Source organism: Nerophis lumbriciformis, linkage group LG34 (assembly GCF_033978685.3).
Source record: "Nerophis lumbriciformis linkage group LG34, RoL_Nlum_v2.1, whole genome shotgun sequence".
In the NCBI taxonomy this organism is placed as follows: Eukaryota; Metazoa; Chordata; class Actinopteri; order Syngnathiformes; family Syngnathidae; genus Nerophis; species Nerophis lumbriciformis.
The window spans coordinates 14,760,001-14,820,000 of record NC_084581.2 but is presented as its reverse complement, the minus strand read 5'-3'; the positions used below and the strand labels follow the sequence as shown (position 1 = coordinate 14,820,000).

The window sequence follows — 60,000 nt, the reverse complement described above, 5'->3', positions numbered from 1 at the left end:
AACGCCATTTTTACACCTGTCCATCATCAGAGAGCTTTCCATCCAGCGCATCACCACAGTAACGGCCAAAGCTACCCAGTTGGCCATCAGAATGGCGTTTCTGAGATTGGAGACTTTCTGCAGGACTACTTGGGCCATGGGAAACATGTGAGTCGGAGGAACAACAGCGCCCGTCATGTGGTAAGAAGACACTTTAGCCACCAACAGAATGGAAGGTTCACAACTGTTTTAAAATGCATCTCTTTCAGCACTTCAGTGACACCATCAAAGTGAGGCAGGATGTCCCTTCCTACCAGGAGGACAGCAAACGACGACCAGGAAATCAAAGGTATAGGCCATTTTAAACTTCAACATGAACAAAATTGTCTCCAACTAGTACAGGGGTCGGCAACCCGCGGCTCCGGAGCCGCATGCGGCTCTTTGATCACTCTGATGCGGCTCAGCAGCTTACTTGCCGACCCCCCCGATTTTCCCGGGAGACTTCCGGATTTCAGTGCCTCTCGCAGAAAACTCCCGGGATTAATATGCTCCGATTTTCAACCTTATAGTTATAATAAGGGCGTGCCATGATCGTACAGCATTTGGTGCCATCTACAATCTGTATTAACAGCGTGCCAGCTCAACCCCTTGTTATACAGTATGCATCTTCTGCTTGCACACGTACGTGACAGCAAGGCATACTTGTTCAACAGCCACAAAGGTTACACTGACGGTGACCATATAAAACAACTTTAACACTCTTACTAATAATGCGCCACACTTTGAACCAAAACCAAACAAGAATGACAAACACATTTCGGGAGAACATCTGCACCTTAACACAACATAAACACAAATACCCAGAATCCCATGCAGCCCTGACTCTTCCGGGCTACATTATACACCCCTGCTACCACCAAACCCCCCCCCCCCCCCCCCCCCCCAGGTGGGCGGGGTTTGGTAGCGGGGGTGTATAATGTAGCCCGGAAGAGTCAGGGCTGCATGGGATTCTGGGTATTTGTCCTGTTGTGTTACGGTGCAGATGTTCTCCCGAAATGTGTTTGTCATTCTTGTTTGGTGTGGGTTCACAGTGTGGCGCATTATTAGTAAGAGTCTTAAAGTTGTTGTTTTTTTATACCGCCACCGTCAGTGTAACCTGTGGGATTGTTGATCAAGTATGCCTTGCTGTCACCTACGTGAGCAACCGGAAACCCCATACAGCGTGTGGCTGATCAGGCTCGTTGGTTGTAGTGGGTGCTATATGCTGTACCATCACGGCACGCACGACGCTGACAAGCGCCATTCATATAAAACCCGCCATTCATATAAAACCCGCGTGCCGCACCAGCATCAAATTCCATATTAAGGCAGCGTGTCTAAGACCCCTGGTTTATACATAGCACAAAGCAAAAAAAAACAACTTCTTATGCAATGTTATTTCATTTTAAATTTAAAAAAAAATTTGTGGCTCCCATTGTTATCTTTAATTTGTGAAACTGGTCAAAATGGCTCTCTGACTGGTAAAGGTTGCCGACTCCTGAACTAGTACATCAATAATAATTAAAGCTGCAAGCAGCATTGGTCGGGCCCGCGTATTTGGCAGGTGCTAGTCCTAACTGTCCCAATACTTTTGTCCAGTGATAGTCATAAGTGTCCCAATACTTTTGTCTACTTTTAGTCTGAAGTGTCCCAAGACTTTTGTCTAGTGTACCTACCTTGTCTGCATTGTGTGGGCACATTGGTGCTTCCTGCTTTTAAGCAGCCATCTTAAAAAAACAGCAGCGAAGCAGCATCAGTGCAGCGGGTCTTTGAAGGGTCATAAAATCAAAACCGGAGCAGTTAGAAAAAAAGCGCTTCTGTCATTGTAATCACAAGGGTTCAATCTCTCTCCTGTGTTAGTTTGAAGGCGAAACGACAAACGGGCTCAGAGGAGTTCGTTTTTGAAGGAAGGTGACCGGTTTTTACAAAAAAATTGTTTTGAAGGGGGAATAGCAAACTTCCTGTTGATTTTTGCTGGGGGTTGTCAATTTATGAAATGTAGGTCTAAGTGAGACCTACATAGAGGTTTTTGTTTCATGTCTCTCCGACCTTCCCAGTGGGAGTTACAGGCAGTTTTGTCATTTTTGTCTTCCGAGGAGCAGTTTTTTTTGCGTTTTATTAAAAAATTGCAGTAGAGCGCAATTTTGAGATTTGGGGTTAGGTTTTTTTTTTAGATCGCAATGTTTGCCAGTCCTGATGTGTGCGTTCAGTTTGGTGAGTTTTGAAGCATGTTAAGGGGGTCAAATTACAGCTCAAAGAGGCAAAAGTGACTGTTTTTAGTACTTTTTTGTCTTGAAGGGGGAATTGCCAACTTCCTGTTGATTTTAGCCCGAGAATGTACTATTATGAAATCTAGATCTGAGTCAGACCTACATAGAGGTTTTTGTTTCATGTCTCTCCGACCTTCCTAGTGGGAGTTACAGGCAGTCTAGTTTTTTTTTTTCTAGGGGGCGCTAGAGCGCAGTTTTGAGGTTTGGTATTTTGATAAAAAGTTTTGCCGTATATTACTGATGTGTGTGTAAAATTTGGTGAGTTTTGAAGTATGTTAAGGGGGTCAAATTACAGCGCAAAGTTGCGGAAGAATAATAATAATAAAACCTTAGAAATTCAATAGGTCCTTATGTCCCATTGCATAAGGACTCCCTTCGGGAGTCCTTTTGCAATGGGCCATGCGGGCCCTAATGAGTTATTATCAAAACATTTCGTACAACATACAAAAGGGCTTTCTTGAATGAGTTTGGTGTGAAAGAAACCTGCCAAGAGTGCATATTTTTCTCCATGTTTCCCAACACTTTTGTCTATATTATATATATATATATATATATATTATGATCTCTCAACAGTGTGGCCCACGAGCAGTTTTTGGGTTTCGAGCAGTCGGAAAATCGAAAGAACCGAATGTCCCACACCAAGAGTTGCCCTGGCAAAGAAAACCCCGGTTCCAAGCCGCCCTTCAGACAGAAAGAGGCTCCTTTTGCACAGTCGAGGTCCACCGCTCAGCCCCCAGCTATGGACTCGCCAGCGCTTGACAGAAAGTGCTACGGTCCAGGCATCCTCGGCGACAGGAAGTGCGGAAGCCCCTCGGTTCTCAGGAAGTTTGAAGCCATGCTGCAGGAGAACGAGGGGAAAACGCTTGCAGACGCAGGCATGGTGACTTCGGAGGTGAAGTGCCCAACTCCGGGTGGCCAGCGAAGGGGGGGCGCCACAGGCAGTGTCAAGGCGCACGTCCAAAAATGCCACGCAGATTCTGAAGCGCTGACGGCAGAGGTGGAACAGAGCCAAGAGTGGGGATTCAACCTGCGACGAGGATCCTACAGCGGTTCCAAGGGATCCTACCAAAGCCCACAGTTCAGATCACAGGTGCCGGGGAGCCCCAGGACCAGACCCAGGGCCAACAGTGCAACAGTGAGGAAGCCTGCTTGCCATCATGGGGAGCCCAACATGGACTACAGGGTCACGAACGCTTCCTTTGGCGCTCAGAAGATCCACAGGGGAAGGTTAGGGGGTCAGTCCGGTTGTGGGACAGACGAAGGACTCATTGAGCTGCTGGACATGCTGGGAATCCAACACAACTTCAGTTCCAGAGTCGGCCACACGGCTTACAAGACAGAATCGCAGCAGGTGCCGTATGTCATACTACCAAGGATGTGGCATCAAAGCTAACTGCTCTCCTGTCCCCTTGGTTTAGGTCAATCCATCTCAGTGGTCCGAGGAGGAGCCCAAGAAGAGTTTCTCTCGTCCCGCTCGGCCGGCCAATCAACGTCCTCCTTCCAGGTGGGCCAGCCTCACGCCTACTTCCAGGATTGCTGCCCCGTTAGGCCCAACGTATCGTCCGCAAAGCCCAGTAATCCGCTCCCCGAACCTAAAGACCAGAAACCAGAGCCACTCCCGCAAACAACGGCCAAACGTTTCCTACTCTCTGCCGACTGAGACGGTGATCATGTGATGGGTTTCATTTCAAAACTAATCCTTTTCCCTCGATGCCACATTCTCTGTAAATAGTGAGGACTCTACATTCTCATTCATTGTTGCTGTGCTTATTGTGTTGGTCAACACGTTAGCATTTTGTTTAGCCGCTGCTCCCCTTTAATCCACGTTGCCTCTTTTTTAAACTCAATATCGGTGTATCTATATTCAACCAGATGTTGCATGCAGCCCCAGTTTTAGGGGCGGCAAAGTGCTACTACTGTTAAGGAAACAGCGTGACTTACAGTTTTATGTTGTCAAAGTCATATATTTAACATGTTCACTATGGTATGCCTTCATGTACTTTCTTTCTTGGTAATAAATATAAAAGTGCTTTGAAAAAAAATGTCTCTTTATACAGTCAATCATTACTTCGTAACATTACGAGACAAAGTTGCAATGTTACCAGATCAAAGCTGTAATGTTTACATTATATAACGAGACATAAGTCACAATGTTCATTTAAATACTCTAAGTCTTAATGTTACAATAATTTAATGATAGGATATTGTGTAAAAGTATATTACTCGCTTCTGTAACTCATGGGACTTGTGATCTTGTGTTGTCTAATCATTATTGCTTTTAGGTTTACCATTTATAACATCGGTCCAGGGACAACAGATGTAAAATAGCTTTATGGCTAATTCTAGTACACTTACAGTAATGTCTATTAATGTACACTGTCCCTGTCGAATAAATAAATAAAATAAAAGACAACATAGTAAGAGAGTAAAGTGATTTTATTTTGACAACATCGACAGTCCTCATATTGATGTGGGTATTCATTTATGGTTGTAACAAAAATTAGTGCTTTTGTATATTATCGCGACTCTTTATGGGTTGCAACTTTAGTTTTACTTTTTTTTTTGTTTCGTCTTTGAGCTCAAAGACAGACATGTTCTGCACCAGATTATAGCTAAACAGCTCATTTCCATCTGCAGTCCCTGGTTACCCGAATTTAAAATATACATGCAATACAATTATACTATAGCATGTAATCACATTAAGAATAGTCATAAAATGCCCTTTCATTGACACATACTTATACTTTACAACCACACCTCTTATTTACATCATCACAAATAGACAATACATACATGCTCTCGTTCATTATTTGTAAAAAAAAAAAAAAAAAAAAACAAGCATGAATTTTACAGACACAGCTCACATCAAATTGCTCATGGATGAATATAATACACAGTAAGTTGACATGTGGGTCAAACATAGTGTCCACCTTAGTGACCATGTGAGCAGCTTTAATTGCTCCAAAACCACTTTATATGATCCACTGTGAATGACGAATAATCGGTTTGAATTTTCAGGCTTGTTGTGAGGTCGTAATATTGACTATTTTAACAATATAACCAATTAGTTTGCGTAATATTTCTACTTGTTATATGACAATTTTTTTACCACAAAAATGATGTCTGTTTTGTTAAGTTCTCTCGGTCTGCAACCGGTCTGCATGTCAAACACACAAAGTAATAGTGCAGCAGGGAGAGTGCACAGGAAGGATAAACACAAGCACAAGAAATGATCCAGCCCAGACTTAGAAATGAGGCTGGCAAAACTCCTCTGAGGAGTGATCCGAGGCAAGTGAGTCTCCTGATCACCAATCAGAGGCAATTGAGTGCAATCAGCGGTAGATCAGGAAGTGGGAACTAAAAACATGCACGCTGTTCACAAACTAAATACCAGCATAGGAAAAATAATACTCAAAGTCAGACCTGACCATGACAGGACATGACACATTTTTCCTAATATTATATCTTTACTTTTGTAATATTACAAGCATTTGCTTAAAAGTACATTACAACTGTTTTTGTACATTTTCACAACTCCTTTAATGGGTTGCAACTTTACACTCGTTGACTGATTGAATTTTATTACCACAAAAATGATGTCCCTTCTTCCTTATAATACATCTTCATTTTCGATTTTAAGACCATTTGTGTGAAAGTACGACTGATTTTCCGTAATGTTAGAATGAATATTGTAAAATTGCACCTTGCTTATCGGAAAATTTAAATTATTACCGTAACTTAACTATAATATTGTAAAGCTTATCATTTTTTACCTCACTGTGTACTATTTGTCCTTTATTATATTATTATATATATGACTTTATATATATATATATATAGGCCAAAAGTTTGGACACACCTTTTCATTTAATGTGTTTTCTTTATTTTCATGACTATTTACATTGTAGATTGTCACTGAAGGCATCAAAACTATGACACCTGCGAAGTGAAAACCATTTCTAGTGACTACCTCTTGAAGTTCATCGAGAGAATGCCAAGAGTGTGCAAAACAGTAATCAGAGTAAAGGGTGGCTATTTTTTAAGAAACTAGAACATAAAACATGTTTTCAGTTATTTCACCTTTTTTTGTTAAGTACATAACTCCACATGTGTTCATTCATAGTTTTGATGCCTTCAGTGACAATCTACAATGTAAATAGTCATGAAAATAAAGAAAACACATTGAATGAGAAGGTGTGTCCAAACTTTTGGCCTGTACTGCAAGTAAAATCATGACTTGGGAAAATGTTAAGAAAATAAATATTATTATATAATATTATTTTGTTCTAACAACATATAACACATGATCCTGACCTCATGGTAAACTACCGGCCGGTGTCCCACCTTCCGTTTATCTCGAAAATCCTCGAAAAAATTGTCGCACAGCAGCTAAATGAACACTTAATGTCTAACAATCTCTGTGAACCTTTTCAATCCGGTTTCAGGGCAAATCACTCTACGGAGACAGCCCTCGCAAAAATGACTAATGATCTACTGCTAACGATGGATTCTGATGCGTCATCTATGTTGCTGCTTCTTGATCTTAGCGCTGCTTTCGATACCGTCGATCATAATATTTTATTAGAGCGTATCAAAACACGTATTGGTATGTCAGACTTAGCCTTGTCGTGGTTTAACTCTTATCTTACTGACAGGATGCAGTGCGTCTCCCATAACAATGTGACCTCGGACTATGTTAAGGTAACGTGCGGAGTCCCCCAGGGTTCGGTTCTTGGCCGTGCACTCTTTAGTATTTACATGTTGCCGCTAGGCGACATCATACGCAAATACGGTGTTAGCTTTCATTGCTATGCTGATGACACCCAACTCTACATGCCCCTAAAGCTGACCAACACGCCGGATTGTAGTCAGCTGGAGGCGTGTCTTAATGAAATTAAACAATGGATGTCCGCTAACTTCTTGCAACTCAACACTAAGAAAACGGAAATGCTGATTATCGGTCCTGCTAAACACCGACATTTATTTGATAATACCACCTTAACATTTGACAACCAAACAATTACACAAAGCGACTCAGTAAAGAATCTGGGTATTATCTTCGACCCAACTCTCTCCTTTGAGTCACACATTAAGAGTGTTACTAAAACGGCCTTCTTTCATCTCCGTAACATCGCTAAAATACGTTCCATTTTGTCCACTAGCGACGCTGAGATCATTATTCATGCGTTCGTTACGTCTCGTCTCGATTACTGTAACGTATTATTTTCGGGTCTCCCTATGTCTAGCATTAAAAGATTACAGTTGGTACAAAATGCGGCTGCTAGACTTTTGACAAGAACAAGAAAGTTTGATCATATTACGCCTATACTGGCTCACCTGCACTGGCTTCCTGTGCACTTAAGATGCGACTTTAAGGTTTTACTACTTACGTATAAAATACTACACGGTCTAGCTCCAGCCTATCTTGCCGATTGTATTGTACCATATGTCCCGGCAAGAAATCTGCGTTCAAAGAACTCCGGCTTATTAGTGATTCCCAGAGCCCAAAAAAAGTCTGCGGGCTGTAGAGCGTTTTCTATTCGGGCTCCAGCACTATGGAATGCCCTCCCGGTAACAGTTAGAGATGCTACCTCAGTAGAAACATTTAAGTCCCATCTCAAAACTCATTTGTATACTCTAGCCTTTGAATAGCCCCCCTTTTTTTAGACCAGTTGATCTGCCGTTTCTTTTCTTTTCTCCTCTGCTCCCCCCTATCCCTTGTGGAAGGGGAGACACACAGATCCGGTGGCCATGGATGGGGTGCTGGCTGTCCGGGGTCGGGACCCGGGGTGGACCGCTCGCCTGTATATCGGTTGGGAACATCTCTGCGCTGCTGATCCGTCTCCGCTCGGGATGGTTTCCTGCTGACCCCACTGTGGACTGGACTCTTACTGTTATGCTGGATCCACTATGGACTGGACTCTCACAATATTATGTTAGACCCACTCGACATCCATTGCATTCGGTCTCCCTAGAGGGGGGGGGTTACCCACATATGCGGTCCTCTCCAAGGTTTCTCATAGTCATTCACATCGACGTCCCACTGGGGTGAGTTTTTCCTTGCCCTTATGTGGGCTATACCGAGGATGTCGTTGTGGCTTGTGCAGCCCTTTGAGACACTTGTGATTTAGGGCTATATAAATAAACATTGATTGATTGATTGATTGAAATATTTATTGTTTGATAATTAAACAAAAATGATCTAGACAGTAAGGTCTATGGTTTTTGAACCTGCTAAAAAAGGCCATTACTGTAATTCAATACATGAACAAGTTTTCTCACGACGTAACCATTAGCACACACACACAAAGGGTGTAAAGTGTAAAATGTTGTGTGAAGGTGGTGTGTTGCAGTGCAGTGTTTGGCCCCCAAACACCCCCAACCCAACCCCCTCACACAGGCTCTGACACCCAAGCTCCTGGCGCTGTGTGGCAACGCGGACCAAAATATCGAGCGTGACGTGAGTTTTGGTGCCAGAAATCCTAGCCTGCTGCCTAAATAAAGAGTGGGAGGGGGCGGGCTGGTTCCTCATTAATAAAATACAAACGTGAACAATTAAACAAATGTAAAATGTCGACACTTTCTTACGAAATGTGATTTTAAAACCCAATTATGAGTATTTAAATTCCATCCGAGCTTCTCGCCTCCCTCGAGCCCTAGTGTGTGTTTATAGATACGTGTGTGTGTGTGTGTGTGTGTGTGTGTGTGTGTGTGCGCCGAGGGTCCAGCTTGCAGGTTGCCACCTCCTCAAGCAGCAAGAGGGTATTTTAACTAGGCGTCCCCTTGGCCCATCTCTCCTCGCTCCCCTCATATGACCCTCTGCTAGCTAGCTAGCTCTTGAAATGCTCATCATGCTGCCATGACTTAACTGTGAAACAGGATAGGCAACGCATAAAAAGTGAGGGGGAAAAAAAGATAAAGTGTGCGGTGTAGTTTCATTTCCTCCTGTCACTCAAACACGTGACGCATGTTTCCCTCAACTCGGACGAGAGAGAGAAGTGGACATTTAAGGGTTAAGTCCATAATAACAGTTGGGTTTCCATCAGAGATCAACATTAGTAAGTTAAATTTAAGCAACAAAACAAAGACCAGTTGATCTGCCGTCTCTTTTTCTGCTCTTCCCCCCTCTCCTGCGTGGGAATCCAAGACCCCACATCTGCGGTCCCCTCCAAGGTTTCTCATTATATCCCATTGAGTTAAGTCTTTTCTTGCCCTAATGTGGGATCTGAGCCGAGGATGTCGTTGTGGCTTGTGCAGCCCTTTGAGACACTTGTGATTAAAGGCCTACTGAAACCCACTACTACCGACCACGCAGTCTGATAGTTTGTATATCAATGATGAAATCTTAACATTGCAACACATGCCAATACGGCCTGGTTAGCTTACTAAAGTGCAATTTTAAATTTTGCGCGAAATATCCTGCTGAAAACGTCTCGGTATGATGACGTCTGCGCGTGACGTCACGGATTGTAGAGGACATTTTGGGACAGCATGGTGGCCAGCTATTAAGTCGTCTGTTTTCATCGCAAAATTCCACAGTATTCTGGACATCTGTGTTGGTGAATCTTTTGCAATTTGTTCAATGAACAATGGAGACAGCAAAGAAGAAAGCTGTAGGTGGGAAGCGGTGTATTGCGGCCGGCTGCAGCAACACAAACACAGCCTGTGTTTCATTGTTTACATTCCCGAAAGATGACAGTCAAGCTTTACCATTGGCCTGTGGAGAACTGGGACAACAGAGACTCTTACCAGGAGGACTTTGACTTGGATACGCAGACGCGGTACCGTGAGTACGCTTCCAAACATTTGATCGCTTGCCCGTACGTGCGTGCCGCTATGTGCATGTCACGTATGTAACTTTGGGGACTTTGGGGAAATATATGTGCTGTATGAACTTTGGGGAGGTGAACGGTACTTTGGGCTGTGGGATTGAGTGTGTTGTGCAGATGTTTGAGTTGTATTGGCGGGTTATATGGACGGGAGGGGGGAGGTGTTTGTTATGCGGGATTAATTTGTGGCATATTAAATATAAGCCTGGTTGTGTTGTGGCTAATAGAGTATATGTATATGTCTTGTGTTTATTTACTGTTTTAGTCATTTCCAGCTGAATATCAGGTCTCACCCGCCTCTCACAGCATCTTCCCTATCTGAATCGCTCCCACAGCCCTCTAGTCCTTTACTCTCACTTTCCTCATCCACGAATCTTTCATCCTTGCTCAAATTAATGGGGAAATCGTCGCTTTCTCGGTCCGAATCGCTCTCGCTGCTGGTGGCCATGATTGTAAACAATGTGCGGATGTGAGGAGCTCCACAACCTGTGACGTCACGCTACTCGTCTGCTACTTCCGGTACAGGCAAGGCTTTTTTTTATCAGCGACCAAAAGTTGCAAACTTTATCGTCGATGTTACTAAATCCTTTCAGCAAAAATATGGCAATATCGCGAAATGATCAAGTATGACACATAGAATGGATCTGCTATCCCCGTTTAAATAAGAAAATCGCATTTCAGTAGGCCTTTAAGGGCTATATAAATACACTGTGATTGATTGAAAGAGTCTCATTGGATTTGAAACATTGTGGTCTTAGTTTGGGTTTGTTAACCACAATTCAGGTTGCTTCCTAAACAATAAATGAGGTCATGGGTCTGCTTTACTAAGATCCAAATACCTTGCGCTAAACAGCGTCTGCCAAAAATGTAATAGCGTGTACTATGAGTGGGCGTGTTGCGTGTGATCTACTAACTAGTCGTGCAGACTGCCTTATTCAAATAAGGACTTTGCGCGCTGAAGTGAATTAATTAACTCATTATGTTCTACATATGGTGAATGTTTATGTTCATTTTGGAGAAAGCAACTGTCAGAATAATTGTATTTAAGTTATCACAAAACTTTGTGTTGGCATGAGTTCCCGGCGAGAGGACAAAAGCTGTCTTTGATCTTACCAATCAAAAGGATTGTAAAACTCCACTGTGTACGATGGGAAGTGACATAAAGGCGTTGGTTTCTTTGATCTATTGTAATTCACAGGAAAATTTTGTCTTAACCCGAGATCTACAAAGCGGAGAGGAAGCAGGACCTGACGCGAGCTCCAGGCATCTTTTCTTTGAACTGTTTTGTGACCGAGGGCAACGGCTGTTTACGACCCCCCTTCCTTTAGAAACAGCTGTTGCCATGTAATCAGGGAAAGCCAAATAAAAGAGGAGGCGTGCAATCTTTCGTCAGAGCGTGGGACGACACTGTACAAGGGTACAGGTCTACGCGTTTCTCCTCATTGAGCCAAATTGAATCCTGTCTCTGTTTAATTCCTTGCTTCTTGTCTGTTTAATAGATGTCATCGGTGTTTGAACCTGACAGCAAACCACCAAGTTTAAGTAAACACCTTTTTTTTTCTGAATCGCAATCGAGAAAACAGAAACATATGCACACTTGACAATTAATTCTCTGCGCGAGACTGTGGAATGCATCACTTGTGCGTCTGGAATGACTCAAATGCAAGAAAATGCATAATGAAAGACGTGTTTTCACGTAGGAGATATAATATAGAAAAATAATAATAATTACATTTAAAAAATGCCGGCAGACCCCAAAACGCATCAGATCGAATCATTTTAATCAGCACCTTAAGTCATTCAACAGCAATACAATTATAAAAGGAAATTGCTGAATAGACGATACTTCTAATATTTCATATTTCTGAGTGTTGACACACACACGTAGGACAGTGGATTCTCGTCTTTCCGTCTGTGCAGCGCAAGCACCTCTTTTTTTGGAACAGTTTGCACGTCCCTCTAAATAAAACGCAAAGTGGTGCTCGCATAATGGTGATGAGTGTTAAGAGTTTTGTGGGCGTTTCGATGGTCAACATATATTTTACATATTAATGAAAACAGAGACGCAAAATGGATTGCACGCCTTAATTTGCTCACTGAACAGACGCAATCCACTTTGCAAACGTTTAGTACAGTGGTTCTTAACCTGGGTTCGATCGAACCCTAGGGGTTTGGTGAGTCGGCTTCAGGGGTTCGGCGGAGCCTCCGCCACGGAGGTCAAGACACACCCGACTAATTGTGTAAAAAAAACCTTCTCCCTATTGGCGTATTATGGATACGCTTAAACAATGTTCCCTCTAAATTTTTATATGCGTTAGCAAACGCAAAACCTCCTTGAGTATTCAGTGGAGCACATGTGAGCACACCTGTCCCAAACCTGACTAAATAACAAATTAAATGTTTTATTATTATAATCAAATGACAGCTGTCATTTTCATGAGATTATTTTCTAATATAAGTGTTTTGGCCCACTTACAATGACAATAACAACAAATATTGTTTTTCATGTGCTGTGTACTAGTATGGTATGTCTGGGTGGAAAACGAAGAAAAGGAACAGACTTTGCTGTGAAAATAAATAAATTATTTTATTTTATCATTTATAATTTAAAATGACATGAGAGTGGCACTTGCCAAGGTGAAGCCACGCATATCGGAACTGGTCTCTCAAAGGCAACAGAAGAAGACACACTGATTTGCAGGTGTGTAATTTGTTGTGAGTTCATGCACTGTGTTGGTTTTGTTCTTTGAACAAGGTGATGTTCATGCACAATTCCTTTTGTGCACCAGTAAAAAAAACATAACTTTGCCTTGAATTTGAAAAAAATATATATATATATTTTTCACTAAAAAAGGGTTCGGTGAATGCGCATATGAAACTGCTGGGGTTCGGTACCTCCAACAAAGTTAAGAACCACTGGTTTAATAGATCAGCTTTGCGTGTGCTATCAGGTTTGCACACGCAAACCTTTAGTAAATCAGGCCCTTCATTGGCAAGGCGGGCCAAACTAATTGGCATTTTATTTGTGTGCAAGATAACAAAATTCCAAGAACACTGCGTGGCGCAGTGGAAGAATGGCCGTGCGCGACCCGAGGGTCCCTGGTTCAATCCCCACCTAGTACCCACCTCGTCATGTCCGTTGTGTCCTGAGCAAGACACTTCACCCTTGCTCCTGATGGGTGCTGGTTAGCGCCTTGCATGGCAGCTCCCTCCATCAGTGTGTGAATGTGTGTGTGAATGGGTAAATGTGGAAGTAGTGTCAAAGCGCTTTGAGTACCTTGAAGGTAGAAAAGCGCTATACAAGTACAACCCATTTATCATTTATTTATCTTTCGTGCTGAGTCAACAAAATGTAAAAAAAAATGTTTTGTCCTGCTTAATTTATTTCAATGTAAATTAATAGTTACTATAAAACTAGACACACCATGTGTTAATGTTAAACAACTGAGACACAATGTTTTGAGGACACAATATAAATATAAAGGAAAGCAAAGTTGTTTAATGACACACAAAAAAAGTTGGCTAGTACCGTATTTTCCGCACTATAAGGCGCACCTAAAAACCACAAATTTTCTCAAAAGCTAACAGTGCGCCTTATAACCCGGTGCGCTTTATTACAATTAATTTTCATAAAGTTTCGATCTCGCAACTTCGGTAAACAGCCGCCATCTTTTTTCCCGGTAGAACAGGAAGCGCTTCTTCTTCTACGCAAGCAACCGCCAAGGAAAGCACCCGCCCCCATAGAACAGGAAGCGCTTTAAGCAACCACCCGCCCCCGGAAGAAGAAGAAAAAACACGCGGATATCACCGTACGTTTCATTTCCTGTTTACATCTGTAAAGACCACAAAATGGCTCCTACAAAGGACAAGGATCCGGTTCATAAAAAGACGCAATCTCTCCATCCGCACACGGATTACTACCGTATTTCACAGCAACTGATATTCCTGTGATCCGCACTGTGGAACGGGAGCACGTACGGTGAATATTCGCACCACAGGGAATGAGAAGTCATCCTTCACTGTGGTTCTAGCTTGCCATGCTAACTTCCACCCATGGTGATATTCAAAAGGAAGACCTTGCCAAAAGAGACCTTTCCAGCCGGCGTCATCATAAAAGCTAACTCGAAGGGATGGATGGATGAAGAAAAGATGAGCGAGTGGTTAAGGGAAGTTTACGCGAAGAGGCCGGGTGGCTTTTTTCACACAGCTCCGAAGGCGAACACACCTTCACTAAGACGGGCAGACAGCTCCGGACGACATACGCCAACATTTGCCAGTGGATCGTAAATGCCTGGGCAGATATTTCGGTCACAACTGTGGTCCGAGCTTTCCGGAAGGCAGGATTCACAGAACAACAGCGACACTGACTCCCGATGACTTCGACGAGACGGAACCGGCCATTTTGGATACCACGCTTGCGCAACTTTTCAATTCGGACACCGAAGACGAAGAATTCGAAGGATTTACGAATGAAGAATAACTTCAGAAGGTGAGCGCTATGTTTATTTTGTGTGTTGTGACATTAACGTTCGAGCAACATTATGTTACTATTGCTCTACACCATTTTGAATTTTACTATGTTTGTGATTGCACATTTGCGTACATTTTGGGACAGAGTTGTTAGAACGCTGGTTTTCAATATATTATTAAAGTTTGACTGAACTATCTGACTGTTTTTTTGACATTCACTTTAGCGCAGCGTTTTTTTGACATTCACTTTAGCGCAGCGTAGGCGCGGCTTATAGTCCGGGGCGGCTTATTGGTGGACAAAATTATGAAATATGTAATTCATAGAAGGTGCGGCTAATAATCCGGTGCGCCTTATAGTGCGGAAAATACGGTATTACTACGAGTATTGCTAAGTTAGCATGTACCTTTTTGACAAAAACAGCCCCCTGTAGCGTCCCTGGTGGCCAAAAAAGAGCATTGAATTAAATCCATTGCTTCTTTTTTAAGACAAAATCTAACTGTGGTTTAAAAATCATATTTAGAGTCGGAAGCTTGGTGGATAATGCTAGCTAGCTAGGTAAGTGCCGCCAAGCTGAGGCAGAGTGAGAGGCAATGGCCAAAGGGAATAAATAGAATAATGAATGGAATCTATAGACATTTAATAAATATTTACTTTATTTTTTAGTAATTTATTGTGATAATACTTTTTTTATAAAGTGAAACAATTTTTATACTTACACATTGTTTGTTATTGCTTCTTTGAGGACCAAACGTCACTGCCTTATAAAGTCCCAATTGACGCTCAAACGCCAGAAGCTAGATGGCTAACTCTAGCTAGCTGTACACGTAGCTTCTGCCAAGCTGCGGCATTTACAGAAATGTCTTGGGAACTACGTACATGACATAACTGGACAGCCTCTAGTGCGTCTCAGCAGTTGTTTTTTTGTTCCCTATTAGCCAAAACACAGCATGCTAACATCTGAAAAAGACATTATAATAGTCACTTCCTCTATTAGATGAGCTAAGAGCAATGTTCCCTCTAATTTTTCATGTGTGTGAGCAAACGCACAAACTCTCTGAGCATTCAGCGGAGCACATGTGAGCAACATCAGACGTGCACACTGTGGCTACACCAGCATCACACCTGTCCCAAACCTGACATCATAACAATTTAAATGTTTTATTTAAATAATTTTCTGATATAAGTGATTTTGCCCTCTTACAATGACAATAACAAAAAAACATGTTTTTCATGAGCTATGTGCTAGTATTGTATGTCTGGCTGCGGGTCCTGCCTTTAAAAGAAATGTTACCCCTTTCAGAGATTACATTAAGTTCCTGTAACTTTCTGTCTGTAAAATACATCTTTTTATTAGCATTTTTGAAATCTAGTGACAATATTTCATGAGTAATATCCTTAGATTAACATTCTTAATAAATGGCAGTAAAATAAGCACACATCTGATTGAGGAGTCAGAGTGTTACAACCTGGCATTTACACATTGTGTGGCGTTGGGATGTCCGACTTTTTGTGTGGCCATAAACGCAGCACTGGCTAAGTGCCATGAGTGCGTGTGTTGGTGCAGGTGAGACAGAGCGAGCGGCTTCTGCTGAAACGACGGATGACAAAGTTGGTTTAAGCCTGGTTTTTATGGCAGAAAATAACCAGTTTTTATAGATAAAAGTTTTTTTTACTCATGTTTTTGTTGTGGTTGCAAACATCCATCCATCCATCCATCTTCTTCCGCTTATCCGAGGTCGGCTCGCGGGGGAAGCAGCCTAAGCAGGGAAGCCCAGACTTTCCTCTCCCCAGCCACTTCGTCCAGCTCTTCCTGTGGGACCCCGAGGCGTTCCCAGGCCAGCCGGGAGACATAGTCTTCCCAACGTGTCCTGGGTCTTCCCCGCGGCCTCCTACCGGTCGGACGTGCCCTAAACACCTCCCTAGGGAGGCGTTCGGGTGGCATCCTGACCAGATGCCCGAACCACCTCATCTGGCTCCTCTCGATGTGGAGGAGCAGCGGCTTTACTTTGAGCTCCCCCCGGATGGCAGAGTTTCTCACCCTATCTCTAAGGGAGAGCCCCGCCACCCGGCGGAGGAAACTCATTTCGGCCGCTTGTACCCGTGATCTTGTCCTTTCGGTCATAACCCAAAGCTCATGACCATAGGTGAGGATGGGAACGTAGATCGACCGGTAAATTGAGAGCTTTGCCTTCCGGCTCAGCTCCTTCTTCACCACAACGGATCGATACAGCGTCCGCATTACTGAAGACGCCGCACCGAGCCGCCTGTCGATCTCACGATCCACTCTTCCCTCACTCGTGAACAAGACTCCGAGGTACTTGAACTCCTCCACTTGGGGAAAGATCTCCTCCCCAACCCGGAGATGGCACTCCACCCGTTTCCGGGCGAGAACCATGGACTCGGACTTGGAGGTGCTGATTCTCATCCCAGTCGTTTCACACTCGGCTGCGAACCGATCCAGCGAGAGCTGAAGATCCTGGCAAGATGAAGCCATCAGGACCACATCATCTGCAAAAAGCAGAGACCTAATCCTGCAGCCACCAAACCAGATCCCCTCAACGCCTTGACTGCACCTAGAAATTCTGTCCATAAAAGTTCTGAACAGAATCGGTGACAAAGGTTACAAACAGTTTTGCTCAATAAAGTGATTGATGGAATTCCTGTCCGTAAAGTGTCTCGACAGACGATAATTGAACTGTGTTGACAAAGATTGTTTTATTCATTGGGACCACTCTTGTTGTCACCTGTCACTCACAGAGTTGCATTGCAAAATCATACAGAATAAACTGTAATGTGTTTATTTTGTTTAAAGTTCAGATGGGATTTTTGATATTCTGCACGGCATTAATTTGCTGTGCGCGGAGGACGCGTGAGCAGTGCGCAATTGCGCAGGCGCGCACCTTAGAGGGAACATTGGCTAACGGGTATTCATTTCCCAAATTATGAAGTAGCGCTAAAGAGTAGCAACAGAACATTAATTAAGCCATGGCCAGTGCGAGACTGAATACCATCCTAATGCCAGGCAGACTTCACGGCCTCTATTTACGTCGCCATGCAGCCGGACACAATATTTATCTCTACTGGCGTGATTACGAGTGGTACAATCTGTCAACCCGTGATGGCTGACATAACGACTCCTCGCTGGTTTCGAGGCACGTGTGGCTCTTACGCTCCCACCACACCCACCTGTCATGCTTTTCCCTGCCACCTCCATCGCGGGCACTCTCATTGTCGCTCGGAGGTCGGCACTTGAAAATCCTCAGCATGTGTCAGTTGCTACTGCGAGGGGCTAGAAATAGACTTTTAAAGGCCCACTTCAACATGGACGGAGTCTGGACCGGACCCCACTGCGTCGGGTGACGTTGAATTTGTATTGGCATGTTTTGAAGCACTGGTGTACTGTAAGGTTCTCTGATGTTTACATTGTTTACAAGCACACTGGCATCCTCCCGCAATGGGCACATGTGTATCAACAACAACTAGAGACCAGGACTGGAATGTTCTTTCTTTAATGTATACATGTGAAAAACCCTTGACTACAAGAAGGTTGTGTGAGGTTTAATACAACGTCTGTTGCATTGAAAGCAAGAATCACTGTCCAAGTGTTTTATTGGACATCAATAGCAGGAATACATTTTGCCAATGGCAATACCATGTTGGGTTCTGTGTAAAATGCTCAGAAGCCTATTTTATGGCATCCTGTGTGAAATGTAGATTTTATTATTGGTGAAAATGAAACAGTCTTCTGGAAGTACTTTTGACAAGATTTGGGAGTGGGTCTGTGGGTGCTTTCAGAACCGTGGCGAATCTCGGGAGTGGCCTGGAGTGCTACGTGCCACCCCGAATATCTGATAGGCCACCCCACTCAGAGGTGGAACAATTTTAATAATATGAACACAGGGGTAGTAGTGTGCTAAATCTAGTGGTGTGACGTGATGTGCCGAGCCTTTGAGGCGTGTGTCGAGTAATGGAGGGGGGCTTTTCCACGAAGCTCGTATCAAGGTTGGATTCATGTAGAGGAGCCGGAAATGCGACGTGAGAAACCTCGCTGCCCGGCCGTACCACGTGACTGCTTCGGGACGGGGTTCAGATTTTGCGAGGAGATTCGACAACATATAAACCGCCCAAACTCCATTGAAAATGTGGACTTTTGAGAGTTGAGGCCTGTTTGTAATTTGGATAGAGAACATACTTGCCAACCTTGAGACCTCCGATTTCGGGAGGTGGGGGGGGCGTGGTTAAGAGGGGAGGAGTATATTTACAGCTAGAATTCACCAAGTCAAGTATTTCATATATATATATATATATATATATATATATATATATATATATATATATATATAAGAAATACTTGACTTTCAGTGAATTCTAGCTATATATATATATATATAAATAAGAGAAATACTTGAATTTCAGTGTTCATTTATTTACACATATACACACACATACCACTCATCTACTCATTGTTGAGTTAAGGGTTGAATTGTCCATCCTTGTTCTATTCTCTGTCACTATTTTTCTAACCATGCTGAACACCCTCTCTGATGATGCATTCTGCTTCGTCTCCTTGTTGTGTGCACAGTTGTGCACTGCACTCTCTAAAAGCCCTAGATGTTATTGTCACATATGCATGTACAGTAGATGGCAGTATTGTCCTGTTTAAGAGTGTCACAACATTGCTGTTTACGGCAGACGAACTGCTTTATGGTAGACGAAAACGTGACTGCTGTTGTTGTGTGTTGTTGCCGCGCTGGGAGGACGTTAATGAAACTGCCTAACAATAAACCCACATAAGAAACCAACAACTCGCCCTCGATCATTCTACAGTTAAAACATGATTGGGCAGGCACGCTGTTTATATTGTGGGAAAGCGGACGTGAAAACAGGCTGTCGACACGTCACCCAGGTCCGCCTGAATTTCGGGAGATTTTCGGCAGAAAATTTGTCCCGGGAGGTTTTCGGGAGAGGCGCTGAATTTCGGGAGTCTCCCGGAAAATCCGGGAGGGTTGGCAAGTATGATAGAGAATAACATAACAATTGGGGTTTTTTTAATTAGGCAAACCTAATCCAAGCTGTTTATCGCTCTGGGAGCAGTGTAAAAAACATAAAATTGAAAAAATATATATATATATAGCTCTAAATTTAAAATACCACCATAGAAATGTTCCGGTAGTGTAATGGTCAACGGATCTTGCCTTTTATGCTACATGACGTGGGTTTGATTCTCGGCAGCGTCAATATTATTTAATGTTAGCAATTGTCTTACAAGAAGATTTACTCCATTCTTGGTGGTGGCAGGCTACTATAGTAGCTACTCCTGCCTCTGGGGTAAGCTGACAGTTATGGGTGCCACCTCTGCAGAACTGGAGAACCAGGTGTCCCCCCCGTGCCACCCCTAATAAAAAAGTCTGGACACGCCACTGTTTCAGAAGCTACTGATGATGAACACGAGAGACGGTCTGACACAATTTCTCTGCTGTCGTTCATCTCAAAGATCTTGAACACTCTCAAAACGTTTCCAGACATACAAAGGGCCTTCCCAAAACTGTTTCCAAAAAGTTGGCAGCATACGACCATCCAAAGTCTCCTGCTAAGATGAAGATCTAAGAGTGTAAGAGCAACAGAGATCCAACCTAACTCCTGAGGCTTTCAAACAACAAAGACGGTCTTAAACCAAGATTTGGGATATGTAGAGTTAAGAGTCTACACTCAGAAAAGATCCATAACGCTGTCAGGCCCACTCCGTCTTCGCCCACCTGTCCGAACTGTCATTGCGTCTGAGTTGCTCCATTGAAGAGAACATCTCAAATGCCCTGCCGATGAGTGTGAGAGATGGCACCATCAAGGACGACCAGGAGGTCCGTGAAGGGGTCTTGAGACTCTCTGGCCTCTCCGTTAAAATAGAATCCCGGACTCTGCATTTCTCTCCCCCAGGCTTTGGAAAGACAACCTGCTGGGCTCGTCTTTCAAAACAAGAGCAAGGGGAGGGCTGTGATCTCGTAGGATTAGCCGGTGTTGCCCGGCAGAGAGCGGTTCTGTTTATCATGTGACGAATGACCAATTTTAATTTGGATTCGGTGCGAAGTTGAATAGCGACGATGTGCCGCCTCTCACACATTTAGCACAGGGGAATAAAGCGCATGAGAGTGACAGGCGGCACAGCGGTGCTTTGTTTCTCATTCTTAATGGCAGCCTGATATCATTGTGTCCTTAAAGATATTAACACGCTGTCATGAGAGATTAAACTGTTTAATGTTTTTGTCTTTGGTGTCTGTGAGAGTCGAGACGGTGCAGACCGCTGGGATTGTTTTACAACAGACTACTTTGGGATATTATGACATCACCACAGTCTCAGGACTATTCGATTGTAAGGACCTGGCTTGGAGATCAGATGATTGTAGGTTCATGGGCCAAGGACTTGGCTCGAGGACCGGGTGGTTTTACGTTAAGAGATCTTAGGACCTGCTTTAGGCTGAAACAACAGTAATTAGAGCAGTGGGTGAAGGTTTGTTTTTGACAACTGTCTAACCTTTGAGCCAGTTACTAAATTTGATTGGTCTGACCGCAAATGTTCTGATTAACGCTTTGATTCAACCGCAGTCTCCTATGGTCGCCAGGTGCGTGTGTAACAGGGGTCATCCCCTGCAGTCCGCGGCCACAAATCCCCAATGATTGAGAGTGAAGTTATGCAGCGCTAGCCATTGGGCTAAAAGCCACGGGTTGTCATTGTCCAGCACAGCTATAAAAAGGGCCCCTCTAAAGCTGACAACATTGGCATTTATTTCATAGTTCTGGACCCAAAAATTATGTCTAGAGGTTAAATTCCCTCCAAAATAGACAGAGTAGTTTGACACATTTTTTACTCCAATATGAGGGTGGGTCTACATCAGGGGTGTCAAACGTACAGCCCACGGGCCTGACCCGGGTTCTTAATCCGGCCCGTGGGATGAGTTTGCTAAGTATAGAAATGAGCCGAAATTTTTGAATGAAAGAAACTACTGTTCTAAATGTGTCCACTAGATGTCGCAATAGCAATTATTTGTATCTTTGTAGATAATACTACATATGTAAAAAAAAAAAAATAAACCACATGTTAGTGCACCAGTTGAGGAAAATTATACATAAATACATCCTGTAATTTGATTTTGATATTTTTTTATCTTGATGGATTGAAAATTACCACCAATGAGTCGACTGATGAACATTATCACATAATTTATTCAGAAAGTATAAATAAAGACAAATAATAATAGAATACTATTAACTGCAACATGAAAGTGTAAAAAAATAAAAATAAAAGAGTTATGATTTGTATATTTTCTGAATGTGCTTCCTCTATTTTTAAACAAAAAAACAATCTGAAGTTGTCTTTATTTTTAAGTTATCACTTGGGATTTTACCACTTGGTAATAGATTTTTCTCCCTGTGGCCCCCGATCTAAAATTAGTTTGACACCCCTGGTCTACATCAACTTGCTGACATCACATATAGAAGACTGTAAGCAATTTCATATTGGGTAGTATGTGTTTTGGTAGCATCTTCATCCCGAATCATGTTATTTTCATGTAGAATTTGAAGGAATGATCAAATATGGCTGCCATAAGTATTTACCATTGCAGGTTATAGCAATACAACTAAAGAAGGGTTCCTGCATACATTTCCAAATGATGGGAATGAGAAAAAGTATGGACCTCTACAGTCAAATTGACTCGTGCAAAATGGAATTGTGATTTGCAGGGATAATTTTAATGATTTTGAATTAGAAAAAAAGGGTTTTGGTCGAGATTTGTATTAAAAACATTATAAAATCTCAAGCCAAATTTGATTCTGAAATATAGGAGCACACTCGAGAGGAGAAAGATCTGCAGGAAAAAAAGAGAAAGAAAAGCTTAAGAACAAAAAAGAAGGTAACCCGCTAATAATCTATTTTATGTCTTTTCTATTGATGTATTCCTCGGGATGCTTGAGGAAATGCGGAAGGGGGACAAGGAAACACAGGCTATGGTGTCGATGGAGGAGGGAAGTCTGGAAATGTTGACTTTTTTATATCTTTCCTTTTTTACTCATAATGTTAACCGTATCAGTTTTGGAGTATACACGGACCAGGGCGACAAAAACATGCAATAAAGTCTACGCGCGGAAAAGGGCTCGAGTTCTGTTGATGACGTCACACCAAGAGGGACCGGCATATTGAGTCTGGAGATGGAAATAGGGTGTTCCAAGTACAGTTAGTTATCAACCACTTACTCGCAAACTAATTCATATAATAGGACATGACTGCCAGATTAATTTTTAGGAGCAAAAAATACATAGAGATTTTGGTCATCTGGACCATATTCAGTAGGTCCGCCGAGACAACCACACCAGCTGGTATCCATTACATATGGTCTAAAAAAACAAATAATCTGTGCAGACCTTTACCACCACATGATGGAAATTACTGCATTTAAACAATAATATGCGGCTGCATGTTATGTTACTTAATGCTGATTTAGCAGTTTTCTGCTTAACAGGATTACGTTGGTTCTGTTGCTGTTGTGTTGTGCCGTTTACTGGGTAATAAATGACCAGGTGGTCAAAGACATCCTTCCCATTGTGTCATGCACACCAAGCATTATTAAAGTTTTGAAATCTGTGTAGTGGACATTGAAAAAAGACAAAAGAAACAGCCGTAATGCATTGCAGGGGACACTGGTTCTCAGAAGTGTGTATAGTACAAGGAGTTTTCACATTTTGGAAAAACCCTCTCTTTAATTATCAACTGTTTCCAATCAACACATGTAATGTAACACTGGAAACGTATTAAGATCTCCAACTTTGGATGTACTTTGGACAGAGGCTCAAATAAAAGCTTACTGAGGACAGATTGATTGTCCGCAGCTAGCTTGAGCCTCATTGCTAGCGTGACTAACAAGCGTAGCGTAGCACAACAACGCATCGTCGCCAGGCACTTTAATTGTATAGGAACTCAGATCCAATACAAGGATATCAAACCTTCAACTGAAACAATACTGTGTAATATGGTGCCTTTCAGGTCGAAAACTGCACTTGTATCTATTATTATTTTAATGTTATCTGCACTGGAAAATAAGAATCATGTCAGAGAATTAAAACATGAGGCGGCAAAAGCCTGCGGGGGTCGTAACAAGATGATATCAGCGTCTCGTGGTTCTATATCCAGTTGCTGCAAATACTCAATTTGACAGATTGATGGGCCTCATCAAAACATGAAGCCCCCAGAGACAGCCAGTTAGCGTGCACATGAAACGGGAGGTAGCTAGCTCTGTGCTCGACCCAAAAGGTAACAAAATCCACCTATCGTCACGACATGTCACTGAGAGTCTTTACCATGAGGTTACCAATCAGAAGAACATGTCACCTCTCGCACCTCCTGCTATACTTTCTGTGAACTCCTACCGCCATGTCGCCCTCTGGAGACTCCAGAAAGTCAGCGTTGCATGCCAACAAATAGTTTCACCTATTTAGTGAGGATGCGACTAATAAATTATTGTTCTTGTCTGGAGGAACAAGCAAGTAATTGACAGCATCTTAAAGGGCCTTAAACCGTCTTTTGGCATACAGTGGAACCTCTTAAATCAGAATTATGGTTGACTGTACTGTATATGTTTTACTGTCATTAACGTGTAAAATGAAGCCAACCAAAAATAAAAATGACACTCTTTTAACTTTGATCATTGAGGATTACTGCTTGTTCCCTGACATAAATATTTAAAACTCACTTTGTGATGTACATTCTGTCTTTTTTCACCACGCAGGCCCAGAATTCACCAAGATTAACAGAAATGTACACAGTAATCTACACATGTGACAGTCCACGCCGTACAGGCCGAGTTTGTCGGCCAAAACGGCTGCGCTTCCCTACGTCCTTGGTTGACTCGGGCCCTGGGGGATTGTCAAGGGCAAACCCCAGGGGACCCCAATATCCACATGGGCAGGCTTGAGCCTCCAACACCACAACAAAGTTCTTAGCAGGTGCCTCCAGCACTCGAAAGGGTCCATAATAGGGGGCCTGCAGCGGAGTCCGATGGCGGTCATGCCGGATAAAAACATACTTGGCTGATGACAGGTCCCTGGGGATAGAAAAATGCGGAAGGCAGTGGCGGGAAGTCTGAATGGGAACACGTTTCACACTGTATCCCTGAACACAGCTCACTGGGTCGCAGCTGATCAGGGAATCGCAGCAGTTGGGAAAAAAAAACCCGGAATCCGTAGCAGCTGGCCATACACCAGCCTCCCCGACGAGGCCTGGAGATCCTCCTTGGGGCACAACGGAGGCTGAGCATAACCCATGGTACAGCCCAATCACGCCCGTGAGGCCAGCCCACAAACCAGCCTTCATGAAACCGCTCACACAGTCCATTTGTCATGTCTGTATTATCATGTTTTGTTTTAAGTCATGTTTTGTTTAGTTTCTGTCTTTTCACTCCCTTGTCTGGTCACCATAGCAACCATTAGTTTTCACCTGTCTCGTCACGCACCTGTTTCACGTTTTGAGTCACGCACCTGCTTTCACTAATCATGTCCATAGTATTTAAGTTCATTCATTTTCTGTTGTTCGGCCTGACGACCTCACCTCGCATTTATGCCCCCTGTCACACTCTGTCCACGTCTGCGCACTTCATGTCCATGCCAAGTAAGTTTGTTTATTATTGCCACAGTTAGTGTTTTTTATTGTTCATAGTTTTTTGCCCCCGTGCAAGTCTTTTGTTTTCATTAGTCAAGTTGTACATCCGCCTTGAGCGCGCCTTTTGTTCTTTTGAGTGTTATTATTAAAAATGTACCTTAATTCCCGTCTCGCCCGTGCCAACTTTCCGTTGCATCCCGGAAAAGCACACACCCCGGACCCAGTCTTGACAGTAGGTCGTCAGCAGACCCGCTTTTCCGCACGTAAGTTGGCCGAGTTGGACAAATTGGACGAGGCTTCTTGGGCGGTCCTGTGCGCGATGGAGGAGGAAACTCGGCGCTACTCCTCCGTGGAGTACAGAAACTCCATTTGGTCCCAGGAATGGGAGGACGCAGCGCCGCTCCCGACGAAGGACGTCGGGTAGAACTTCCGCGAGCCTGCAGGACACGCCGCTCCCACATGCCCCTCACCCTCCGGGCGGAAGCAAGCAGCAGCCAGCCCGGCTTCGCCCTAATGACGTCAAAAATCATGATTTTTTTTTTCTGAATTCTTTTTCTTTTGATTCCCCGCCCCCCAAGACTCATGCCCCGCCCCCCAAGACTCAAGTCCCGCCCCCGTCACAATTTTTTTCTTTTTTCCCGCCCACACAACCCCAGGTGGGGGATAAAAAACAAAAACATTGTGGACAACTTAAAGGGGAAATTTCAGCCCCCCTCCAGACCTCCCTCCGCCCACCCCTAGAGGGAGTTCCAGACCGCAGGGAGCGCGTCTGGTATCCGCCCCTTGAGGGGGGGGCTGGGGTCGGGAGCTGTGTGGGTGGGGTGGCTCGGCATCACCATGCCAAGCCACAGCCTCCAGCACGGCCGCCACCACCAGTCTTCCGACCTGTCAAGCCACAGCCTCCAGCACGACCGCCCTCACCAGTCTTTTACCATGCCAAGCCGCAACCCCCAGCTAGACCACCTCCACCTGCACCAAGGCTAGCACCAGTAGCTGCACCATGGCTAGCGCCAAGGCTAGCACCAGAGCCACGGCTAGCACCTGTCGCTGCTTCACGGCTAGCACCAGTAGCTGCACCACGGCTAGCGCCAAGGCTAGCACCAGAGCCACGGCTAGCACCTGTCGTTGCTCCACGGCTAGCACCAGTAGCTGCACCACGGCTAGCGCCAGGGCTAGCACCAGAGCCACGGCTAGCACCTGTCGCTGCTTCACGGCTAGCACCAGTAGCTGCACCACGGCTAGCGCCAAGGCTAGCACCAGCTCCACCACGCCAAGTTCCACGGCAGACTCCAGTACCCGCACCACGCCTAGCCGCATCATGCCAAGCTCCGGTACCAGCTCCACGCCGCCAAGCACTGCCTAGCCAAGACCAAGACCCTCCACGCCAAGTCCAAGACCAAGACCCTCCACGCCAAGTCCAAGACCAAGACCCTCCACGCCAAGTCCAAGACCAAGACCCTCCACGCCAAGTCCAAGACCAAGACCCGCCATGCCAAGACCAAGACCAAAACCCGCCATGCCAAGACCAAGACCAAGACCCGCCATGCCAAGACCTAGACCAAGACCAAGACCCGCCATGCCAAGACCAAGACCTGCCATGCCAAGACCAAGACCCACGCCAAGACCAAGACCTATACCAAGACCCACGCCGAGCTTCGCCGCCTGACGCGCCACGCCGAGCTTCGCCGCCTGACGCGCCACGCCGAGCTTCTCCGCCTGACGCGCCACGCCGAGCTTCGCCGCCTGACTCACCACGCCAAGCCACGCCTGCCACGATGACGACGCGCCTGCCTCCTCGTCGGCCACGGATATGGCCGCTACCTGGTCGCCCGCCACGCCAAGTGCGCCCACCTCCCAGTCGGCCACGAATGTGGCCATTCCCTGGGCGCCCGCCTCGCCTGCTGCAGCGGCGTTCCACTCGCCGCCGCCACCTAACTCTGCCCCGGTAGATACGGGGACACGTGGTCTGACGACCCACCGCCATGTCCCCCTCCCGCCCTCCCATGACTTTTGTTAAGTTTTTTTTCTTGGACATCTGGTATCTGTCCTTAAGGGAGGGGCTCTGTCATGTCTGTATTATCATGTTTTGTTTTAAGTCATGTTTTGTTTAGTTTCTGTCTTTTCACTCCCTTGTCTGGTCACCATAGCAACCATTAGTTTTCACCTGTCACGTCACGCACCTGTTTCACGTTTTGAGTCACGCACCTGCTTTCACTAATCATGTCCATAGTATTTAAGTTCATTCATTTTCTGTTGTTCGGCCTGACGACCTCACCTCGCATTTATGCCCCCTGTCACACTCTGTCCACGTCTGCGCACTTCATGTCCATGCCAAGTAAGTTTGTTTATTATTGCCACAGTTAGTGTTTTTTATTGTTCATAGTTTTTTGCCCCCGTGCAAGTCTTTTGTTTTCATTAGTCAAGTTGTACATCCGCCTTGAGCGCGCCTTTTGTTCTTTTGAGTGTTATTATTAAAAATGTACCTTAATTCCCGTCTCGCCTGTGCCAACTTTCCGTTGCATCCCGGAAAAGCACACACCCCGGACCCAGTCTTGACACCATTAGCCTTGCGGTTATATGCTGTGATGCGGTAAATCTTCACTTTCCTAAGCTCAGCAACTGCAGTCCACCGCTTCGACATTAACTGATGACAGGTCATAGGGTGTGCCAAAACGAGCCACCCAGAACAAAATGAATGCCTGTTGTCGTAGTAGAAGACAAAAGAATGGCTTCTGGCCACCTGGTGGTCCTATCTACTATTGTGCGGAGATGGGTGAACCCTCGAGAGCAAGGCAGAGGGCCCACCAGATCCGCATTCACATGGTTAAAACATCTTTCCGGGAACCACAGATGGTGCCAAGGGACCCCTGGTATGCTGCGTGACCTTTGCCCGGAGCCTGCACAAGTCCTTTTGTAAGCCAGAACATACAAATTTGGCCCCCACCAGCGTAGTAGAGGCCTTAACCCCTTGGTGTGAGAGGCCATGGACGATGTCAAAAACTCTGCCCCTCCAGCCCACAGGCACCATAGGGCGTGGCCGGCACCTGGAGACATCATACAACACTGTAGCCTTGGCAGCATCATAGACCACATCCTCCAGCTGCAGTGCAGTGGGAGCCATCTGATAGGCTTGAATGGTGAAGTCCCCAGCCTGGTTGCTCGCCATAGCGGCATAGTCCAAGCCCAAATGCACAGAACTAGCCGCTGCCCATGAAAACAGTCAGTGACACAATTGTCCTTGCCCGCCACGTGCTGGGTGTCTGTCGCATATGGCAGAAAGCTGACACTGCTGTTTACCATACCACGGCTCAGAGGTCTTGCCCATGGCAAACGTGAGTGGCTTATGGTTCACAAAGGCTGTGAAGTTCTGGCCCTCCAACAAAATCCTGAAGTGACAACAGGCGAGCAAAAGTCCAAGCAACTCCCTATCAAAGGTACTGTACTTCCTTTCATTATCCCGGAGCTTCCTGCTAAAAAAGGCCAGTGGCTGCCAAACTCCACCTACCCACAGCTCACCGGAGCAGTGTAGACACGGCGGCCATAACAAAATCCTATCCAAAACGTTGACCACCAAAACACACTTCCACATATCTAGTGCGTATGTGTGTGCCGTTCGTGGCATCCTTGGGCGGTCCATGTGCCTTAGCCATGGTGTGCACCCTCTGTGCGGGCAGAATGCTGTGCTGTGCCCCTGAATTGACCAACTGCCGTCTGCCAGATAGGCTCACAGCTGCTAATGAGCACCGGCCCTGGTCCTGCACCACAAATTTGCATGGTTTGCGACATTGCTTGGCTTTAGCTCCATACCTGGCATGATAGTCATCAGACGTCATTAACATGTAAACCAGCAACTGAAAAGAATTCAATTCAAAATGGAAGAAACTGAATTATTTGAGAAATTAGACTAATTTAGTACATGGAAAAGTATAGACAGGAAAAACTGACTTGGAGTCATACAACTTTTCAATGTTTACTTACAAACTAATAAAATACATTTATATCATGCGCTGTCATTTGTGTCGGTAGAAACACATTTAAGCCTACAAGAATTTCATTTCCAACGAGAGAAAACATGTTGTAGATGTTTTTTGTGTTTCACACGCACGCACGAACACACACACACTAAATCAGAAGTTACTCACAGGTTACACATTACTTGAGTATTTTTTTCACTGAACACTTACTCTTACTCTAGTAATATTTCGATGACTATTTTTTACTTTTACTTGAGTCATATTACCCTAAAGCAGTGCTTAGAAAATAATAGGGGCGGGGAACCTTTGGGAGGGCGCAGTGAAGTGCAGGGGGGCCCGAGGTGCAAGGGACTTCCAATATTAGCATCTGTTTTTTTTTCTTCATTCTTGAACCATACACAAGCCTCCGCTAGGTGGCAGCACTGCTCGAATGAATCAACACTCACCCGGGAAATATGACCAAGTATATAAAGTATATATAACCCTTTAGTTTAACGGCAATGAGGATATGAATAAATAATTATTGTCAGGTTCTCATTAGGATTTAAACTAGGAGGGTGAACAGAGGGGCCGTGAGAGAAAATGATTGGGAAGCACTGATCTACGCAGAGGACCTGTAGTACGCAGACATTTTTCCTGTACTTGAGTTCTCAAAGGTATATCAGGTGTTACATTGACATTTTTCTTATTAAAATATACATGCTAATTGCCACAAAGATGATGAGCATGTTCTTTGTCTTACTTTGGCCAAAAACAGAACAAACAAATTCTGAAAATATTACAATAAAAATATGGAAAAAAAGACCGGCAGCGGTAAAGTTTAGATCCAAGAAGGAAAGAAGAAAGTGAATGAATGTTTATAACTGAATAAATGTACATATACAAAAAAATGTGTTTTCTTTTGTATAATTTTTTTTAATGAATTAAGTAACGTTTATGACAACCTTTTTTCCAAAACACAATATAGAATGTGAGATATAACAGCATAATGCATACATTTATCATTTGTTTTCAAAACGGTTACAAAAAGTTGGACCCCAAAAATTTACTGTGGCACCCCATTTTTATGACTTGATGGGGTCCCTAGGACCCCATTTTGAAAATACCTAGCGCCAACACTGATGGCGTATTGGTGCATTCAAAACTGCAGCAGGTGGCTGTGGCCTGCGGGCCGGTTCTAATACTAATCAAATATCATCCCGGGGGCCATAGATAATTCATTCGCGGGCCGGATCTGACTCAGCAGATTTGGTCACATTTTCAGTAGACCCATAATAAATTCATAAAAGAACCAAACTTTATGAATGTTTTTTGTGACCAACAAGTATGTGCTCCAATCAATCTATCAATAAAAACAAGAGTTGTAGAAATGATTGGAAACTCAAGACAGCCATGACATTATGTTCTTTACAAGTGTATGTAAACTTTTGACCACGACTGGATGTATAACCATTAGAACAGTACTTCTTATATAGTGGGGTGGGCATGATAAGGTGTCGGGGGGCGTGAGAAGACAATATAAAAGTCTTCAGCTAGGTGGCATGCAGGTGCTGGTGCCAGAAACACAGAGTGGTTTGTATGGATAGACAAACAAATATCAAGTTTTCAATCGTAGTTCAATTTAAGGGGGGCGTACAAAAAAAAATGTCACCAAGTGGGGGCATGACAAAACATAACTGAGAAGTAATCGTCTAAAGTAACAGTATTACTTGAGGCTACTATATTCACCTCTGCACCTAGCTGCGTAAACGATTCCATTTCAGTATAAAAGCGCAAGATTATTTTTGCTTTTTTCTGACTAACTAAAACGGGTCCTCGTGACCCACTAGCTGAGAATCACTGCTCTACATGCTCGCTGATCAGAGGCTACCCATACATGTCATTAAAATAGACTTTACATATGCTGCAGGCTGTTTCTAATAAAGTGGCCCGTGTCTCACTTCAACATCCCGTCTGAGGTGACAGACCCGGGAATAGACGATGTCATCATCATTGTACACGCGTTATGCCCAGAATACCACCTTTACAGGTTTCAGATGTCATCATCACGGTGATGCATCGCCGTTATAAATGGTTCAGCAGTAGCGACTCAGGCTTAGCGAGGCGGAGTCACTTGATAGGCTGTGGTGGCGCAAGCTCGATGAAACCGTAGTCACGGTAGCCGCGGTGAAGTCATTCCTGTGATGGCTGCCAGCACCCTTGACATACATTTAACGTACATGCACAACCTCCAAATCTGCACTCAAATACGGTTGTGATGACAGATTTAAAGCAGTGCAGCATGAATGTTCAGGCCATAAGAGTGCATAATGGAAGATTGATTGGTCTTAAATAATCCTGCACAATAGAGCTATAGATGCCGGCCTCCGAGTGGCGAAATATGTGTGACAGGACTATTCGTGGCGGGTGTGGACACCTAATACTGTGTGCTTGCTGCAATGTGAGGAAAGGGTCTGCAAGGAGGCGTTGGACCACAATGCCACGAAACGACTAATAAGTGCGAGAAAATAAAGCCTTCAATATTGCTCAAAAAGGCTGTGATACTCCAGCTCAATGAGCATCTAAAGCAGGGGTGTCAAACTCAAATACAGAGTGGGCCAAAATTTAAAACTGAACAAAGCCGCGGGCAAAGGTTGAACAAATTAACCTTTTAATAGGGACCCAAACAAGTTTTGCATTGAATATTGAACAAGCAAGGCTTATATAACTTTATAGTGACATGCAAAATCGAATTTCAAATAATAATAAGAATAAGAATAATAATTAAAAAATATCAATGGCATATCAAATACAAATTAAATAAGAATTGAATGCCTCTTTTCTATTTGCAGCCTTCTGAGGTAAATATCAACATTAACTTTTTCCACAGGCTAATAAATTTGAAAATAAAATAACAATGAATAAACCAACCATTCAGGACTTTAAACTGCTCAGTTTGCAACACACTGATCTAATCTGATGTGCCCAAGCCAGATACCTGACATCTTTTCTTGGATGCTAGTTCATTAATGTCGGGGATCAGGCTTTGAGCTGAGGCAACCTTCATTATCCAACGAAGGTGTTCATCAGTCATTATATCCCATAGTCCACCCGGACCACAGTCTTGGGGTTGTGTTTTAAAGGCACTGCCTTTAAGGTCCTCTACGAGCTGTCGTCACGTCCACTTTTCATCCATTCTAACAACGTGTCGGCCCAGTCACAAGATATGTGCGGGAGTCTCCCGGGAGGGTTGGCAAGTATGAGAATTAGCGGTGAATGCGGTGTTATCGCGGCACCGACGCTGTATATAATTGGCGGGCCAGCTCTAGTGTTAATTTGATATCGCCTCAAGGGCCAAGTGAAATTACACGGCAGGCCAAATTTGGCCCGCGGGCCAGAGTTTGACACCCATGATCTAAAGTAATAACTCCACCAACACGTTTTACTTTTTTGTGATTAAGTGTCATTAGCTAGCTTAAGCAATGTTGCTCGCAAGCCTAACAAGCGTAGCACAGCACAACAGCGCGTCAATGTAAAGAATGGAAGCAGAGAGTGGTGAGGACGGCGGAAAAGATCATCAGGACTTTTCTTCCTCCTATCCAGGAAATTGCAAAAAGCCGCTGCCTGACCAGGGCTCAGGAAATCTGCAAAGACTCCTCCCACCCCCACCAAGGACTGTTTTCACTGCTGGACTCTAGAAAGAGGTTACGCAGCCTCCGGAGCAGAACCTCCAGGTTCTGTAACAGCTTCTTCCCTCAGGCCATAAGACTCTTGAACGCATCATAATAATCCCCTCAATTCCCCCCAAAAACGGATTAACTCGCTGGAATATAAAGACAATATAACAGCGTTCGTTACGTCTCGTCTCGACTACTGTAACGTATTATTATCGGGTCTCCCTATGTCTAGCATTAAAAGATTACAGTTAGTACAAAATGGAAGTGGAAAATGAAAGAAAGTTTGATCATATTACGCCTATACTGGCTCACCTGCACTTGCTTCCTGTGCACTTAAGATTTGACTTTAAGGTTTTACTATTTATGTATAAAATACTACACGGTCTAGCTCCAGCCTATCTTGCCGATTGTATTGTACCATATGTCCCGGCAAGAAATCTACGTTCAAAGAACTCCGGCTTAATTATTAGTGATTCCTAGAGCCCAAAAAAAGTCTGCGGGCTATAGAGTGCTTTCTATTGGGGCTCCAGTACTATGGAATGCCCTCCCGGTAACAGTTAGAGATGCTACCTCAGTAGAAGCATTTAAGTCCCATCTTAAAACTCATTTGTATACTCTAGCCTTTAAATAGCCCCCCTTTTTAGACCAGTTGATCTGCCGTTTCTTTTCTTTTCTGCTCTGCCCCCCTCTCCCTCGTGTAGGGGGGGGCACGGATGAAGTGCTGGCTGTCCACAGTCAGGACCCGGGGTGGACCGCTCGCCTGTGCATCGGTTGGGGACATCTCTGCGCTGCTGACCTGTCTCTGCTCGGGATGGTCTCCTGCTGGCCCCACTATGGACTGGACTCTTACTATTATGTTAGATCCACTATGGACTGGACTTTCACAATATTATGCTAGATCCACTCGACGTCCATTGCACCGGTCGCCCTGGGGGGGGGGGGGGGGGGGGTCACCCACATCTGCGGTCCTCTCCAAGGTTTGTCATTGTCATCCCACTGGGTTGAGTTTTTCCTTGCCCTGATGTGGGATCTGAACAGAGGATGTCGTTGTGGCTTGTGCAGCCCTTTGAGACACTTGTGATTTAGGGCTATATAAATAAACATTGATTGATTGATTGATATAACATACATCCATAAACGTGGATGCATATGCAAAAGTGCAATGTATTTATCTGTACAGTATTCTATTCATTTATATCTGCACCTTATTGCAGATATAAATAAGGTGCACTGCAACGAGCTAATGCAACAAAATTGTGTTCTTATCTGTACTGTAAAGTTCAAATTTGAATGACAATAAAAGGAAGTCTAAGTCTCTTTAACAAGTTTTGCTTTTTCTTTGCCTTTTTTCCGACTGTTATTAGCTAGCTAGAGTCTTGTGGCTAACGTAACTAACAAGCGTCGCATAGCCAAGCAGAACACATTCATGGCACTGGCGCGTGGAGCTTTTTTGTTGTTGCTTTTTTTGCCTCGGTGAGTGTATGGCAAACTCGCTAGCCGTATTGACCCCGCACTGATGATACTGTGTTGGTGTTTGACAACAGTCACCTGTCACTACAATTGATCTACAAATGAAATCAGTAGTTCGCAATATAATTGTTTTTGTTTTTTAACAAATAGAAAGGAATATTAAATGCAGAACTCTGGTCAATGAGCCAAATAGGAAACAAGAAAAGATGAACATTTACCTTATTTGGTGCTATAATATCAAAATAATGCAAAACTTCAGATTTTTTCTTTTTTCTTAGTTCCATTCAGATAGATTATGGTGACGAGAAACGATTGCCCCTCCTCCTATTTCATAAGTCCATCCATCCATTTTCTACCGCTTATTCCTTTCGGGGTCGCGGGGGGTGCTGGAGCCTATCTCAGCTACAATCGGGCGGGAGGCGGGGTACACCCTGGACAAGTCGCCACCTCATCGCAGGGCCAACACAGATAGACAGACAACATTCACACTCACATTCACACACTAGGGCCAATTTAGTGTCGCCAATCAACCTATCCCCAAGTGCATGTTTTTTGGAGGTTTGAGGAAGCCGGAGTACCCGGAGGGAACCCACGCAGTCACGGGGAGAACATGCAAACTTCACACAGAAAGATCCCGAGCCCGGGATTGAACCCAAGACTACTCAGGACCTTTGTATGAGCTAGAAATTGTGAGCGAAAGAAGTGCTTCCTGATAAATTTCAAGGTCTGCAAATTGAAAGTTGAGAGCGTAAGCTAATTCGCTAAAAGTTTGAGGTGTCAGCTCATTGTCCAGCGTGACTATTAAAGGAGAGCTGTTGTTCAAAATAAATTTTTCTTACCTATTGGTCGCTGTTTTTGTGTATTTGTGATCTGCATAAGTCCCAAAAATGTTAAATCAAACTATGGAGGCATAGCGGAGACATTTATAAAACAATCTTGCCTTCCTTCTTACATTGTTTGGAATATGCACAATTTATTACATTTTTCCCAATTGGGACATCAGCGGATTATCCACAAAGTATATAGTAGATATTTACCCAATGTGCTTTGTGCAAATCCGCATTGTAGTCCGACGCTGTAGTCAATAAGCTCCTTCTTTTTCTCAATCCTCTTGTTGTGGGGCAGACTGGCTCGTACGTTCACATGCCTCCTCCGCTGTTGCCATTTCTAAAAAAAAAAAGTAGCATATAACTTATATCTAACTTATCTGTCAGTATAGACTTGATATGAAAGCATAAAAACTACAGCAAAGATGACAGTAAGAAGACGCATGTTCCACAGACCCCACTGACTGAACTCATTGTCCACCATATGGTTTGGGAAGTGAGGTTTACACGACACAGTCACACTAGCAGGCATCTGTTACTCATACTGTGCTTAACTTTTTTATCTTACACTAGTCTGTTGATTTGCCATGCCTGCTTATTGTTTTATGTTAATACAAAAAAAATCATCAAAGCAAATCAGTTTATGTAGAACTTGCAGGGATCCATTGTGTATGGAGCACATGGTATCATAATAAATGTCTCCTGTCTGTCTGTGTCTTTGGCCAAGAAGCTATGTCTGTGTATGATTGTAGTATATATAACCCAGCACATATAGTTCAGACCCCAGCAAGGAGCACTCAGTGACCTTATCCTTCCTCAGCTGGCTGGCCTATCTCACGGTGTCGTTGTCTCCTCCTAAACATGCCAGAGGGCTTCACATCTGTTGTCCCAACATGATCCCCTGTCCCATGCCTTGATATATTCCTCATGCTTGCATGTTCCATCTCTTTTACCAAGACTATATGTGTCAAGCCTCACAGCAGGGAAACTAGGTTGACACCCTGGAATAGCAGCGAACACTCGTTCATCATCACGTCTCCGTCTCCATCATGTCATTGTTCTCTTGACCAGTAAATAGATGTAATAGCACCTACAAAAACACAATTAATTAGAAAAATATTTATAAAATAATTAAGTTATTTAAAATATTTGTTCATATTTTTTTGTTGTCAACAAAGCAAATATAAATATACAGATAATACTAACAAATGATCATGTATAACAAATGTAATAAATCTAATTGTGTGTCTTGCTTACTTTTACTTACTTACTTACGCCTACTATCCCTTCTGGGGCACAGCAACAAGTGATCTCCAGGCATTTCTGTCTTGGGCTGTTCTCTCCAGTTGGGTCCAGGTCATCTTCATGGTCTTCGTGTCTGCCTCCAGGTCTCTGCGCCAGGTGTTTCTGGGACGGCCCTTTTTCCGCTTGCCCTGCGGGTTCCATACTAGGGCTTGTCTAGTAATGGTATTTGTGGGCTTACGCAGAGTGTGGCCTATCGAGCACCATCTGCGTTTCTTAATTTCCACTTCCGCGGGAAGCTGATTTGTCCTTTGCCAGAGTTCAGTATTGCTGATGGTTTCTGGCCATCGGATGTGGAGAATCTTCCGCAGGCAGCTGTTGGTGAAGACCTGCACTTTTTTGACGGTGTCAGTTATTGTTCTCCAGGTCTCTGCTCCATATAAGAGGACTGCTTTGATGTTGAAGTTAAAGAATCTGACTTTGGTGTTGAGGGTCAGTTCTTTCGAGATCCAAATGTTACACAGTTGGGTAAATGCAACACCTGCCTTCCTGATTCGTGCGTCTGTGCCGCCCTGTTTGTCAATCACACTGCCAAGGTAGGTGAAGGATTCAACCTCTTCCAACTCCTCTCCATCCAGCGTGATTGCTCTGGTGCTTTTGAGGATCTTGGTCTTGCCTTTGTGGATGTTGAGTCCTACTTTTGCCGAAGTGCATGCCACATTGTTGATCTTCTCCTGCATCTACAGTTGGGTGTGTGAAAGTAGTGCCAGATCGTCGGCATAGTCCAAGTCGTCCAGTTGTGCCCAAGGTGTCCACTGAATCCCGTTCCTTTTCTGTGCGGTGGAGGTCTTCATTATCCAGTCAATGGCTAGCAGGAAGAGGAGAGGCGAGAGAAGACAGCCCTGTCTGACCCCAGTCTTCACTTGGGATGGCTCAGTTAGCTGTCCTCCATGGACCACCTTACATGTCAATCCCTCATAGGAGTTCCTGATGATGGAAACAATCTTGGTCGGCACCCCCATAATGTCGGAGGAGCTTCCAGAGTGTATCTCTGTCTAGACCGTCAAAGGCTTTCTCATAGTCAACAAAGTTGATGTACAGGGACGAGTTCCACTCGATTGATTGCTCTACTATAATGCGCAAAGCTGCAATCTGGTCTGTGCAGGATCGGTCCTTGCGAAAACCAGCTTACTCATCTCGCAGTTATACGTCAATGATGTCTTTCATCCGATTCAAGATGACTCCGTTGAAAACTTTCCCAGGCATTGATAGCAGTGTGATCCCTCTATAATTTGCACAGTCGCTGAGGTCTCCTTTTTTTGGGATCTTGATTATGTAACCCTTTTTCCAATCTCTTGGCACTTCTTCTTCCTCCCATATTTTCCTGAAGAGTGGGTGAAGCATCTTCACTGTGCTTTCCATATCGGACTTCAGTGCTTCCGCAGGAATGTTGTCCGGTCCTGCAGACTTTCCATTTCTTAGCTGCTTGACAGCCTTCTTGATCTCTTCAGTGGTTGGGGCGATGTAAGCTATAGGCAGTTCGTCAGCCTGAGTGATGTCTGGTGTATCCTGTGGCGCTGGCCGGTTTAGAAGTTATTTGAAGTACTCCCTCCATCTGTTTTTCTGTTGTTCCTCTGCCGCTATCAGTCTTCCCTCTTTGTCCTTCACTGGTCGTTCTGGTTTGCTGTACTTTCCTGCTAGCTTCCTGTTGATGTTGTATAGTTCTCTCATGTTTCCCTCTCTTGTTGCTTGCTCTGCCTCTGTTGCCAGGTTGCCCATATACCTTCGCTTATCTGCTCGGATGCTTTTATTCACAAGCTTGTTTCCTTCTGTGTACCGGTACCTTTCTTGTGCCTTGGCCTTTTCTGCACGTGTTCTGCTGTTGTTCACTGCCACCTTCTTCTCTTGGATCGTTTGCAGACTGTCCCCTGAGATCAAATCCTTGTGCTGGTTCTTCTTGGGGCCGAGCACTTCCTGGCAGGTAGATATTACAGCTTCTTTTGTCTCCTTCCACCTGCTCTACAGGGTATGCACATCCTCTTCAAGTAACTCCTCTAGGACTTGGAATTTGTTGCTTAGTGTTACTCTGAACTCTTGTAGCTTGCTGGGGTCTCTCAGGAGAGCTGTGTTGTGTCGGTGTTGTATTCTGTGTGCCATCATCCAGTTCTTTCTCAGCTTCAGCTTGGTAAAGGTCTGAGGCCACATCTGCACCTTTCTTTACACTTACATCCTGCATGTTGACATGGTCAATCTGGTTCTCTGTTTTGTGGTCTGGCGATACCAAAGTAGCCTTGTGGAATAGGGATGATGTTCGAAAACCGGTTCTCCCAATGCTTCGATAAGAAAAGAACCGATTCCATGGATTCGAATCTCTTTTTGAGAACCGGTTCCCATTATCGAAGCCACTATACCGTATTTTCGCGACCATAGGGCGCACCGTATTAAAATGCGCCGTGTCAGTTACGGGTGCTATTTCTGTATTTAACACATAAATAAGGTGCAGCGTATTTTTGGGCGCAGGCATGGTTAAACATACGCTAGCTTAAAACATACGCAAGCATGCATGGACGCTGTTTTAAAAAGGCAGCAGGAGCAAAGCTGAGTTCGGTTGTACTTTATTGAAGTATTTATCAATGTACTCACATTATTTTTTGATCAATCCTCATCCACAAATCCATCAAAGTTCTCATCTTCTGTGTCCGAAATGAACAGCTGGGCAAGTTCTCCATCAAACACGCCAGATTCCCTCTCCTCATTTTCAAAGTCAGTCTCGTTGCCGTGGGGCTCCTCGGAAAAGATGCCGGCTTTTGCGAAAGCTCAAACAACAGTGCAAGCAGACACGTTAGCTCAAGCATCCTCGAACCATTCACAAATTGTGGCATAACTCGCCCGACGCTGCCTCCCAGTTTTCGTGAAGCTGTGTTCGTCTGTCATCCATCGCTCCCATGACGCTCACAACTTCACTTTGAACGTCCTGTTTACACCCATGTCCAGCGGTTGGAGTTCCTTCGTCATGCCTTAATGATGACTCTAAGTGGAAACTTTTCTTTCGGCTTCGTTTTCCCCTTGAAAATCACCATAGGTGGCAGTTTCTGTCCATTAGCATAGCAAGCTAGCACAACTGCCCCGTTGTGCGTATCGATTCACTACCGTGCTGGTCCCCTTCTTCTCCACAGTGTGCTTCAACGGGATGTCGAAAGCGAGCGGCATCTCGTCCATGTTGGTGATGCGTTTGTCTGCAATTTTTTAAATTTACAACGCACATAGCAGCACTGTATGCTCACTGGGGGCGTACCCTTAGCATCCTCTCTCACCTGAAACCTTCAACCTTTAACATTCGCATGCTGTCCTCAGTCACGTCCGCCTTTCCTCCATATAAACATCGTGCTGGCCCAGTCACATAACATCTACGGCTTTTGGAACTCAGTGCACACACAACAACCGATCTGGATTCGATAAAAAGATTCGATAATGGCATCAACATCGATAATTTCTTAACGAACATCATCCCTATTGTCGATGTTCTTATGGGGAAAAACACTGCCGCCAAAGTTTAAGTTGTTCGTAGAGCGCAAGTCCGCCAGCCTCCCCCCATTTATATTCATGGTCCCCAATCCATGTTTTCCCATGATCTCTTCATACCCTGTGTTGTCCCCTCTAATCTTGGCATTTAGGGCTCCCATCAGGACTGTGATGCCCCTCTCTGGATGAGTTCTACAATGGACTGCAGCCTGTTGTAGAAATGATCTTTGTCTTCTTCCTTACCGTTGTTGGTCGGAGCGTAGCGTTGTATGATATTCATAGTGATCTTCTTTTTCTTTGTTCGGAAGGATGCAGCGATGATCCTCGGGCTATGTGCTTCCCATCCTATAAGCACTCTCTGCGCTATTTTATACAGCATCAGTGCCACTCCTTGGGTGTGGGGGGCATTGTCCTCTTCGTGTCCAGAGTACAGTAGCATCTCTCCAGAGGCCAGTCGTTTATGTCCAGACTGTCTCACTTATTCCAAGCAGAGTGAGATTGTAATTCCTCATCACAGAGGCAACTTGCTTTCAGCAGACAGGAAATCTTGTAATCATCCATTTCGCGTACATAAAATTGGATATCTTAAAAATATTTAAACAGTATGGTATTATTTAAAAATTATTATTATTATTTTTTTTTTTAATATGTGAGTCAACAATGGCAATTAGAAAAGCAGTATTTAAACGCTAAGACATTTTTTATTATAATTTCAATATGGATTGCTGAAGGCTAATTACCAGTAATATTTGCATTGTGTTGAAATATACTGAAATGTGCCTGCAGGAAAAAAAAGATTTTGGTTATATAAACTATTACAAAAGAGAAAACACTCATTTAAAAAAAAAAAAAAACAGAGGATCATATTTGTTGCTCAACAGCTCTATCTTGTGGTGTACAAAATAGGCCTGATGACGAGTGGAGTTTTTTCCCACGTCTTAAGATTTCAGGATTATTCCAAATTGATACAAAATGTAATTTTAAAAATTAACAAGCAGTACAAAACACCAGTAGTTTGTTGTCTCGGTTTATTATATGGTCATTTTAATAAGAAAATCAGTAATAACATCAAATGAACATAGCAAACTTGATTAAGTAGTTCTTTAATAGTTGAGAAAGCTAAACAGAACATGACAATGAGTCATTTACCGCTTGGCCCCACATTTTATCAGACAAAATAACATGTTTTTTAAAAACAAATTAAGTGCAAATGAAGATGTAGATGTAGTTGACTGGTCCCATGGCATAATGTCAAGGGTGATATTCCTTCCATCCATCCATCCATCCATTTTCTACCACTTGTCCCTTTCGGGTCGCGGGGGATGCTGGAGCCTATCTCAGCTGCATTCGGGCAGAAGGCGAGGTACACCCTGGACAAGTCGCCACCTCATCGCAGGGCGGGTGATATTCATCAACAAAAATAGTACCGGTATGTAGATTGTGATCAACATGTTGCTTAACATAATCAAATTTGCCCAGTTAATTAAAAAAAAAAAGTCCGTCCGTTAGCAAGGCTATTTCCTGGTTGATGGAGAATGATGGAACAAAATGTAAAAGGGGAACAACAACAATTTTAATTACCATATGTTATTCCTTGCTGCAGGAGAAAAAAAAATCTAAATCAGCTTCTTGCTGTACTCATAAAAGTTGGCAGGGTAAGGTACACTTGCATCACTTTACAGTAATGCCTGTCAATATCCGCAAAGAGGACTGAACATAGTTCTTGGAAAAATTTAGCTTGGTGAGAAAAATTCAATAAAATATATCTTTAAAAGCTGGATAGGAAACATTTCAGAGTGTACAAAAATACATTCATGGTCTTCATCCTCGTGCCTTTTTCAGCATTTTCTGTGAAGAAGTCATACAAATCATTATTATATTAAATGATATATTAAATATATCAGCAACCACTATAAGACAAAAACTGTACAGTAGAGCAGAGGTGTCCAACGTACGGTCCGGGAGCTATTTTTGCCCACGGCTAGTTTTTTTATTGGCCCTTGACATGTTCTGAAAATGAAATTAATTAATTATTAATGATGTATATCAAACACCAACAGTGGTTTGCTTTGTCCCTCATAACAGAAGAAGCTAAGATAACAATGCTGTCTTTACTTTTAAATAGCTTAGCATATACAAAGGGCATATTTGAAAAATTAAAAAGTTAAAAAAAGTATCAAAATGGCCCCGTGAATTCTTTCATTTTTCAGTATGCGGCCATTGTTGGAAAAAGTTTGGACACCATAGCAGTGGATGGTTCTTGTGACAAAATTTAATTAAATAAACTTAAACAATTCAAACAGAAGCTTATTTACACTAAGTAATTTATAAAATTGTATATTACATCATTTGAATGTCAAACACAACCAGAAGGTATAGGGTTTCTGCAGGTTTCAGCAAGTCTAATGTTATACTTTTTAATGCCCCTTAAAATTAATTGAATGCCCATGTCCTGCTGCAGATAATTATTATATACAAAAGTTTACAATTGTCTGAAAAGAGACAATTGTAAGCTTTCAACAATAATATTGAATAGTTGAAAAGTTTACCATTAACTGTTACTCTGTAGTGAATTAGAATTGACTCACAAGACTGTTTTATGTGAGTGTTTATTTCTATATTCATTTATTTTATACAGAAGTTGCTTTGTTGGTCATGCCAAAGAAATCTGACAATGTTAACTGCTGCCTGCCTTTAATCACCGACTTGTGATTAGCTAATAGCATGTGTGATTTCACCACGTTGATGCCCATTTAGCAAAGTGTGGAGGTCTTTTTGTACATACCGGTACTGCAGTACTCCTCTATGGGTTTACCAATGACAGGCGTTAACCAGCGCTCACTAATGATAACAAAGGAAACCAAAAGGTAATTAAAACTTCCCACATCCTAAAATACATTTTGAAGACAATTTACAACAGATACATTTTTTTTAAATTATGCTTTTATTTGTTCAATTTTATTTTGTTATCCCTTACACATTTTTTCATATTGTTTTGGGCATTCTTTTTGTATGGTAGTGTTGTTCCAATGTCTTAATTACCGTTTAAAAATTAGGGAAACATTTTTTTCGATGTACATATTGTGAAAATATGTTTACTTGTTCTGATTGTTTGAATTGTGTGTGTCATATTGTTGTTGAAATAAAGTTAAGAGAGAGAAAACAAGAGCTGTCATTGGTCAGCTTGTTATGACATTATTTCAGGGGCTCACACAGTCCCTGAAATCCATATCCATTCGCAAACGCCTTCTCCTACAGTTTTGAAGCAATGTGCACGTTGTCTATGAATGTTTTCATTTATCAAGGTCAATGAATTCTCAGGGCATTCAACCGATCTTAACTTGACCGTTTGGTTTGTCTTAGAAGATGTTTTGCCTCTCGTCCAAGTAGGCTTCATCAGTTCATGCTTATAGACTTTAGATTGGTCAGATCTGGTCTTAGACTTAGATTAGTCTAATCACTTTGGAATGCTATTTTAGATTAGCATGTTGCTATGGGGGTCACATAGTTCATTTTTGTGTGAATTTTACATGATTTTTATTGTTAATCTTTGGCCCGGGGACTTGTTTTCCTTTCATTCGTCCTTTTAATGAGAATAATACTGTAATAATAATAATAATCATAATAATAATAACAATGTAATGATAATGGAGCTGTGTAGTGTGTAAATCCAGTTATGAATAATTTTGACTGTGACGTGCACATTAGAGATGACATAGCCTCTACGTTGGGGTATACCGAAAACCCACACATACTGATCAATACCTACTTTTTGACTCACACCCCCCACCCGAACACAAACTGGCCGTTATTAGAACCTACAACACAGAGCTAATAATGTTTCCACCAGCCCACAGGCCAAAGAGAAAGAGCATCGGCATTTGAGGGAAGCCCTCAAAACCTGTAGTTACCCCTGCTGGTCGTTTGTGAAAAGTGCATCCAGTTCCAGAAATAACAAGAACAGAGTGGTTGAGTAGGAAAATGGTGACAGATGCAAAAATATTGTCATTCCATATGGATTAGGTCTATCTGAGAACAGAATAATGTTTAACCAATACAACATCCAGGCACATTTCAAGTCAGGTAACACCCTGACATCTGGTGCATGCTATCCAGTGTAATGATGGATGCACTGATTCATATATTGGGGAAACAAAACAACCACTAAGCCGACACATAGCACAGTATAAAAGAGCTCAACTCTTCATGGTCAAGACTCAGCTGTCTACCTGCACCTCAGGAAAAAACAGCACTCCTTGGAGAACAAAAATGTACAGATTCTGGACAGGGAGGGTAAGAAAGGGGAGTGAGGGAAGCCATCTATGTCAAGGTCGAAAAATACTGCGACACCACCTGTCTCCCACATACAACACTGTCCTTTAAACCCTTCCTAAAAGACTGCAACTTAGCCTCCAACAAATAACAGGAGTTCAAAACATTTTGGTCACAGAAGCTCCTTTGTGCCATTTGTTTACAACGGAAAGGAATACTAACGTGGGTGATTCCGACTGTTTTTGGCTGATAGTGATGATTTACAGCGATCGTTCTGCCACACAATACTTAAACGCTAACGAGGGGAAATTACACTTCAACGATTGTCGTTGGCATTGATCGTTGAATTGCTTGTTTGCATCTCAACAAATGTTTTTCTCACTACAATGGGGCGGAACCATCCTTGCCCAGGCACACTCTTCTGGTGTTGGGAGTGTAAATATATGTTTTTTTGGCACCAGCTATTAGATTAAATCTGACCAATCTAACAGCATGAATTGATAAAGCTTACTTGGAAGAGAGGCGAAACGTCTTTTAAGACAAACCACACAGTCCAGATACGATCAATTGAATGCCCTGAGAATGTACAGGCTAAATGTGATCATTGTATTAAAATGATTAGTTCCAGCTTTAACATTAAATTGAACGTCGCAACCACTACTCCACACAGGAGAACGCGTGGAATATAATTGCAAGTAGGTCCCGCCTGCTCATACTGAAACAAAAATTGTGGATGACTGACAAAAGGCTCACTCTGTTCACGTAATTCCACTGTCAAACGTGATTAGGTGCTAACAGCGATGCACAGAGTGAGACCTCTGTATCCAGTTTGAAAGCCAGAGACTGAGAAAAACCAGACTTAGCAATTAATAGATGACAGCAAACTTAGTACCGGTAAGTTCATTTTCATTTATTGTTCCATGAATTGATATATTGACTATGGTTTCTGGCCTACAATTGTATATATTAAAAAAAAACTCTGGACAACATTTAATGCTTTTGAATGTTATTTAAGGCCTTAATTTTAGCAAAATCCATCGAATGACTTTTAATGACCTTCAGAACCCCTGATGTATAAATTAAAATGGTAAGAGTCAATTCTAGAGATGTCCGATGGCAGTCCGATATTATCGGCAGATAAATGCTTTAAAATGTAATATCGGAAATTATCGGTATCGGTTTCAAAAAGTAACATTTATGACTTCTTAAAACACCGCTGTACAGAGTGGTACACGGACATAGGGAGAAGTACAGAGCGCGAATAAACCTTAAAAGGCACTGCCTTAGCGTGCCAGCCCAATCACATAATATCTACAGCTTTTCACACACACAATAAAGTGAATGCCCCGCATACTTGATCAACAGCCATACAGGTCACACTGAGGGTGGCCGTATAAACAACTTTAACACTGTTACAAATATGCGCCACACTGTGAACCCACACCAAACAAGAATGACAAACACATTTCAGGAGAACATCCGCAACCGTAACACAACATAAACACAACAGAACAAATACCCAGAACCCCTTGCAGCACTAACTCTTCCGGGACGCTACAATATACACCCCCCGCTTCCCCCTACCAAAACCCCGCCCCCCCAGCCCCACCCACTTCAACCTCCTTATGCTCTCTCAGGTAGAGCATGTCCCAAATTCCAAGCTGCTGTTTTGAGGCACGTTAAAAAAAATAATGCACTTTGTGACTTCAATAATAAATATAGCAGTGCTATGTTGGCATTTTTTTCCATAACTTGAGTTGATTTATTTTTGGAAAACCTTGTTACATTGTTTAATGGATCCAGCGAGGCATCACAACAAAATTAGGCATAATAATGTGTTTATTCCACGACTGTATATATCGGTATCGGTAATTAAGAGTTGGGCAATATCGGAATATCAGCAAAAAAAGCCATTATCAGACATCTCTAGTCAATTCCAAAGAAAAACATTGCAAAAATGTTTTCACTAATTAATGTCACAGCGAAATCTGAAATCATTGCACTTATTTATTTATTGAATTATATGTGTGGATTTCATGTTGATTGCACAGTACTATATAAAAAGGTCATGCGATGATTTTTTATGTAAACACAATCCGAATAAACGCCGATTATTTCATTAACTATTACATTTTGTTTATTTCATGACAACTAGATAGATAGCATTTTATCGATTCCTTCAGGAGAGTTCCCTCAGGAAAATTAAAAACTATACTGCGTTATATCATTTTATAAATGAAAATAATTGCATCATAGTGTGTAACCCAGTTGGATACTCATTATCTTGATACACTGCAATGTGGATGGTCATTCATTGTGTACCTGTCCTTAACCTCTAAAGGACTTAGTGGCCACATGGGTGGACAGCCCCTTTTAGCTTGTATTTCCAAAATTGTGTACACTACTGAATTGGGGTCTTATGCCGACATATGGACACGTATACTGCTATCTGGTGGTGTCAGAAGAATATAACATACAATGGAATTTGGAGAAAAAAAAAGTGTAAAAATAAAAATTTGCTTTGTTACTAATGTACATCATATCAAAAGATGATTTTTAGTTTTTATTCTAATTAGGGTCCAATAAGCCCAAATAGCAAAGAGAAATTAAAAAAAAATAATGTAAACAAACAGCTTGGGCCTTAAGAGGTTAAAACAATGCACCACCATCGGGATATGTTACTACATTAGTGTAGGGTCAACTCAAGAAACTGTTTGTGAGCAAACCTTGGAGACGGCTTTGACGTGTCGAGGCTTGATAGTCGCAGATTTCTCCTCAAAAGATTTGGCTTTTGCCTCCTTGGCCAAGTTCTTCAGGAAGAGCATGGGAATGAGCTCAAGCTGCACAACACGACACGGTTAGCTTGTTAGCTAGCATTAGCCGCAACGAGCACTCACAAATATCACCGGCCGTGTCAAACTTACCATTGCTTCAGACGTCAGTCTCACGTTAATGTTGCTTTTCGTCTTGGACTTCACAATTTTTTTCAAATTTGGTGCCTTCTTCAGCATGTTCGAAGAACGTTGTTCAACAGGTCAAACGTAGAAAAACAAATGTACGGTTTCATAAAGCCCGCGTTTGTCACTTCCGATGGTAGAATTTATCTTGGCGTTTCACTTCCGGTTGTAATGTTCGTTGTATCCTAATAGCTTTCCTCAATGTTGTTGAACACATATACGAATAAACATCCTAAATAAATATTATTAAAATATTACTTCAATACAATCAAACGTATTTCTGTCAGAAAAAAATGAATACAACGTTCAAAAAGAAAGCCATTACCACTTTGAAGCAGTAGGTAGCGGTATGGGCTATTTCACCGTGGGAGAGTAGAAGAAGAAAATAAGTCGGTGACCATAGATGTCATATAGGATAGGTTACTATGGTTACTCTGACATCTATGTTGGTGACAGCGTGAACGTTTTGCAATTTCTAAACGAGCAGCTTATAAAAAATACACACATTGTGAGGCTATACTTTATTTGAATGCATTTCTAATACTTTTAATTTTGACTAATGCAAAAATACTGCAGGAAAATCTAACAAATGTCCATCCATCCATCAATTTTCTACCACTTTTCCCTTTTGGGGTCGCGGGAGGTGCTGGAGCCTATCTCAGCTGCATTCGGGCGGAAGGCGCGGTACACCCTGGACATGTCACCGCCTCATCACAGGGCCAACACAGATAGACAGACAACATTCACACACTAGGGCCAATTTTAGTGTTGCAAATCAACCTAGTTCATAAATAAATGCTATATAGTAGGGATGTCCGATAATGGCTTTTTGCCGATATCCGATATTCCGATATTGACCAAACCCTTAATTACCGATACCCATATCAACCGATACCAATATATACAGTCGTGGAATTAACACATTATTATGCCTAATTTGGACAACCAGGTATGGTGAAGATAAGGTCCTTTTAAAAAATAAAAAAAAATAAAAATAAGATAAATAAATTAAAAACATTTTCTTGAATAAAAAAGAAAGTAAAACAATATAAAAACAATTGCATAGAAACTAGTAATTAATGAAAATGAGTAAAATTAACTGTTAAAGGCTAGTACTATTGGTGGACCAGCAGCACGCACAATCATGTGTGCTTATGGACTGTATCCCTTGCAGACTGTATTGATATATATTGATATATAATGTAGGAACCAGAATACTAATAACAGAAAGAAACCACCCTTTTGTGTGAATGAGTGGAAATGGGGGAGGGAGTTTTTTTGGGTTGTGTACTAATTGTAAGTGTATCTTGTGTTTTTTATGTTGATTTAATTCAAAAAAACAACAACAACAAAAACCGATACCGATCATTTCCGATATTACATTCTAAAGCATTTATCGGCCATCTCTACTATATAGTTATATAGTATATGTAGCTACGTAACATAATCACTGACTTGAAGATATATTCTAATTATATTGTTGAAGTCGGCACGTTTAGTGTGTAAATGTGTGACTCGAGCTAACTTGAACAAAGTTTGTTACTGATTGATTGATTGATTGAAACTTTTATTGGTAGATTGCACAGTGCAGTACATATTCCGTACAATTGACCACTAAATGGTAACACCCGATTAAGTTTTTCAACTTGTTTAAGTTGGGATCCATTGATTCATGATACAGATATATACTATCATCATAATACAGTCATCACACAAGTTAATCATCAGAGTATATACATTTAATTATTTACATTATTTACAGGGCTTCACGGTGGCAGAGGGGTTAGTGCATCTGCCTCACAATACGAAGGTCCTGAGTAGTCTTGGGTTCAATCCCGGGCTCGGGATCTTTCTGTGTGGAGTTTGCATGTCCTCCCCGTGACTGCGTGGGTTCCCTCCGGGTACTCCGGCTTCCTCCCACTTCCAAAGACATGCACCTGGGGATAAGTTGATTGGCAACACTAAATTGGCCCTAGTGTGTGGATGTGAGTGTGAATGTTGTCTGTCTATCTGTGTTGGCCCTGCGATGAGATGGCGACTTGTCCAGGGTGTACCCCGCCTTCCGCTCGATTGTAGCTGAGATAGGCTCCAGCGCCCCCCGCGACCCCAAAGGGAATAAGCGGTAGAAAATGGATGGATGGATGGACATTATTTACAATCCGGGGTGTGGGATGTGGAGGGGGGGATTAGGTTTGGTTGATATCAACACTTCAGTCATCAACAATTGCATCTTCGGAGAAATGGACATTGGAACAGTGTAGGACTGACTTGGTAGGATATGTACAGCAAGTAGTGTACATAGAGAGAGAGATCAGAAATTATAAGAATAAGTATCTACATTTGATTATTTACATTTGATTATTTACAATCCGGGCAGGTAGGATGTGGAAGGGAGGGTGTTAGTTTAGGGTTGAAGTTGCCTGGAGGTGTTCTTTTAGTGCGGTTTTGAAGGAGGATAGAGATGCACTTTCTTTTACACCTGTTGGGAGTGCATTCCACATTGATGTGGCATAGAAGGAGAATGAGTTAAGACCATTGTTAGATTGGTATCTGGGTTTAACATGGTTAGTGGAGCTCCCCCTGGTGTTGTGGTTATGGCGGTCATTTACGTTAAGGAAGTAGTTTGACATGTACTTCAGTATCAAGGAGGTGTAGCGGATTTTATAGACTAGGCTCAGTGCAAGTTGTTTTACTCTGTTCTCCACCCTGAGCCAGCCCACTTTGGAGAAGTGGGTAGGAGTGAGGTGTGATCTGGGGTGGAGGTCTAGAAGTAATCTGACTAGCTTGTTCTGGGATGTTTGTAGTCTAGATTTGAGGGTTTTGGAGGTGCTAGGGTACCAGGAGGTGCATGCGTAATCGAAAAAGGGTTGAATGAGAGTTCCCTCTAGAATCTTCATGGTGCTTTTGTTGACCAGAGAGGAGATTCTATAGAGAAATCTCGTTCGTTGGTTGACCTTTTTGATTAGCTTGGTTGCCATTTTATCACAGGAAAGATTAGCCTCTAGAATGGAACTTAGGTAGGCAGTGTTGGGTTAGTTACTGAAAACCAGTAACTAGTTACTTTATTTCAAAAGTAACTCAGTTACTGACTCAGTTACTTAAACCAAAAAAGAATGCGTTACTGTGAAGAGTAACTATTTAGTTACTTATATTTATTTTATTTTTATTTTTAAGACCCCATTTAATGCCCTTTTAGCCTTAATTTCAGTACTGTTATTGCACTGGAGAATAATACAACTGTTGATCAACTTGACATGCATTTGCATTACTGAACTCTGCTAAGCTATGTGGTCTACATACAACACACAAAGACAAAGATATGTTTCAAAGGGCCAATTTGTTTCAGGCCAGAACAAATTGACAAAACTATTTTAAATAGCTGCAACATAACATACATAAGTAACAAACAGCATAATAACAACATAGCTGTAAACCAAGAAAGGCACACACTACATACATAAAGCCTAACCAGGCGTTTTTTTTTATCTCAAGGAATTCTGAAATAAAATCATGTCTGAAGCCCAGAACACTCTACACATTTCCCCAGTTTTAGTTTAGAGATAAGGAAAGATTGGCCTGGCCCACTAGCATCTCTTTATATTTGTGTACTTTATAGTCTAAACATTTCGAGTGATGTGATATATCAAACACTCTAGAAGTCTAGAATGAAAGAGTATATAAGAGAATTGACAGAGGTGTGTACCTTCAGTGTGCAGTGCCTTGTTAAAATCCAGCCGCTGTTGGAGGTGGAGGTGAAGTGTGTATCTCTTTACTAGCTTCGTCGAAGCATGTTGTTTTTGTAGCTGTTTTAGCAGATTTGAATGGTTAGGATAGGATCTTTAATTCAAGACACAACTTACATTCAACTAAAATGTTATTTTCTTTATGTTCGACTTAAGAAAAGTACTGAAAATATCTAAATTTTAAGAAACTCGGCTTCGCCATGATGTCTTGTAAGTAAATACAGACACGCCCCCTCCCACACACACACACTAGAGATGCGCGGATAGGCAAATATTTCATCCGCAACCGCATCAGAAAGTCGTCAACCATCCGCCATCCACCCGATGTAACGTTTGATCAGAACTGCATCCGCCCGCCATCCGCCCGGTATATCTAATATAGACGATGCAAGGCATTAGTGAGGCACCTGCCAACTACTCCGGTTTTCCCGTAATTCGTACGGTTTTCATCAACCTATTCCGGGTTACGGGTGCAGTGATAAAAAATACGGTTTTTCATTAATTTAAAAAAAAAGGGTGAAAACTACGCGAATTGCACCTTGTGCAGACAAGATTTTTCGATCGGACACGGAGGAATTAGCGATGTAAAAGACCACTTTGGGACAAAAAAACACAAGTCTAATGCCGTTGCTAGCGATACAAGTGGAAAACTTTCAACGTTTTTCGTCGCCCAAACAGATTCTTTGGATGTGATTAAATGCCGAAGTTTTATTTACGGAGGCAATAATTGAGCATGGACTTCCAATCGCACTGGCTGATCACATGGGACAGTTACATGTTTGTAATGCAACCTTTGAAAATCATTACGCGGTGATCGCGGTCCCAAAAATAAACTTTTCTTGCATGATAATGTCCAGAAAAATTCGCTTTATATTACTATAGAGTCCTTTTAACGAATGAGTTTGATGGTTTATCACAAACCTTAAATGAAAGAAGTCCTTTCTTCTCCTGCACCTGCATGCGCTTTGGCCTTGCCTCGTGTTTGGTGCGCAATCCTGTCGGCTGTATTTCACAGCACGACATACTGTTAAAAGTGTTTATACTATTTATGCTTTCAAGTCCAAGTTAAAGAAATCTTGTTAAATGTTGACAGCATAACTACCAAAATACAGAAGTATGTCCTTAATATTTTTGCAGTGCTATTTCTGTTGAAAAGTTCAAATGATTACATTAGAGATGTGATGTGCCACTTTTCAAAGTGTCTGATGGCTTAAATTAATTTTCATTAATTTTTCATATTTTGAATTCTTTTGAAAGGCTTACAAAAAAACTACATTTGAATTGTAATTCCATGCTATTGACAGGACTATTAATTTTAATGAAGTTAGCTTACCATGTTTACAGTATGATAATTGTGATAGAAATGTGAATTTTAGGCACAGAATATTTTTTACAATTGAACAAGGCAGTAGATTATACAAGCTTGGACAGAAAGTTAATAATGACACCAATTTTTTTTTTTATGGAATTGTTTAGTACTGTTTTACCATTTGTTTACTGTAAAAAGTGTTTATACTGTTTATACTTTCAATTAACAAATTGAAGTCTTGTGAAAGGTTGACAGGATAACTGGCATTAACTGTCAAAATAATTTCAAACTATTGAAGTTAGCTTACAGAATAAACATGTCAATCAACCCATATGATTTTTGCTGTAATATTTTTGTTTTGAAAAGTCACTGTGACTGATAGAAAAGTGATGGTTTTAGCAACATTTTAACCTGTCTGAATGCTAATAATCATTTTGCGTCGGGGGGCGAAGCCCTGAACCCTCCACCAGGACTTTGTCCTGGACCTACCGGGGCCTGCGGCCCTTGGACCCTGGCTACTAGGTTTTTCTGATTTCAAAAGTTGGCAGGTATGGTGAGGTTATAAAGCTTTTGCCTGTTAAAGAAAGGAGACTGATCCAATGCAGTACAGTCTTTCGCGTGCCACGCTGTCACGACCCAGACGCACACCAGTGCGCAATCATATGGGAGCCGCGCTGAGCGCACTGCGCGCGGAGTGACCCCTGTTACGCGCCCCCGGCAACAGGGGTGGCGGGCAGGTAAGCTGCGCGGGCGGAGCGCGCGGAGTGACCCATGTTACGAGCCCCCGGCCACGGGGGTGGCGGGCAGGTAAGCTGCTTACCTGCTGCGCGTGACGCCGGCCGCGGCGAAGGCGGACGAGGCGGGGTGTCGGTGCGGTGGGCGCGGTAGTGACCCTGGACGTGCGTCGGGCCCTTCTCGCGGATCGCCTCAGCTACGGCTCCCGGTGGGGCCCTCTCGGGGGAAGGGGCCTCGGTCCCGGACCCCGGCGAGGCGTCCCTTCTCCGCTCCGTAAAATGTCCATCTCTTTTCTTTTTTTTTTCTTCTGTTGTGGCATATGCAGCAGGTGCCTGCTCGTTTTTCGTATGTGGGTAACAACATTTAACTATGTATATATATTTCCGAATTGGTTTAACTGCCACCCGCAAAAAAAAAAAAAAAAAAAAAAATATCTAATTGATCCGCCCGACCCGACCCGCACGCGGATAAAATCTTATTTTTTTAAATTTCATCCGCCCGATCCGCGGATAATCCGCGGACTCCGCGGTTGTGCCCGCAAACCGCGGATCTCTAACACACACACACACACACACACACACACACACATACAGCGCGCGGCACGCCTCTTTCTTGTCGCCTCTTCCCCAGCGCTGCAATAAAACACTCAGATCTGTCAGTTTCTAGCCGATACTACATAATAAAATAACGCAAAATAACGCAGTAACACATCATGTAGTAACGGTAACTGAGTTACTGAATATAAAAAATAACGCGTTAGATTACTATTTACCGCCGATAGTAACGGCGTTACAGTAATGCGTTAGTCCCAACAAGGTAGGTGACCTCATCTTTCCTGGTGATAACAATGTCACCCACTTTTATAGTGAAGTCACTGACTTTCTTAAAGTTGATGTGGGACCCAAAAAGGGTGGATTCCGTTTTACCCAGGTGTATGGATAGCTTGTTGTCAGCGAGCCAGATGCAAATTCTACAGAGTTCAGCACTGAGGATTTTCTCCACCTGTGACTTGTCCTTGCCGGCAGGGCCGAGTCATCCGCCAACAGGAACAGTTCACAGTCGCATACTTTCATCATCTTCATTTATAACCTTTTTTCGTTTTTATTACAATTTATTAAAGACATGCACCCGGGAATAGGTTGATCGGCAACACTAAATTGGCCCTAGAGTGTGAATGTGAGTGTGTTGTCTGTCAATCTGTGTTGGCCCTGCGATGAGGTGGCGACTTGTCCAGGGTTTACCCCGCCTTCCGCCCGAATGCAGCTGAGATAGGCTCCAGCACTCCCCGCTACGCCAAAAAAGGGACAAGCGGTAGGAAATGGATGGATGGATGGATGGGAGTCGTGGCAGACAGACGCCCTCTAGTGGCTGTAGTGTTTAAACTCAATCGGCGGGCTCCACATTGCAGCCTGGGGGAGGCTTGTTTTTTATAGGCGTATTTTAAAAATCTAATTAATAAATTATTGTTATATAATCAAACATTTCATGCATTTTCTTTGTCACCTATGATACAAAGCTGCGTTGTAGCTGTTTTGTTCAGATAATGTATTATTGTCACCGTGGATCCTTAGATTTCACAGTATGCAGCCCGATGTGGAAAAAGTTTGGACACCCCACTTGTACATATTTAATAACATAATTGCACTAAACAGTCAGCTGAACAAGCTCTTCATAGATAGCAATCATAATAAAATACACACAAACATGAAATACTGTCAACAAGTACATAAGTCATACCGTCCAAGTAGACTCACTTTTATTGAATGAAGAATGTTCTGCTGTGTAAATAACAAAAAAGTTATGAATATGGAGAAAAAAAATCATGAACATATTAGACAATGTTGATCATCCCAATAAACTGCCTAGTCATAAAGTGTGTGTGAGTACCGGTAAACATGACATGGCATTGTAATCATTAAAAATGTTGTTTTGGTTAGAGCACAATTTGAGTTGTTAGTGATACTTAAACAATATAAATAATCTCACAACTTATTTATAAATTACTTATTCTATAAAGTTTCTATGAAATAGAATTATTCACAACTGGATTCACACGCTCCACAGCTCCATCATCATTATCATTACATTATTATTATTAAAGTATTATTCTCATTAGAAGGACAAATGAAAGGAAAGCAAGACCTCAGGCCAAAGATTCACACTAAAAATCATGTAAAATTCATCATAAAATTCACACAAAAGTGAACTTTTTGTGACCCCCAAAACACATGAAGCAGCACAGTAAAAACCCTGCTAAACTTGTGCTAGATAGCAACATGCTAATCTAAAATAGCATTCCAAAAATGATTTAAAGATCCGAACAGGAACACAATTAAAAATCTAAAAGTGTCCTTGCTACAATTATGACAAATAGAACACAAAAAATGTTCTTCTTTCATTTAGCGGACTCTCTGTCCCGCGTTTGGATGTCAATCACAGTCAGGTAGTTAGCTTACACGCTAACCGCTAATCTGTCAAGTCAAAGAGGAAATATGTCAAAATATGAACGTGCACCTGTGTTAAACCTGCATCCTCATCATCAAGTCCATGCACACCTTAAGACTTGGAAAGTTGATATATGACCTCATGTCACCATAGCAACAGATGCGACCAGTGCTAAGTAAACACACTGAGGTCATCAAAAGATTTAAACCGTCTTGCTTCCTTTGAACGTTTTCACCAAATAAGACATGGATCCATGGCAAACACTGCGTTGCGATACTGAACGCTAGCCGTGTAGCGCCAACATGGCCACTGTGTTGACTCCATGTAGACGCCAAAGTGAGGTAAAGCGTGATCATCAACCGGCGTGCTTATGCCGTAGCTAGTAAGCACGACGTGGGTAGGCATCACGTCGTCTCACCAGTTGGTCACATAATCGTTAAGGTCAAAATTAATGCTTATGCTAACACTGCAGCTGGGCGTGCCTCAATTAATCGCCGAGTGTCCTCATAGTGTTAGATTTGGAGTAGGTTCCTGCCACCTCTCCTTGTCCTTTCTCTGCTCCATATTGTGCACAAGAGCCATTCTGCGCCATGTTCCTAAGGAAACAGCGTAGTGACTACATGCATCTGCCTGTTAAATTAGATATTTGTGCCCCATGAATCCTGCCTAGCAACAAGTGGTGCAAATATGTCACATGACCAGGAAATGGTTGTTGCTATTTCCGTTGTTATGATGAATCGTCAAGTCTGTTGTCTGCGTGCGTGGTGTTGGAGCACATCAGGCGGTAAAAAGGGTAGAGCGTCCATTTTTCTTGTATCAAAACATGTTTTAAAAGGGAAATGTTGACACTATGTTGGTAAGCTAGCATCATAGATCTGATTGTAGAATTATTTATGCCCTAAACATGTTTAAGTGTACTTAAAGGGGCTGTGTGCAACTTGCTCACTGTAAAAAATGTGAAAGCAAAACATATAACAGACACACCATTGGCTAGCTTGTGTTACCATTAGTGGTTTAACAGTGCATGATTGTGTTCAAACGGAAATATATTTTTCACAATTACCGTATTTTTCGGACTATAAGTCGCAGTTTTTTTCATAGTTTGGCCGGGGGTGCGACTTATACTCAGGAGCGACTTATGTGTGAAATTATTATCACATTACCGTAAAATATCAAATAATATTATTTAGCTCATTCACGTAAGAGACTAGACGTATAAGATTTCATCGGATTTAGCGATTAGGAGTGACAGATTGTTTGGTAAACGTATAGCATGTTCTATATGTTATAGTTATTTGAATGACTCTTACCATAATATGTTACGTTAACATACCAGGCACGTTCTCAGTTGGTTATTCATGCGTCATATAACGTACACTTATTCAGCCTGTTGTTCACTATTCTTTATTTATTTTAAATTGCCTTTCAAATGTCTATTCATGGTGTTGGGTTTTATCAAATACATTTCCCCAAAAAATGCGACTTATACTCAGTGAGAGTTATGTATGTTTTTTTTCTTCTTTATTATGCATTTTCGGCCGGTGCGACTTATACTCCGAAAAATACGGTACTAAGTTTGTGTAGTAACATTTTTTACCGGCCCGATTAAAGTGATTGGTGTTTACGACGGTCACTCACCCTGTCTCATCAACACTTACATACAAAAGCAGTCCAAGAGAAGCAACAAACAATTTGCAGTCATGTTATGTCCATGCGGACTGGACACTGGCTGAGAGTTGATGGGCGGCTGAGGGTGGAGTCGGCTCTCTTGGTTGCTTTGTTGGGTCTGCTCCTGTCTCTGGCCATTCTCCCCCCACCCCAGCAGACGATGGCGTGGAACACCACAGAGGCCACCACAGTTTATATGTGTTATTTTTTGAATAATTTTTTTGTTTTACTTTTGTGGCTGTGTGTAGAAGTGGCTGGTTGCATCAGTTCTGCTCTTTTTATGTCTTTAATGTCCTTTGTGTTCTTTGAAGTTACATGTTTCCGTCTTACACACATGCTTATGTGTGCTATGGCTATGAGTTTTTTTTGTAGTTTTTTTCTCCTTGGCCTCAGTCTGGACCCCCTGTCCAGGGGCCCAGGCTTAGACTGAATTTTTTTCTCTCACCCATCCCCCAGCGTATAACTGTTTCTCACCTTTTTTGTAAGCGGTGCCGGATGTTGGCAGACGCGTCAACGATCCTGTTCTGTCTCCCTGTAATGTTTGTCTGCTCTTGAATGGGATTGTGCTGAAAAATCTTTATTTCCCCTATAGGATTATTAAAATTTCTCATTCTCATTCTGATTATGATTATGATAGAATATACAATCGCTATTATTAGCTAACAACACATCATGCTAATGTGCGCACATGTGTTACATACATACGACGTTATGTCATTACGTACGAGGAGCCGGAAGAGGGTGGGATACACTGTGTAAAATACATTGGAAAGTTAGCGCCCTCTAGGGCATCTGTGTAAATGTTACAAACAGCCCCTTTAATGTTCTTTTGGTATGTTGAAGTGTAGCCGTTAATGCTGTTAATGCCAATGGCGACCATGATGGTTACTTAAACAATACATAAATAGGCTCGCAGTTCTGTCCACTTGTTGTTGGTCTGAGTGTAAACAAGTCCTTTCTACAACCCCAACTTCCCCCACCTTATCTTTAAGGGGCGTCCAAGTTACTGTCCTGACGTCCTGGCGGCTTTCTGCTGCTCCAGCATGGACCTGATGACAGCGGGGGACATGGCCGGAGTAAAAGGTCGCAGGGGATACTGTGCGTTTTTGCCGGGGACGTAAATACACTGGAAGTATCGTTGACCTGCAAGGACACAAAGTCCATTGTATTTAGGGTAGGTTAATACTTTTTTATGTAACTTTAGCAGGTTTCTGGACTCACACTGCCCCCTGTTGGCTTGGAGGCAGAATTGTACTGAATCTGACCTGATTTCTTCTTTGTAGGTTCATCTTCTGTCTTTGACTTTTCTGGGAGACATAAATAGAACACATTAACAAAATTATGTGCCGCGGGTTCGTAATAAGGTGTGAGACATAAAGTGTGAAGTTTTATCATGCATCAACAAAGTGAGGGATTTTAATGTACATCCATCAGTGTATTAGTGTAAAGATTAGCTCTAATACACTGGAGCCTCTAAAGCCAGAAACCTCAATACGACCAAAAGGTTCAAGAAAAATACACCTCTGAAGTTACACATAATTTTATATTACCATACCTGTCCTCACTCAGATTAAAATATTGTCTCAGTTAATTACTGTAGGACAGGGGTACCCATTACGTCGATCGCGAACTATCGGTCGATCTCTGAGGTGTTGTCGGTCAATCGATAGGGAGTAAAAAAATAGACCATAAAATGACATTTCTTCACTTTTCAGTATAACGTCACATTTGTCCCTTGATTGACAACCGAGGGTCTTGTGAGATGACCGCTGGTTGGTGTGAGCTCAGTATGAAGAACAACAATGACCTGCAGAAACGTAAGAAACGCTATTTATTTCAACACATACTTTCTCCCAATCACTTGCAATCAAAAGTGTAAAAACCCACTGCACATTTCCTGTCTTCACAACTAAAGTGCTGCTCCATCCTGCCTGCATTACCAAAATAAGGGTCTCAGATTACTAGCACACACAAGATAGCAAGCTACAAAGTTAGCCTTCAATGTATTTCTTGTAAAGGGTATAAAAACGAGTATGCAAGCTGGACAAAAAAGAAGCTAAAATCAATCACTTTCATGTGGTATTGGAAAGAGAGGAGGACTTTTTTCCTGGCACAATATCAAAAATCGAATTTGTGGAACATGCTGTAAATGTTGTCTGATTCCAATCAATGCAAGTAATCAGAATAGGGTAATACACCAACTTATATTAATGTCTTGAAGAAATATTGGAATCTATATGCATTTGAAATCTTCATTAAACACCTACCTAGATAGGCTACCATCAACAACTTGTGATCTGGTTGGCTCGTGCAACTGTCTATCAACTGTATGTGTTCTCAAATTCATCCGCTAACAGTCCAGGTGAGTATCCAATCCCAGGACGCGTAAATGTCACGTTCAAGGTAAGGCCATCTAGAAGCCTTACTGACAACAACTCCTGATCTGATTGGCAATGGCAATTGTCTATCAACTGTATGTGCCTGTTCACTTTCAGTGCACAGACATTGTTGATTCTGAAGGCCCCATGTTGACACACAAGAACTATGTCAAGGTTAACAAACACAACACATTTGTGTGCACGTTGACACACAAGAACTATGTCAAGGTTAACAAACACAACACATTTGTGTGCATGTAGACACACAAGAACTATCAAGGTTAACAAACACAACACATTTGTTGTGTGCATGTAGACACACAAGAACGATCAAGGTTAACTAACACAACACATTTGTGTGCATGTAGACACACAAGAACTATGTCAAGGTTAATAAACACAACACCTTTGTGCGCATGTTGACACACAATAACTATGTCATGGTTAATAAACACAACACCTTTGTGTGCACGTTGACACACACGAACTATGTCATGGTTAATAAACAACACATTTATGTGCACGTTGACACACAAGAACTATGTTAAGGTTAACAAACACAACACATG

General features: G+C 42.6%; 1 protein-coding gene and 1 pseudogene across 1 annotated transcript; both read right to left on the bottom strand.

The window, feature by feature from the left end:
* Nucleotides 1-35,422: 35,422 nt before the first annotated feature.
* LOC140677527 (uncharacterized) lies at nucleotides 35,423-41,088 on the bottom strand (annotated as a pseudogene).
* cenpw (centromere protein W) lies at nucleotides 41,012-47,289 on the bottom strand. The gene is made up of 3 exons (XM_061929583.2): nucleotides 47,121-47,289; nucleotides 46,923-47,036; nucleotides 41,012-41,772 (listed from the first exon to the last, which is right to left on the bottom strand). Exons 1-3 carry the CDS (start codon nucleotides 47,205-47,207, stop codon nucleotides 41,746-41,748), a joined length of 228 nt encoding a protein of 75 aa, XP_061785567.1. The 5' UTR covers nucleotides 47,208-47,289; the 3' UTR covers nucleotides 41,012-41,745.
* Nucleotides 47,290-60,000: the final 12,711 nt, after the last annotated feature.

What these genes read in the sequence shown, in the direction of transcription:
- cenpw (XM_061929583.2), bottom strand. Translation starts at nt 47,207, where the DNA reads ATGCTGAAGAAGGCACCAAATTTGAAAAAAATTGTGAAGTCCAAGACG. An exon ending in GACTGACGTCTGAAGCAATG is followed by an intron (nt 47,037 to 47,120) that starts GTAAGTTTGACA and finishes CGTGTTGTGCAG; the next exon opens with CTTGAGCTCATTCCCATGCT. An exon ending in ACGTCAAAGCCGTCTCCAAG is followed by an intron (nt 41,773 to 46,922) that starts GTTTGCTCACAA and finishes ACTTCTTCACAG; the next exon opens with AAAATGCTGAAAAAGGCACG.